The sequence below is a fragment of the Camellia sinensis genome, chromosome 1 (genome assembly GCF_055761805.1).
Source record: "Camellia sinensis isolate YWXY chromosome 1, ASM5576180v1, whole genome shotgun sequence".
Lineage (NCBI taxonomy): Eukaryota > Viridiplantae > Streptophyta > Magnoliopsida > Ericales > Theaceae > Camellia > Camellia sinensis.
Genome location: NC_138961.1, coordinates 233986039 through 234046986, shown reverse-complemented (window position 1 = coordinate 234046986; position 60948 = coordinate 233986039). Strand labels below are relative to the sequence as shown.

At 38.6% G+C, this 60948-nt stretch overlaps 1 protein-coding gene across 2 annotated transcripts; it reads right to left on the bottom strand.

The window, feature by feature from the left end:
• Positions 1-7887: 7887 nt before the first annotated feature.
• LOC145804390 (proline--tRNA ligase, chloroplastic/mitochondrial-like) lies at positions 7888-15617 on the bottom strand. Of its 2 annotated transcripts, XM_082898123.1 has the most exons (8): positions 14651-15617; positions 11012-11211; positions 10797-10871; positions 10353-10505; positions 10081-10156; positions 9765-9822; positions 9520-9687; positions 7888-8269 (listed from the first exon to the last, which is right to left on the bottom strand). In XM_082898123.1, exons 1-3 carry the CDS (start codon positions 14693-14695, stop codon positions 10862-10864), a joined length of 255 nt encoding a protein of 84 aa, XP_082754249.1. In that variant the 5' UTR covers positions 14696-15617; the 3' UTR covers positions 7888-8269; positions 9520-9687; positions 9765-9822; positions 10081-10156; positions 10353-10505; positions 10797-10861. The 2 variants fall into 2 exon arrangements, with proteins under 2 accessions (XP_082754249.1, XP_082754244.1); XM_082898118.1 differs by lacking the exon at positions 10797-10871.
• Positions 15618-60948: the final 45331 nt, after the last annotated feature.

Here is a 60948-nt window from a genome sequence, read left to right as displayed (position 1 = left end):
AAAAACAAAAATTCAGTCAAATATGGTTTGGGTGAGGAGAGGAAAAGAACTCTAGCATAGAATAATGTAATGAAGTCCTGTTATAGTTTACTTTCACTAATGTTAACAAAAGATCGTTTATGTATTGGATTGACAGACCTAAGTCTCTAACTCTCTGTCTTGATGGAAACAATAATCTATCTATCAAGCTTGGCTCCTGTTCAAAAAAAATAAAAAAAAATAAAAAAATAAAAAAACTTGGCTCATTAATTATTATTACTGCCGACTGCGACTTAGACGTACCGCTCACCGCAAAGAAGAGTTTCTTTACTACCTATTTCTCCATAAAGGCTTGAGCGCATCTATAACGATCCCGGTATTTCCTATTGTTGTTTAACTGTAATCCGGACTCGGTTCCATAGATTTGTTGTTGTCTTATCCTCATTCCTATCCCTTACTCTTTGTTTTAGAGTTTTGGGTTGTGTTGGGCAAGTTGGGAATAAGTTGGTTGTGTTTTAAAACTTAGAATTGTGCCCAGGTTTTGGTCTCTCCGCTCGAGCGGCGCTTTGACGCTCGAGCGGACTTTTGTTGTTGCCTCTCTGCTCGAGCGGTAGTTCGGACGCTCGAGCGTGAATTTCCTTCTCTCAGCATTTTGGTCGTTGTAGAAAATTCTGGGAGGGTGTATCCGGCGCTCGAGCGGATCTTTGGACGCTCGAGCATGAACCTGTGTCTGACGCTCGAGCGGGGTGTTTTACACTCGAGCGGACATGTTTTTATATCAGTCCGTGAAATCACTTTTTGAATCACTTTTCACTTTTCTTTTCTCTCTCTTACTTTCCCAAAACCAATTTTTGAGAGCTCCTCACTCTAAAACCTAACTTCTCTTTAGGGTTTGATCTAGTAGGATTGTTTTCCTCACCTTGGGCCTTTGTAAGAAATGTGTTGATCGTCGAGGGCTTCGTTTTGACCCAAGAAATTTAGGATTTGGAGCACTTCCGAGTTTTGCTCTTCTTCTCCTTGGATTCTACATTTGAGGTAGGGATTTCCTTATTCTTTTTCAATACTTCGTCTATAGATAGACATGTGGTAGTTTTGTATTGCATGAAAATCATATCCACGTTGGATTTGTTTGAAATCATGAGAAGGAACCTAGGGTTGGTTGTTTGAAAATAGTTATTTTATCATTGATGGTTGTTTTGGGCTAATTGGAATGTAAACTAGCATGTTATAGTTGAAAGAAGAAAAAGCCCTAAATTATATTTTGATTTGGTAAATTAAAAATGGAGGGTAGTTAACCTATGTTGTAAATCTCTGTTGTTGTTGTGAGTTGGGTGAAGGTGTTAATGCCTAAGGGATTAACCATGTTTTGGAATGGGTTTGAAATGAATATAATGGACTAATACGAGTTATGGCTTTATTATCCACGGATTTGGTTTTGCGACAACAAAAGGGACGGAGTTGGTTTTGTGAAAACAAAAAAAAAAGGAAAAGAAATGGAACTTGTTTTGTGAAATGGGAAAAGTATTTTTGAAACGCGTATGAAAATTGGATTGTTGTTTCTTGAGTGTTAAACGCACACATGTGAGGGATTGTATCTTTAACTATCATGTTAATGTTGTTGTTGAGTTTGTGGTCTTATAGTAATTAAGTCTTTAATAGATGTACTAAATATTTGCATCTAGAGGTTTTGTCCTTGGTCATCGGTGGAGGATGACACAGTTGTGTTGAATTGTCGTGTATGCATTATATCATTGTTGATTGAACATCGTATGTGATGAAGTGTTGAGATACATTATATATGTATACTTGCTCGGGAGGAGGTAGTTATGTGTTCATATACTTTAACACATTGCTTGTATCTTGATGGTTTATGTATGTGTGTTATACATGTTCGTTATGCCCTGTTGTGTTTGGTTGATGGTGTTATACCTTGCGCTAAAAATCAGAGGTACCGTGACCTTCCAGCTAGCGCTTAAAGAACTGACTGCGCTAAAAATCTAAGGCACCATACCCCTCCAGCTAGTGCCTGGTAAACTGGCATGTTGTTGTGAAAGGTGTATCTTTGACTTACTACGCACATAGCTAGTAGAGTAAAGTTTTGTTGTTGATGTTTCTGTATGTCTGAGAATATCATGGATTATGCATGTTGGTGAGTTGTTATCTCCCTTTTTATAATAGTGCACATATAGATTTGATTGCATCGGGAAGAAGCCAAAATGTCATTTTTTGTCTTTTGGAAAGTATGTAGGAGAACGGATATTTTAAAGAGATATGTTTTGAAAAGGGCGTATTTCTGTATGTTAGGAAAATGGAAGAGAGTAGTGGGCTTAGTGAATTTATTTCCTAAGGAATTGTTAATGTTATGAAAGATTGGGAATGTGGGCTAATAAAAGAAGAAAATAAAATTGAATCGCCTATGGCGTTGATTGAAATGATTGTTTTCAAGAAAAGTTCATACTTATGTATATTTGTATAAACTATCACATTACTATCCTAGTATGAGATTGAGCATTCATGAGCATAGCTATCTGTAAGTTGTTATTGTTGAGGGCTATGTTGAGATCCCTACTGGACTATATGTTCATCCCACGTTGTTGAATCTTTTTTCAGGTGTTGAGCTGAATGTGCTGCAAGATTTGGATCTTCTTATTTGTTGGCCACGGGGCCTTTCTAGTATTGGCGGAATGCCATATGTGTAAAAGGGTTGCACCCTTCTTCTTGATTCGTTAAATGATAAGGGCAATTTATTTATTAAACTCATGTTGTATTTACTTGCATACGAATAAGAGCAATGTCATTCACTTCTGCGAGTTGAATATACGAGTTTATTTCTGCATGTTATCTCTGAAATGGAATTAAGTAAATGAAATTGGTAATACTTCGAGTAATAAAAAGTGGGGCGTGACAGCATCGCTTTCTATGTGCCTACTTATTGCTTGAAAGTCATCCTTGATAAATAATTTATAAGGATTAATTCTGTGGCCTACATATAAAGATAAAGATTAAATAATTGATTTTCAAAAAATTAAAATAATAAAATTTAGATAAAGATATGATTTTTTAATCTATATATCTATCAAAAACATATATATCTAAATCTTTATTTTGATTTACTCATTTTTTTTCTCCTATCACATATTATCTTTTTTTATTTTAAATTTTTCATCTAATGAAATGCCCTTATCTATAACTTCTTTTCTCCTATTAAATTCTTAACATTCTCTTGATAATTTTTATTATTCGTTATTATCTACCAAATGATAAAGATTATTAAAAAAAAAAAAAAATTATCGCTCTGAATGAGAATAGTATTAATAATGAAATAATAAAGGCTACATGGTAGAAGGTAGCACAAAAATCTCACAAAATTAATTTTCTTCACTATATTTATAAAAAGGTAATAATTTGAGATTCTTTCTATTAGTTATTAAAAATAATTTGCATTAGATCATTGTTATGTTTTTTTTTTAATTTTTTTATAAGGTTGTCATTCGTTATAGTATTTCTTCAATCCCATCTCTAAATTCTCTCTTTGAAATTTTTGTTTTTTCAATAATTGAGTTTAGAATCAATTTCTTATCAAATTTGTTTTGTTGATCCTTATTTTATTGAAGGATCGAGACGAATAAAACTTTCATATAATATATGAAATTAATGAATATAATACAAAGATGGTGGGAAAGTACTTCATATTTGTCAATATCTCTACGTTATTATTGGTTGATTTGCTAGATTATACTATCAATTTAGAGCCCATATGATTTGATTCAATGTTCATGACTCTATTTGTATTCGACTATCGTTGAGTAACCGATATAATTTTTTTTTTTTGGGTATGTAATGATTAAAGCTAACATTTGTTATATTTTTTCAAGTACAATTCAAATAATTTTTTATCATTTTTTTATAAATAAAATGGATTAAAACTATTCTCTTATATAATTTTTATAATACTATGACATTCTTATCTTGATTAATTTTTTTAAAATGACGTAGAAACTATGCAAGTATTATATAAATAAACATATAAAAATTGATAAATATTTATAAAGATTAATTTTGTGGCCTACAGATAAAGATAAAATAATTGATTTTCAAAAAATTAAAATAATAAAATTTAGATAAAGATATGATTTGTTAATCTATATATCTATCAAAAACATATATATCTAAATCTTTATTTTGATTTACTCATTTTTTTTCTCCTATCACATATTATCTTTTTTTATTTTAATTTTTTTATCTTATGAAATGCCCTTATCTATAACTTCTTATCTCCTATTAAATTCTTAACCTTCTTTTGATAATTTTTATTATTCGTTATTATCTACCAAATGATAAAGATTATTAAAAAAAAAAAATTATCGCTCTGAATGAGAATAGTATTAATAATGAAATAATAAAGGCTACATGGGAGAAGGTATCACAAAAATCTCACAAAATTAATTTTCTTCACTATATTTATAAAAAGGTAATAATTTGAGATTCTTTCTATTAGTTATTAAAAATAATTTGCATTAGATTATTGTTATGTTTTTTTTTAAAAAAAAAATTTTATAAGGTTGTCATTCGTTATAGTATTTCTTCAATCCTATATCTAAATTCTCTCTTTGAAATTTTTTGTTTTTTCAATAATTGAGCTTAGAATCAATTTCTTATCAAATTTGTTTTCTTGATCCTTATTTTATTGAAAGATCGAGACGAATAAAACTTTCATATAATATATGAAATTAATGAATATAATACAAAGATGATGGGGAAGTACTATATATTTGTCAATATCTCTAGGTTATTATTAGTTGATTTGCTAGATTATACTATCAATTTAGAGCCCATATGATTTGATTCAATGCTCATAACTCTATTTGTATTCGACCATTTTTTCGTTGAGTAACCGATATATATATATATATATATATATATTTTGGGTATATAATGATTAAAGCTATCATTTTTTATATTTTTTCAAGTACAATTCAAATAATTTTTTTATCATTTTTTTATAAATAAAATGGATTAAAAATATTCTCTTATATAATTTTTATAATACTATGACATTCTTATCTTGATTAATTTTTTTAAAATGACGTAGGAACTATGCAAATATTATTTAAACTATGGAGAATGATTATACTTTGATATGATATGAGTGTGTCATTGATAGATGAAATCAAAGATAGAGAGTTGCTAATATAATCAATTAATGATTTGTTTGAGAAGTTCTTTTTATAAGCAATGCAACAAACTTAGATTAAAATTTTTTAAAAACTACTTATAAATTATAATTAAAAGTTGATATTTATTTATAATTTGATCCCACAATAATAATATACACCACTGATTTAAAAGTCCAAGTAAATTTATGATAACTTTTCTGAGCTTATAGAATTTCTCTCTTTTAATGTTTTGTTTAGTTTGATACAAGTTATTTATGTTATCAAGTGATTGTGATACTATTATTCTCAATGATTTTTATAATTAATAATTTCTTATGCATATCAAATTTTATTGTAAAATTTTGTGGGTTAATTATTTTTAACATCTACCTAGATGGCTTAATATTATGACTTGTCGCTATTAAGATATAATTTAAGATTAAGATAATTTATTTATCACACAAAATATACATAGTCTATTTTTACGTGCATCGCACGGGTTACCGCTAGTGCCAAAGAAGGTAAAGTAGTCTTTTTACCTTCAATTCCATGAGATATAATTCACAATCGCAGCATCTATGCATGTGAATGCTGATATCACCCTTTGATGGTTTCATAGTCCCCTGAAACTTCTCATGCCAATTTTTCCCAGTCAAACATGACTTTTATCCAATTTCCTCTTTAGCCCGGCAAACATACATGGAACACAGCCACTCAGGTGTGAAATCCAGACTTTTGGGTGACTATTATATATATATATATATCCCACATTATTTCTGCGAAGATTGTTTATTTTTGGGTTGACTGACCTAACTTTTATGGCTCTAAGTCTTGATGGAGAAGACAATCCATTAAGATTTGTGATGGGCTATGGAGGGAAAAAAAAAGGAAAAGAAGAGGAAGAAGAAGCAACGGGCACCAGCAGGTATCATTTAATTGGCCCCATAAAAAATGAATTAATGCTTAGTTTTTTTTTTTTTTTAGAATCTTAAAAAGCTGATGATGCATTTTAAGGCTGAGTAAGGAATTCGTGAAATCTGTAATCCGATCCAGTCCAGTCTAATCCGATAGGTTTAGATTGGTTTTTTGAATCCGTGATTCGGTTCCGAATTGAAGAATTAAAAATCCGTAGTCTACAGATTGGTTCCAGATTGGAACCGATCCGGACCGTATATAAATAGTCTATATTTTTATTATACATCCTCCCCCATAGTATCTTCTCTTATTCTATATAAAACCTAAACTCAAACCTAAACCCGTATAATATCTTCTTTTATTACTTTTATTTGTTAGTTTTTAGTTTTAATTTATAATGGTCTAAATTCTTATGGTAAAACCAGTTTTCTTATGGTTGTTTAAATTCTAGAACAGTATGTCGCTATTATAAAAAAATATGTTGCTATTATGGAACTAATATAGTGTTATGTTTATGTTTTTTATGAAATTAAAGTGTTATATATATATATATTTTATTTAATTATGTGAATCCGTAGTCCTAAACCGATCCAATCCGTGTTTAAATGGATTGGTTTGGATTGGTTTCATGATTTAAACAGATTGGATCGGTTCAAATTTTTCAGGAACCATAGATAATGGATTAGTCGTAGTTTGACCCCAATCCGGTCCAATCTGGACCATGCTCACCCCTAGTGCATTTGGTAATAGTTAAGAAATTTATCTCTTTGTTAGTGGAAAAGGGTATTTTTTTTAGCTCAAGACAAATATATTTTTGTTTTTTAATGTATTTCGCTTAAAAATAGTTATTTTTAGCCCATGCCAAACAAAGTAGAGTAGTCTTTTTACCTTCAATCCCATGAGACATAATTCACAATCGCAGCATCTATGCATGTGAATGCTGATCTCACCCTTTGATGGATTCATAGGCCCCTGAAACCTCTCATATCAATTTTTCCCAGTCAAACATGACTTTTATCCAATTTCCTCTCCAGGCCGGCAAACATACATGGACCATAACCACTCAGGTGTGAAATCCAGACTTTTGGGTGACTATTATATATATATATATATATATATCCCACTTTATGCGTAGTTTTTGCGAAGATTCGTTTATTTTTGGGTTGACTGACTTAACTCTTATGGTCTTGATGGAGAGGAAATCTGTTAAGGTTTGCTTAGTAATGATTGTAATCTTGAAGGCACAGTTAGAATAAGAATTAAAATACAAGGATTAAGAATGAAATTAAATTTTCATGATTTGGCTATTCGTTGGAAAACAATTCACAAATTAACCAAATTTCCTGAAACAAAAACAAGATCAAACGATAATAAAATCGTTGAAATCTTTCAACCAAAACCATTTGACATGATAACACAACCTCGTCTAATGAATTAGAGCGATTTAGAAGCCCCTCGACAATGGTTAATCCATGACCCAGTGGACAAGCACTGCTGGAAATGAGGGTTTTAACACCAAACGCCGCTAAAGGTCACAAAAACGCCATCAAAACCTTTTGTTACGATTAGCACCAAACGCCGAAGATGCGGCCGTCGCCATATCTTTGTGACGCTTTAAAAATGTCGCTAACTATTACTAAAACACCGCTAAAAGTTATATTTAGCGACATTTTTAAAATGCCGTCTTATCTCTTTTCCCCAAAGAAAAATCCAACCGTTTAGCGACGTTTTTAGAAACGCCGTGATAGCCCTTTTTTTAAAAAAAAAAAAATTGTGCTGATTTTATGTTATTGAACTAAAAAAATACCTATAATAAAATTAAAAAATAGCACCAATATGAAATAATAACTCCCATTCACATAGTAAAATCTTATCAAATGATAGTCCACAATCATTGTGCAAAAAAAAAAATATTCACACAAATCATTTGAACAACATTAAGGAGTCACCAAAATAGGATGTCCCTCTATTTGAGCCAAAATAGGAATCTGGGCATTTTAGCCAACTTGATATTCATATTCTCATTCACAATAACCACATTCACATACAAATCCTTTTCCTACCATATCAACCTAGTTCACCAAAATAGGATGCCCCTTTATGCAGTGTCATGCGTCTCTGTAATTACATTGGGAATCTGAGTTTTGTTGACTTGTAATCTAGCCTCTTCATCTTTGTCTCCGTTGCACTTTTTCCATTTATCTCTGTTGTTCCTTGAACTTAAAAACATGTATACAATTAGGGGGGGGGGAGGGAGGGAGAGAGAGAGAGAGAGAAGTTGATATCAATAATCATAAACAATAGAAAACAATTATCCACACATAGTTAATTCTCAACAAAAGACTAATTCTCAACAGGTAATTATAACAGTGAAATGGAAATATAAGCTACAAAAACTAATTCTCAACAAAAGAAAATTTCATAAAGAAAACAATCATCAATCCATATTGATATCAGTAATCATAAAGTTCAATATAAAACATACATCCATCACCCAATAGGACATTAAGCTAGCAAGTTTGCAACAACATATCTCATTCCAATTTTGCACCCACTTAATTTCAAGTACGTCAAATTCAAGACTCAAATCTGCATATATATATATATATATATATCAGCCATTTCTAATAATGCTTCCTTTCCTGATACTATTGCCATGCACAGTACTATTGTCTATCCACCAAACAATTCACCATCTCCCTCAAAACGCAGTAACAAAAGTGCTGCAATGTCCAAGTCTAACGATTTTTTTAATTGAGAGACAGATTTAAGAGATATTAAATGATAGCCGAAGAGATATCTATGAAATTAACCCAAAATATTATGTTCTAATACAGTGATTTGATGATAGAGACAGAGAGTAAGGTGCATTTCCAAACAGGCTAGTCAAAAGGAAGAAGAAGACAAATAAAAAGAGTCCTTTATGTGTATTTAAAAAGCAATCAAATTCAGATTTCAGATTTCAGATTAACATAATATAAATGAAGTAGTACAAACCAATTAGGGGATACTAGAGCCAAAATTCTAGTAGTTGTGACAGATTTGCGCAGATAAGGTTTTCCTATGCAAGGCTTAGGCTCATATAGTATAGTAGTAAGAAAGGCTTGGCATTATAAAGGTGAACATGAACTTTTGACATGCACATATACTTTTTAAATTAGCATTGAAGATAACATCTCACAATCTTTTAAAAATTAAACACTTGTTTTAACAAGATTTTAGCTTCCAAAAAGTAAATTTTATTTCTTCTCTCCCACACACCTATAGGGCGATTTTCGGAAAGGAAGAAAGAGAAGAAAAGAAAAGGACAGTACCCATGAAACCAAAACATAGGTATACACACACAACTCATTGTGGTAGCATATACAAATAAAATTACTATGAAGCATACATTTTGGCAGCTGGGTGAACCCATTTCAATCACTTATTACAATGATTTGGAGGATTAGCAAAAACCAAGATTTTGTACCTGAAGTTTGCCAAGGTGCCATGCTCCAGAAATGCACACCACCTCAAGTGTTTTGTCATGATGCATGGACTGAAGATTGAAATCATCATCATGCTCATAATCATTTTGCCAAAGATCAACTCCACCCATATAGCTGCCTATGTTGAGCACAATTAAACCCTCAGCATCCTGGAGGAAAAGTTAAAAGGAAAAAATTTAAAAATAGTCCAATTGAAAAGGAAACCAGAACAGTAAAGATAGAATACCTCTGTTGCAAGGGTGCTAATGGTTGTATCCTTCACATCCCTCAGCAAGTGCTCAACCCTATTGAATAAAGAAGATAGTAGAAATTAAAGATGAAGCTGATACAAAAACAAGATAATATGCACATATATCATATATGTGAATTTTTTAGAGGCACTAAGTAAGTTGGCAACTTGGCATCTTCTTTAAAATCAACAAAGAACGAGAGAAGACGTTGAGAAAAAAGAAAAAGAAGATGCAGGAGAGAGAGAGAGAGAGAGAGAGAGAGAGAGAGAGAGAGAGAGCATCTATTTCAGGTTTCTATCCCAAGTGGCATACCAATTTCCTCAATTTCATGAGCGGCAATTTCTGAAAGCACATGCACAAATACCTTCTGGCTTTTCTGAGTAGCATTCTGCAAACATATCCAATTGTCTTCATAAATGTACATTTTTATAGAAATCATGACTTATAATGAACTATTAGCTTTGAAACTTCAAAACAATTCATAAAATACACAGCCCAGTGCAATTAATACTACATGTTATGAGGAAGAACACTAACAATTGATTAGAGAACATAGTTGCCAGAAAATGGATATAAGAGCATGCCTGGAGATTCAGTATGACTTGGCAAAAATTGCAACTTCCTCTGTTGGATTGCCCGTCATCAAGCATGTCTTGCTTCTGCCTTCGGGCTGTTCAAAAGGGAAACACCGGATTGTTGCCCCTGTTTCTTCTTTCACCCTCAACTCATCTTTGTCACTGTGCCACCAAATGTGTAGTGATCTTAGAAGTAAACAATTGCATTATGATAAACATAAACATTAACCCTAAAAACCAAACCAAGCTAAGCTTTGTGCTAATGTGGGGTCCACTACATTAAATTCATTTTTGTCATTCTGCTCTGTCACCATATTGGTATTTCATGTTCATAAGGATGTGACAGATTTTTACATGTTGTCTGTGTAAAAGATTAAACACTAAGCACACCAACCCTATAAACCACATATATACATGGTCAAGAAAATAAGAGGCAAATAAACAAACAATTACCTTGCAGACCACGGACCCCTTGCCCATTTCTCCTGACTAATTGCATCTTTCAACTCTCATCCAACTTATAGTCCTCTACATGCAGAAAGCTAATGATCATTTTGCTATTTATATATTGAACCGCCATAACGAACAAATCTCATGCCTTTATATTGTTGTACAACACATAAATAATAAATTTACAATGTAAAACATCATAGGGATGAAGAATGCACCTATCCCGAAATGAAATTGCCTTCCCCAGAAGCGAAGAATGGATCTCATCCAACTTATCTTCCACATAAGCTACCAGAATTGAAGCTTCGATGGATATCCCAAAAACTTTTCCTTGTTTTCCAGGAACATCTCTCCTAGTTATGACCACGCTCTCACGTAAAACATCGCGGGGACCAATTTCAATCCTGAGAGGGACTCCCTAAAAAAGGAATATAAGATATTATAAGACAACATCATATAATACTTTACTTTGTTTTTACTTATTTTGTTGTTAGTATTAGGTTTGCTTTTTGAAATCTCAAACGTGCAAAGGGCTTCTTATTAGATATTAAGGCAGACCAACTCATTGGGCAAAAGAAAAAACGCACAAAAATTTGTAATGATGGAGCAAGAACTACTTCCATTGCTCAAAGCTTAAAACACAAATTGACGCACAAAAAGCAACAGGGGTCTCAATCATCCAACAACAATCTAATAGTGAAGGCAATTAGAATTGTCTTAAAACACAAATTGACTCTCTCTCTCTCTCTCTCTCTCTCTCTCTCTCTCTCCTGTGTGGAATATAAGTTCCAGAATAGAGCAGCAAAAAAATACAAAAATCCCTGGAAAGAACCCAATTCAACAAAAAAATCAGCTCCGACTATTCCCAAAATAGCAGCAAATGTCCCAGCAGCAGAACAAAGTAAAAAACAACCTGCATTCTACTTGGACCAAAAAATGTAATTATTATAGTATACTTGATATAACTGAAAGATATGCAACTTTAAAAACAACAAGGAGGTAATAATAATATGTTACAGTGTCAAATCCTTCCAGAACCTCAAAAGCATGGAAAAGTGATGCAAAGAAATGGTTTCTTCTAACCAAAGTGATTCAATTACTGGGAAATATGAATCAAAACTTGCAAAACAAATTAATAAAAGTGATGCAAATAAATGGTTTCATCCAATCAATATATTCAATTACACACCCAAACCAACAATCAGAATTTTCAAAGTTAGAACTAGAAAAGATATAGCAAAACCCAATTCACAAACACCAAAGATGAGCCAAAATATTTTGGAGTCACTTCTCCTTAAGAATTCGAAAGTCCCTAATCTATCATATGCACATTTTCAGAGAAAAAGAGCATTGCCAATACAAGTGAAACCCATAAACATCTAACGACATGAGGAGACATTCAGATATGGATAACTCTTTCATCCTCAATATTCATGCTTAAATATTAGTTGGAATCAACTCCCCAACACCACTAATGACATCCTTCCCATACACTTTGAAAGGAGTTTGATGTAAAGTAATACACTCGCTCTCTACATCTATCAACTTTAAATCACAAAGCTCCATCTACTATAAAAATCTGCCTAACTAAGTGGCCAACATATCTTTCTATCAAATTGACTATGGGATCGATGTGCTACACAAAGTTTAATGGAACAACTATGCAACAAACATGGAGCAAGCATGCAAGAGGGCTAAAAAAATGGCAAATGGACAGACCCTTTTCCTCCTCAAAACAGTGACCAAAGGTGCTTAAAATGGTAGGCAATCAACTCATGTTAACAAGCAAATTCATGGTCCCAAAGTTAAGACACAAAAGGAGACAACTCACCCCCATTATCATGACCACTCATGGCGTGATCAAAACAAGCAAAAACAGGATCTATGCATGCAAAAATAGGACCCAAAAAGCTCCTAGTATGGCAACTAAGATATCCCCCATGAAGCAAACACACTAAGGCTCATTCTTAGGCATAAAGGGGACACATCTTCAAGGCATGAAAGAGGCCATGCATGCACACATACAAGCATGATTCTTGGACTAAAATATGACCCATAGATGATGCCAAATCAAGAGGGTAAACACAACCATGCATGCTAGAGGTCAAAATGCTCAAGGCATCCAAGCCAAAATACAAAGCAACTCTAACAAACATGCTAAACATGACCAAGTTGACAACCAACAGATTTTAAACATGGAAAAACAATGCTAAATGCTCCATGGAACCAAGCCAACACACACAAAAATCATGGCCTAATCATAGGGTGTGCTTTTAAGCAAAATGGAGCGATACAAAGCAAATATCACAAGCATGCGAGAGGGCCCAAATCCGACCAAAAATAGAGATTATGTAAGACCTAAGATGCCTAAAAAAGTACTGAAATGAAGCCAAGAAACAACAAGCACGCATGCTATCCTTTTGAGCCCAAAAAGCAAGTAAACAAAACCATAAAGGGAGAGGGGTGTCCCTCCCCTATGCAAGACTTCAAACCAACTTTTTTGACACTAAAATACACTGATTTTTGGTGATCAAAAGATCAAAATGCTGAAGTGAACAAAACCTTATCAAAAGGGCACCAAAATAGGCCAAACAAGGCCTATGAAGGTGAGTTTGCAATCTAACCACAAAGAGACCTCAATGAAAGTGTTAGAGCAGGAAAATATGAACCTTTTTTGTGTTATACACAAGAGCTAAAACAGTAAACAAAATAGGTAGAAAGCCGATGCAAGTTTGGGGAATAAAGAGGAAAATGCTCACCCTTGAAGAACCCTTGAAGAGCAAGTGGTCTAGCCTCCTTCTTTGGATCAAAACCAGTCCAAAACTCAAGAAACAACTCCCCAAGTCCCTCAATCTCGGACTAAGGTGTGATAGTGTGTGTAATGGTGCAAAAGTAAGGTAAAACACACCTTTTGGGCCAAGAAACACACACAAAGGAGGGGGAAGAGGGAGATATAGAGATAGAGTGTATCTATATTGTTAAGGGCTGGTTTTTGCTTCTAAGAGTCTAACCTAGAACCAAGAGGAAAGCCTCCCTCTTATAAGGATCCCTCTTGCAAAGCTTATTCAACAAGCTTGGCTAGAGGGAAATCCCTCCATACACGTGTATGGAGGGGAAAGGAGTTGGTGCCAGCTATCACAGCTGGCACAAAATATCTCCAAAAAGTGGAGGAACAGTGGTCGGCTGCCCAAAAAAGCTATTCCGGCAAAAAACAGTGCCGACCGGCAAGATATTATGCCGACCGGCAATAAAGTGTGCCGACCGGCAAACAAAATTGCCGATGGAAGAAAAAGACCAGCCGGTGGCCTCCAGCCACTGCCGGTGGTGTATGGGGATGTCTCACAAGGCATTCCCTGCCCCTCTAAGGCAAAACAAAAGTGTTTGGTGCAAAACCAGACACTAAACAGTCGAGTTCGGGGATCCTGAGGCAAGGCGCGCGAGCCGAGACCTCCGGGAACTCCAAACGAACACAAACATGGATAATCACCGAGTGTTCAAACGGTGACGTCCAAGTCTTGAGGACGGTCAAAAATGGGGTGTCTACAGTTGCCCCTCTTTTACAGAACTCGAAAGTCATAACAATGACGGGAGTGAATGTCAAAGCCCAGAGACGACCCATTTTTGACAAGGCCGAAGACTTAGACAAACATGCAATACAAATAAGATATGCGCCCGGAGGCAGGGGCAAAATGCAAGACAATGCACGGAGCCGAGCATAACTTATGATCATGCAAAGAAAGCTGTAATGAAGCAAACATGCGACAGTTTTAAGCTAGCATACCAAACTACACTACAATGTAGAAACGATGTAAGAGAATTATGGAATTCTCAATACGTCTCGCTCGGAGATAAAATACCTGTGCGGCTCGTCTGGTTGCACCAGCTTCAAATGAACCGTACATACAATATCATGCCTGCAAAGAAAACAAACTTAACAGGTACAATATGGTTAGCGACATGCATGACAATGCAAGAATAGTGGTGTACTCGAAATGCGTGACAGCGCGAAGTAAATAGAGAGCATGACAATGCGTATTGAAATACAACTAGGCAAGCGGAGCAAGCGGTCTACGCAGGCGACGAAATTGATCATAAGCACGCGGTCTACGCAGGCGATGAAACTAAACAAGCGGTCTACGTAATTAAAACATGCGGTCGATGCTGGTGACGGAGTTAAACATGCGGTCTGCGCAAGCAACGGAATTAAACATGCGATCTACGCAATCAAAACATGCGGTCTACGCAGGTAATGGAATTAAACATGCGATCTACGCAATCAAAACATGCGGTCTACGCAGGTAATGGAATTAAACATGCGATCTACGCAATCAAAACATGCGGTCTACGCAGGTAATGGGATTAAACATGCGATCTACGCAATCAAAACATGCGGTCTACGCAGGTAATGGGATTAAACATGCGATCTACGCAATCAAAACATGCGGTCTACGCAGGTAATGGGATTAAACATGCGATCTACGCAATCAAAACATGCGGTCTACGCAGGTAATGGGATTAAACATGCGATCTACGCAATCAAAACATGCGGTCTACGCAGGTAATGGGATTAAACATGCGATCTACGCAAGTAAAGGAACGTACTATTACATAGCATAATCGAAACAATTTGCGGGGCTCTCCAAGCATGAAAAGGATACGGGGCGGGACATTCTTCGTACGCATCGAGCGTTGCTTGCAGAAGTTGTGGCCTGAGGTCAACTCAAAGGTTCACGTTTCAAAAGGTGTAATTTCCGTATTGTGAGGGCGTCCAACGACGCGGCTAGCCCAAACAAAGATGCAGAAGGTGCGTTAACCGCAAGGGGAGTTTCACTGGTATCGATTCTGATACTTGGCTACCCTGTCATCCTACGCTTTATTTTCCTTTTTACTAGTAGTTTGAGCACATTGCACTGCCTCAGGCAGGTTTTATTCTCTTTCTCGAAATTCACACACTTTACAAAACATGTGATAGGGAATGAAACTAATCATTTTGTTCAAAAGATGTTGCATTTGTGGATCTTCTGTGCATCGCATCGCAAGGTTTCACACCACAATGTGAACGAAATTGAACTCATTTTGAAAATTTGCCATCGTAATAATCAGGTAGTGAACCGACTTACAACTCGATAAGCAAAACAAGGACAAGTCATAACCAAACAAGTGTAAATACGACTCGATAGACAAATCAAGAGCTCAAAGAGAGCGAAATACAACTCAATAAGCAAATGTTCAAAAACTCGACAAGCAGACAGGCGTGGCTCTGCAAAAGTTTATCGCCGGGGGGGAGTTGGGGGGTGATGGAGTTCCCCAATTCTTAGCAAAACAGCTCAGGAAACCAGAAGGAAGCCCACCGGCACGGTCTAGGGACCACCGGCTGCAAGGAGTGGCTACCGGCCATATATCTATTTTGTCGGGAAATTAAGATAGCCAGTCGGCATATCTTTATGCCGGTCGGCATATATTTCTGGCCGGTCGGCACGAAACGAGGGGAACCACCAGAATGTTGACACCTGTCCCCCCCCACTCAACCTTATCTCCTACAAAAGATCCCAGCTTCGTAGTTTTCCTCGTTTTCACACTGATTTACTCCAATGGAAGAGTTTCTTGCTCAAAATCTCACAGCTTGGATTGCTAGCTTGGATGGCTCGGAAAAGGTGAATTTTCGGGGTTTCGGCATAAATGCACTATTCACTCTGGGTCGTACCCCGTTGCATCTCCCGTTTCTTCACGCCGCGGCAAGATTTTGGAATCCGGTGACACATGTCTTTAGCTTCGCCGGGCAAGAGATGTGCCCTACCTTCGAAGATTTCCGAGCCTTAATGGAGTCCGAGCGCGACGAGGAGCTCCTGCCCCAACTAAATTTTGGTCATGCCCAATCCTTAGGGCGCATGTGCGGACTCAGCATGCGCGATGCTCGGTCTCTGATGGGCGACGGGATGTTAGATATTCCGAGTTTGGCCAATCGATTTTCTGACGCTGGTGATCGCAGCAACCATTATTGGCAAGGCTTCCGGCGACATGCGCTCTGCTTGTGCATGCTGTCTCATTTCCTGTTCATTTCGGGCTCTGGAGGGGCTAGTGTCCGGCTGATTGAGGTTGCCCAAGGCTTGAGAGAGGGCAAGAGCTATATTGCCATGGCTCTGGCCGAGACACTAATGGGCTTAGACGCCTTTTACCGTCATGAGACGTCTAGATTGGCGGGGAGTCCACTACTATTACAGGTAATGTTTTCCACCCAATCTCGCATTTCTGTTTTGCTCACATCACTCGGCCCTCGAGCTCAGTCTTTTCTCACAAAACCCCATTCTCACTCTTCTCTCATCGTACATCTCTCTATTCTTTAATCTCTCATTTTTCGATCCCTCCCCAGGTATGGCTGATGGATAAACTGCAGGTTGTGGACTCCTGCCCCGCATATTCAGCTCGCGGCTACTTCTTCCGGCATCATCTAGTCAATGCCTTGGATGAGGAATGGTGGTTCGCTTGGATGTGCCACTTGTCCGCAGACCGTATTGCTTGGCGGTGTCCTTGGTTGAACCTTCCGGCAATGAGTTACAGCATGCCTCGACAGACTGGGATTCAACTGGTCGGTCTCACTCATTGTGTATTCTATTTCCCATTTCGGATTCGACGCCAATTTGGCCATGATCAGACCTGCCTGCCAGAGGGGGTAGAGTATCCTGCGGCATTCCCAGCCCGAGGTGTACAGCTTGCTTGGCAGGCCACCGCATGGAGGATGAGAGAACTCCTGGCCCCCGCTCCTACTTTCAGTTGCACTTTGTCTGACGAGTGCATGGATTGGCTCAATGAAGAAGCGCAGATCGGACCTAGCTTGGCATCAGAGGCTTCGACCAGCTCTGGGAGGGGGCGCAGGAACACCTGACTTGACCATGCCCTAGATTTATTGCTTTATTAGTGCTTTCAAGTTTTCTTTCCTGGATGTAATAAAAAAAGCAACTTCAATTGTTTGTAAGAGCAGGAAGACTCTGTTTTGAAATCAATGAAATTGAAAGTTCTGGTACTAAGAATTTTCCACTTTGGTCCAAAAATGGTCAATGTTGTAAAAAGATTATTTGAACAAAGTCAGCTTACATTAAAACTTTTCAAAGATATTTTCGACATGGATCAGAACTGGACACGCCTGAGACCTGTCACTGAGATGTACAAACCCCAGATTCCTGCAACTGGAAAGTTGCCCCTAGTCTGAAGAACGCCGCAGCACTGCATAGCAACGGAAAGTTGCCCCTAGTCTGAGTGGCACTGCACCGGAGATTCCAACGAATGCTGATGGACTAAGATGGCTGAGATGATCAAAATGGACAAAGTTGATCGGGGAAGTGTTATGGCTGAACTCCAGGATGAAGCTGCCTACGTATCCCAAACATGGGAATCAAGCCTTACGTAGTTCCGGTTTAGGTTCGCTTGAGTATTTTCATTCTCCTTTTGCGCTCTAACTTTTGCCAAGGTCGCCCTTTGCGGGTTTTCAGCCTTGCGAGCTCAGTTTTTATATTTTCTAATTTTTTGTGCTCTAACTTTTGCCTAGGTCGCCCTTTCGGGTTTTCGGCCTAGCGAGCCTCTCAAGGGTAGTATTTCTTCAACTTGTCCATATTGATCGGTTGAGAGAATTCTAAGCCATCTAAGTCCATTAGAACCACAGCTCCGCCTGACCAGATGGTCTTGATGATGTAGGGACCAGTCCAATTGGGTCTGAACTTGCCCCTCGGGTCGTGGATGGGAGCTCGGTTGTCTTTGAGTACCAAATCCCCCTCCTTTAGATTTCTGGACTTAACCTTCTTGTTAAAAGCCCGAGCAATCCTGCGCTGATAACTCTGAACGTGGTACAGTGCTTTCAGTCTCCTTTCATCAAAGAGCATTAGTTCCTCGAACCTGCTTTGCTGCCAATCTGCCTCAGCTATCTGACACTCGGCCAATACCCGTAAAGACGGAACTTCAATTTCAATAGGTAGAACAGCCTCCATTCCATAAACTAACGAATACGGAGTTGCTCCGGTAGAAGTTCTAATCGAAGTTCTGTAGCACCACAGAGCAAACGGCAACTTATCTGGCCAATCTCGATAGGTCTCTACCATTTTCCGCAGTATATGCTTGATGTTCTTGTTGGCGGCCTCAACTGCTCCATTGGTTTGCGGCCGATACGTAGATGACTTATGAAAAGCCACGTTATACTTTTCCAACAAGTCGACCACTTCTTTCTTAAAGTGGGATCCATTGTCCGAGATGATCTCATTTGGCACCCCGTAGCGACAAATGATGTTGTTTCTGATGAACTTTGCGACGTGCGACGCCTTCAACACCGCGTAAGATTGGGCCTCGACCCACTTTGTGAAATAATCTATCGCTACGAGGATATACTCATGTCCGTTCGATCCCTTCGGGGTAACAGCTCCGATTACATCGATCCCCCACACGGAAAACGGCCACGGGGAAGTCATATTGTACAATTTGGATGGTGGGATGTTCATACGGTTCGCATGGATCTGGCATTTGTGGCATCGCCGAACAAAGCCGATACAATCCTCTTCCATGGTCGACCAATAATAGCCCTGTCTAAGGATTTTTCTTGCCAACATTACTCCATTCATGTGTGCACCGCATTCTCCTCCATGGATGGCCTCCATTAGGCGTTTCGACTCTTCAGCTTCTACACAGAGCTTATGCATTCCCAGATGACCTCTTTTGTACAGTTTACCTCCGCAGATGATGAACTGAATAGCCATTCTTCTAATGGCCCTTTTATCCTTGGTGCTTGCCCCTGTCGGATACGTCTCCTTTTCCAAGAAGTTCCAAATATCGTAATACCAGGGGTTGTCGTCTTGGGCCTCATCTATGGCGGAAACTGACTCGTATGCTGGTGCAAACTTCTGATCAATGATGACTGGACGCATCCGGACTCCCGACGGGATGTCTATCATGGAAGATAGAGTTGCTAACGAATCTGCAAACCTGTTGTTCTCTCTTACGAGGTGGGTGAAATTTAGTTTCTCGAACCGAGGAATTAACAAATCCAAGGTTTGGTGGTAAATTATCATCCTTTCCTCCTTGACCTTCCAGTCCCCTTTTGCTTGGGATACAACAAGATTCGAATCCCCAATGACATCCAACCGTCTTACCCCTAGCTCTAGGGCTGCTTCCAGACCAGCAATACATGCCTCATACTCTGCCTCATTGTTCGAGACCCTGAACTGGAGCTTGAATGCCAAAGGGATACAGGAATCGTCAGGCGCTATCAGCAACACTCCTATCCCATATCCATACTGGTTTGACGCTCCGTCAAAGTACATCGTCCAAGTTTCATCCTCGATATGCAGAATCGCTTCATCTGGGAATAGGTACTCAACCGCTTCATCCCCCTCAACCGGATGGTCGGCAAGGAACTCCGCTACCGCTCTCCCTTTCACCGACTTGCGTGTTACATACTTCAAGTCAAATTCAGAAAGCAATAGCAACCAACGAGCTAGCCTACCTGTAAGTGCTGGTTTCTCGAAAAGATATTTGATGGGATCCAAACGTGAAACCAACATTACAGAGTGAGCTAACAGGTAGTGCCGCAGCTTCGGGGTAGCCCATACCAAGGCCAAGCAAGCCTTCTCGAGCGGAGTGTAGCGGGTCTCGTAATCCAGCATCTTCTTGCTCAGATAGTAGATGGCCCTTTCCATTTTGTCTTCTGACTCCTGTGCGAGCATGCAGCCCATGGTGGTCTCAGTTACCGAAAGATACAATATCAACGGTCTCCCCGGTTCTGGCGGTGACAACACAGGCGGGTTCTGTAGATACTCTTTGATCTGCTCAAAAGCTGCTTGACATCGGCCGTCCCATTGGAATTTCTTTCCTTTCTTCAGGAGACCAAAAAGTGGTTCACAAGTCAAGGTTAATTTAGAGATAAACCGCCTTATGAATTGCACTTTACCTAGAAAGCCTCGCACCTCCTTTTCAGTCCTTGGTGGTGGCATTTCTAAGATGGCCTTGATTTTGGAAGGGTCGACCTCGATGCCCCTTTGCGTTATCAGAAACCCTAGCATCTTTCCTGCTGTAACACCAAAAGTACACTTCTGGGGATTTAGCCGCAGTCGAAATTCTCTGATTCTTTGAAAAAACTTTTGTAAGGCGGTGTAGTGGCCCTCTCTTTCTTTGGACTTGACAATCATGTCGTCCACATACACCTCGACCTCTTTATGGATCATATCATGCAATATCGTAGTTGCTGCCCGCTGATAGGTAGCTCCTGCGTTTTTCAGCCCAAATGGCATCACTCGATAACAATATGTACCCCACGGGGTAGTGAATGCAGTCTTCTCCCGGTCTTCGGGCGCCATTACTATCTGATTATATCCTGAGAAACCATCCATAAACGAAAGCAAGGCATGTCCTGCCGTGAAATCTACCAGTTCATCGATGTGTGGCAAGGGAAAGTCGTCCTTCGGACTGGCCCTGTTCAAATCTCTGAAGTCCACACAGACTCGAATTCTGCCGTCTTTCTTCGGTACCGGAACAATGTTGGCCAACCAAGTTGGATACTCAGACACCATCAGGAAGCCTGCGTCAATCTGCTTGGTGACCTCTTCCTTGATCTTAATGGCCCAATCAGGGCGGATCCTCCTGAGCTTCTGTTTGACAGGTCGGGCCTCGGGATTAAGAGGGATCCGGTGCTGTACAATCTCAGGATCGATTCCAGGCATGTCTTCGTAGGACCACGCGAAAACATCTTTGAAATCTTTTAACAAAGCGACTAAGCGCTCGCGTTCCTCAGAAGACAACGTGGACCCGATCTGGACCAGCCGCGGGTCCTTCTCAGTACCAACATTCACAGTAGTGATTTCATCCATTAAAGGTTTAACAAATCTTTCCTGCTCTTGATCAATTAACCGTTGCAAAACCGGAGGAATTTCTTCCTCGTCGTTTTCATCAAAATTTTGAAAATCCTGATTTAAGCAATAAATCAAAGGCACAGAAAAATACTCCGAAACCACACCCACGTCGTTCTCATTAAATACTTCCGAGCCGTCGGATTCTTCCGTTACAACAGACTCAAAAGAAAATGAAAAAGACGATCTAGACAGGACTGTGGTATCCGGGTTATCACCCCCGGGAATACCGGACTCAGACTCAGTTGAGCTGGAATCTGATTCCGACGTACAAGATTCGGCAGAATCAGATTCCGGCTCACTACCTGACCCGGTGCTGCTTGATAAAAAGCCTTCTTCATATTGCCAGATGAGAGAAGGTGCGATGGATGCATCCAAAATAGCTGATGGTAGGCCCGCAGCCGTTTCATTCCCAATCACACATACCGAGGAGCTATCCCCCAAGCACCTCTGTTCGATCGGAGGATCTGACAGCAGACATGCCAGCGCTGCCCCCATTTCATCTTCAGCGTCCTCGGACTGTACCTCCTTACTTTGCTCGGCCTCAGCCGATAGATCTGCCTGCCCTTCGGCGATGTCATCCTCAGGTAATTGTAAATCAAAGAAAATTTCAAATCCCGGTACGCGCTTCTTCTCCGCATTGAGCCACGGCTCCGGGAAGCCACAGAACGGAAAGTCCTCCCCCTCCCGGACGAAACGTCCGTTCAGGGTCCCCCGAATGGGCTGATGCATCAAGTCAAAGGGCTTCCCTATCTGTTTCGCCCTGGCCCTTCTGGCCATTTCCTTTCCTTTCCTTATCCAATCCTCTTTGGTGGGTAAGTAGCCCAAACCAAAGGTATGGGGGTTATGTGGCACCTCTGTCGATGCTGTGGCACCTTTCCTACCGCTCTTGCCTAATCCCATCCCGGGGATGTATTGGAGTTTGTTCATGAGATAAACTGCTTGGGCGCTGACATACACCCCTTCGTTAGCTGCCATGATGTTCTGTACAACCCGAGCCTCGGCCAAGGTAAAACCTGATATGAACACATCTTCTATACCATGCTCAATTTCTAGAACAGGCGTAGACACCTCTGGTGGTGGATGAATTGATGAATTTCCAAAAACAATGGCTACTCCCTTCCCATAGGGGTATTTCACCACTTGATGTAAGGTAGAGGAGACCGCCTTTACCTGATGCAGCCACGGCCGTCCCAAAAGCAAGTTGAACGTTGCAGGAACCTCCAAAACATGGAAATCTATCTCATGCTGTCCGGGCCCAACCTTTGTTTGAATCTTAACTGTCCCCATTACCTCCCGGCTTGTGTTATCATATGCCCGAATTACCTGGGCCGTTGGTATAAAATCCGCGACTTTCAAACCAATCGCATAAGCGGTCCTTGCCGGGCAGACATTGATAGCGGATCCCGTGTCGACAAGTACCACAGGTATCCATTTATCTCTGCACTCGACAGAGATGTAAAGCGGCTTGTTATGGTTTGCACCCTCGGGTGGCAGCTCTTTGTCAGAAAAACTCAACGCTGGGGAATTCCCTCCTGAAAAGACTAATCCCACCAGCTGCTCGGGCGTGGTGTCTATGGATAGCTTGGCCTTGTCCATGGCTGACAGGACAGCCTGCCTATGTACTCGAGAAGCCATAAGCAGTCCCCAAATGGAGATGTCTGCTTGCATCTTTTTCAGTTGTCTCAACACAGCCTCGTCTTCGAGTTGCCTCTCCTTTTGTTTCTCTGCTTCATTATCTTTCCCAGACGCCTCTGGTTGATCTAGGTGTGGAGGCTTGAAATACCGTCCACTCCTAGTCATGTGATCGACTTCGCCGATATACCAGGTATCATCTGGTTGGTTACCTTTCCAATCCTCGTCCGTGTGGGCAAGACATAGATCGTCGTCTTCCCACCACATACCATCTGCGTCTGACAAGCATCTGTCTGGTTCTGGCACAACTGTCCCGATACTCACAGTACCTTTTACAGCATCCTCCATTTCCGTACTTGCGGCGGTTTCGACCCCTACGTGGCCTTTTGCTTTTCTGATCCTCTCAGAATCCTCGAATCTTTCTTGTTCTGACTGCGTCAATGTAGTAGATTGCTCACTGACCCCTGTACTTAAAATGCTCCATTCCCGAGCGAAACTCTCGACACCGGCGCTCTCCGGCGATATATTCTGCTTTTCGACACTCCCGGGTGTCGTTGACATTCCTGCCCCTGCCGGGCCTTGTTCTGACTGGAACTCCCCTATTACATCCGGCTGATCATCTAACCACCCCGTGGCCTCTGCTGATTCTTCATTATCATACCAGTTGATGGCTGAGTCTTGGTCATCAGGAAATTGGGACTTGACAACATCCTTTTCCACGGCTGTCAAATCATCCATTTCCTGTCCTGAATTGTCCCCTCGGATTACACACAGCTCTCCCCCGACTGGAAATTCGACGTTTGGTCTATTCTGGCCCACGGGTGAAATGTAGTCATTCGGATTGTAAGCATTCCCAACATCATTCTCAGGCTCCACGGACCCTGGTTTGACAACCCCTTTCTTGTTCTCGATGGTCACCACCACTGGCTTGGGTTGGGTTATGGAGATATCCGTCATGCACAAATCGGTGCAATCGGGGAGGAAAACTTTAGGTTTAGGTAGGTAGGAGGGTGTGATGTAGATACTAGGATCGTAGGATGCGACCCCAGTGTGGATGAAGTTGACTCTTTTGGGCGGTGGAACTTGGTTATGTGCGGGAAGAGGATTTGTGGTAACATTAGGTTTCTCAGGGGGGAGAATCACCCCATTATCAATGAGATCTTGAATCTCATGACGTAAGCGAAAGCATAGGTCAGTGTCATGACCATGCTGCTGGTGGAACGCACAATATTTGGCTGGGTTGTGGGTAGCGGGTAGTCTTTCTGGCAAGGGCCGCGGCTCTAAGGGCTTCAGATGCCCTTTTCTGATCAAAACCCCCAGAGCTTTGGATAGGGGCATATAAAGTGGAGCAAAGGTTCTGGTGTTTCTGGGAGGGTATTTGGCTGTTTGTGAGTTGCTTCCGGACGCGCCGGAGAATGGTGTGGTTGCTGTATTTCTTGGGGAGGGGTTAGTGGTGACCATACTCACTTCGGAGGTCCTGGCAGTCGCAGCGCCACTCGGGCCTGTATTAGTACTACGATTGAAATTTCTGCGGGGTTGGTCCCGATCATTATCAATCCAACCTTGTCTCAAGGCGTCCTCGATCTGCACCCCCATTTCATGTAAATCAGCAAAGGTGGGAAAGGGGACTACGATCATCTTTTGCATTAGCTTCGGCTGAAGATTGCGCACAATCATCCGAATCTGGTCTTTGTCTGTGGGTCTCAAGGTCATCATTGAAGCTTTAGCCCGCCATCTAGTTACAAACTCTGAGAAGCTTTCCTTGGGTTCTTGCCTTGTTGTCTCGAGATCCCGGGTCGTGATCTCGATTTGTGTGTTATACGAGTACTGCAGGATAAAGGCCTCAGCCATCTCGTCCCAGTTTCTCTTGACGTCGTCCCCCAACTTGGCATACCATGCGGACGCCACACCTGACAAGGTCCGGCCGAATAAAGATAGTTTCTGCAATCTGGTGAGGCCCATTGGCCTTAGGACGTCTGAAAACAGTCGCAGGTGTACCATGGGATCCTCAGACCCGTCAAAACGATCAATTTGGGGCATCTTAAATCGATCTGGCAGCGTCACGGCTGTGTCGATATACCCGTCTCCAATGTCCGGAATGGACTTCGCACCTTGAGATTTCTTGAAAAGCTTTTCAAGCTTGTGCATTTTTAATGTCACGGGGTCTATTTCAGACTCAAAAGGAGAATCCGATACGTTAATGGGAGTGGTTGCCTTGGATTGTTGAGGCGGAATTGGGGGTGGAGCCGGTCCCGTTGGGATGTCTGTATCTTCTTGGACATTCCGGGCGTTTGGTGTTTCTTCGGGTATTGGAGCCCTTAATGGAGGAGGGATTTGCTGCGAAGGTGATGCCCCGGTTTGCTGTTGCAACCTTCCAATTAAATCCGCTTGCTCACTCATCACTGTAGCCTGTTGCCTGGCAAATTCTGCCTGTCGGGCAGCATCTTGCTGCATCATTTTCATGCTTTCCTGAAGTTGGCGCACCATCTCCTCTAAGTTAGCCATATTGTTCTGCTCTGGTTGAATTGCTGGTATGCGTTCTCTCTCTGTGGGTGAAACGGGATCCTGATCCCTACTGTACACAGGTGGGGTAGACGAAGCCCTTTGTATTGATTGCTGAACCGATATCCTCTGCCTAGTTGCTTTCCGTTTAGTAACCGGGGGTAGAGAGTGGTACACTGGTTGTCCTTCTATCAGATCCTCAGATCGATGGAGCCGGCGACCTCTGATCCAGAGTGCTTGGGGAATGTCTACTGGGTTAGACGCAATGATGCTAAACTACCTAGCAAAAAGATAAATAAAGCAATAAATAAACCAACAATCGGACAACACAACAGCATAAAATAAACAAATAATATACAGTTGAATTTTCAAAACGCATAGTCGATAAGCCGAGCACACGGTTCCCCGATACCGACCACTGTTCTCAAAATCTCCATTCCCAATACTGAACCCTGATACCCTCAGATAAGTGATTCTCTTAAAGCTGATACTGATGCCCTCAGGCCAGATGCCCAGACTTACAAACTGGTGTGTTCATTTCCCTGCAGAAATACATTCTAACAGCACATAGGAAGTAAAGAGAGCCAAAACACCCCTATGTTGGGATAGGGTTTCCCTGTCCTATTTTGTCAGGAGCTAGGGTTTTACTACGCACACAGCGGTTTCAAACAACCTAACATCGGGTAAGCAACCTGTCCTAGTTTGGAATGGTCACTACGGATTCCGAATATGCACTAGGTTGAATGGTCAAAAAGGGTGCCCCGGTAAAACCGGGGTTTGTGTTCCCATACTGTCAGAGCCCATAGCCGGTCAGCCTTATGGACATGCCTTGACAAGACAAGCCTCCGGCAAACCGTTCAGGAATGGCAGATGGCAAACACTGTGTTCCTAGGCGCACCAATGCACATGCAATGCAAAGAAGCACATAAATGAAGTCAAAACAGAATATCACGAGTTCGAGTCAAGTTCTCTAATTTCCCCAGCAGAGTCGCCAGAAACTGTAACAGCGCCCGCGGGGGGGACATCGCTACAGCTCGGACTCGACTTTTCGTAGTCACGGTTCTAAATCTGAACCAAAGAGTCCAAATCCGGCAAATCGTTTTTAGGAAAACTGATTTTTTGAAAGAAGTGCCAAACATGGACTGCTTTGCCAGATACAGAGTCGCCACCTAAATATTTTATTTTGGGAAATTTAGGAAACCCTGACTCGGTGCCAAAAGGCCACGTGTCCGTCATCACCAAAGTTGCCTCGGCTCGGGAACTTGGGTACGATTGGGGAAGGTCACTTCGTGAGCACCCCCGCTCGCCCGGTCATAGACCGGCCTCTACTAACCGTGATATCCGTTTTTGAAAACTTTACGCGTTCTTAATCCATTTATTAGCCTAGAATTACTATGTTATGCGCACAGCAAACAAGTATAGACCAAATTGCTCAAATTGGGACAAAACATTTCATGTTTGTTTAAAAAAAAGGTTTGCTATTCGCAAGTAGGCTAAAATGCAGATTTTGCCACCCTCAAGTGGGCTTTTGGAAAAGGTGGTTTTGCCACTATCTAGTGGGCTTAAAATTCACAGTTTTAACGCATTATCCCAATTTAAGCAATTTGACCTCCACCCACAGGCATTCAAGCAGTTTATCTCATGTAAGCACTTAGCCGCATGGCAAGCATACTATTATGGCAACATTCACACGCATGCTGGATGCTAAAGCAAAAATACTTACATTGTACTCCGTGCCAAAACAGTAAACTAGTTAGCAAACATGCATGTCCTAGTTCATGTTATTTTGCCTAATGCCACACATACAAGGTGCAATTTTAGTTAGGCTCGGTTAACCTAGATATGGCATACGATATGCAACCAACTAATTCATGTATTCAATTTTGGAATTTGAAAATACGAATGCGTTTAGCATGATGTACCGAGCCCGGTGCATGTTAACAGATGCATGAATGCACGCATGCATATCATAAGGTATGCTAATTTCAAAATGCCCTAATCTACCATCATAAGCTGGTAAATAAAAGGGAAGAAAGAAATGGGGATTGGAAGACATGCACACACTCACCCACACTTATTACATGTTTACCCTCACTCAGAGGGCTCGAATTAATATTACAGTCCCAAAATAAAGAATAAATAAAATTATTACAAAATTTCCTAATTAATTAAAAAAAAGGAAGCAAAAGAATAAAGAGGGTGGCCACAGCCTCTGCCTCGGGGCGCGCAGATGATGCATGCTCGAATCCGTCCTGCCCGGAAAACCCGTACTATGCTCTTATCGCTTCTGTTTGTACCGCCTTGTCTTTCTGAAAAATTTCCAAAATGCTGGAACAAGCTCTCTGCATCCTGCAGAGCACCACCGGCCAGACAGAATCGCCACCGGCACTCCAAACTTCCCGTCGGCACTTTATCAGGTTCATCGGCACTCCAGATAGTGCCGGTCGGCACTAAATTCTGCCGGTCGGCAGAAACTTCCTGCAACAGACAATCTGACAGCAAACAGAGGATAGGCAGTGCATAGTATGGAGTTTTTGGGCACATGTAAGCATGGTCTTACTTCTTATCATGCTTTGGACTCAAAGAAGCATAACTTTCGATCCTCGAATCATCAATGGTACATGGTGAGTCAAAGGATCGAATTTGCCATTTAATATGAAAATGCATGCAACAATCAACATGAAAAACCGAGGCCTTATCAAGTTAGAGTCAAAGGTCCCGATGACCGGGGATCAAGGCACATTACATCACTTGAAGTATGAATGGTCCTTGACTCCCGCACTTGGTTTGACACCCCAAACCAAGTAAATGCAATGCATGCAATGCTCATAAGCCTCAAATGTGTCATACCACCAAGATGTAAAGCACAACAAACATTATGCTATCAACATGACAAATGTACAATACTAAGCATGCAAGGTACCAAAATGGTGCAAACATGGACCAAATTGACTATGGGATCGATGTGCTACACAAAGTTTAATGGAACAACTATGCAACAAACATGGAGCAAGCATGCAAGAGGGCTAAAAAAATGGCAAATGGACAGACCCTTTTCCTCCTCAAAACAGTGACCAAAGGTGCTTAAAATGGTAGGCAATCAACTCATGTTAACAAGCAAATTCATGGTCCCAAAGTTAAGACACAAAAGGAGACAACTCACCCCCATTATCATGACCACTCATGGCGTGATCAAAACAAGCAAAAACAGGATCTATGCATGCAAAAATAGGACCCAAAAAGCTCCTAGTATGGCAACTAAGATATCCCCCATGAAGCAAACACACTAAGGCTCATTCTTAGGCATAAAGGGGACACATCTTCAAGGCATGAAAGAGGCCATGCATGCACACATACAAGCATGATTCTTGGACTAAAATATGACCCATAGATGATGCCAAATCAAGAGGGTAAACACAACCATGCATGCTAGAGGTCAAAATGCTCAAGGCATCCAAGCCAAAATACAAAGCAACTCTGACAAACATGCTAAACATGACCAAGTTGACAACCAACAGATTTTAAACATGGAAAAACAATGCTAAATGCTCCATGGAACCAAGCCAACACACACAAAAATCATGGCCTAATCATAGGGTGTGCTTTTAAGCAAAATGGAGCGATACAAAGCAAATATCACAAGCATGCGAGAGGGCCCAAATCCGACCAAAAATAGAGATTATGTAAGACCTAAGATGCCTAAAAAAGTACTGAAATGAAGCCAAGAAACAACAAGCACGCATGCTATCCTTTTGAGCCCAAAAAGCAAGTAAACAAAACCATAAAGGGAGAGGGGTGTCCCTCCCCTATGCAAGACTTCAAACCAACTTTTTTGACACTAAAATACACTGATTTTTGGTGATCAAAAGATCAAAATGCTGAAGTGAACAAAACCTTATCAAAAGGGCACCAAAATAGGCCAAACAAGGCCTATGAAGGTGAGTTTGCAATCTAACCACAAAGAGACCTCAATGAAAGTGTTAGAGCAGGAAAATATGAACCTTTTTTGTGTTATACACAAGAGCTAAAACAGTAAACAAAATAGGTAGAAAACCGATGCAAGTTTGGGGAATAAAGAGGAAAATGCTCACCCTTGAAGAACCCTTGAAGAGCAAGTGGTCTAGCCTCCTTCTTTGGATCAAAACCAGTCCAAAACTCAAGAAACAACTCCCCCAAGTCCCTCAATCTCGGACTAAGGTGTGATAGTGTGTGTAATGGTGCAAAAGTAAGGTAAAACACACCTTTTGGGCCAAGAAACACACACAAAGGAGGGGGAAGAGGGAGATATAGAGATAGAGTGTATCTATATTGTTAAGGGCTGGTTTTTGCTTCTAAGAGTCTAACCTAGAACCAAGAGGAAAGCCTCCCTCTTATAAGGATCCCTCTTGCAAAGCTTATTCAACAAGCTTGGCTAGAGGGAAATCCCTCCATACACGTGTATGGAGGGGAAAGGAGTTGGTGCCAGCTATCACAGCTGGCACAAAATATCTCCAAAAAGTGGAGGAACAGTGGTCGGCTGCCCAAAAAAGCTATTCCGGTAAAAAACAGTGCCGACCGGCAAGATATTATGCCGACCGGCAATAAAGTGTGCCGACCGGCAAACAAAATTGCCGATGGAAGAAAAAGACCAGCCGGTGGCCTCCAGCCACTGCCGGTGGTGTATGGGGATGTCTCACAAGGCATTCCCTGCCCCTCTAAGGCAAAACAAAAGTGTTTGGTGCAAAACCAGACACTAAACAGTCGAGTTCGGGGATCCTGAGGCAAGGCGCGCGAGCCGAGACCTCCGGGAACTCCAAACGAACACAAACATGGATAATCACCGAGTGTTCAAACGGTGACGTCCAAGTCTTGAGGACGGTCAAAAATGGGGTGTCTACAGGCCTGTGCCACGGTATTATTTCCCCCGGGTTAGGGCCTCATGACCATTAGCCACAGTATTATGTCCCCTGGGCGAGGGCTTCTACTAAGGATACCACAATTACATTCGAAGGAAATTTAGACAGTCATCCACTCATGCAAAACATACCATTTCAGGGAACTTGTCATTTCATATCATCAGAGAATAATTAAAGTTCACCATTTGATTAAACTTGCATTATAGTTTATACAAAAGATTCACAAGTATGCATATACTAGAGAGCATACATATTCCAATGCTTTACAATGCAAGCAATTCACGAATTTAAAACACATAACTGTTCATATCGAAACACTTAAGCATATTCTTGATGCTTTCGAATTCATACTTATCACATGAATGCAACCTAGATCTTTTCTAGACGCTCATTGCTCTTTTGGACGAGTGCGTGAGTTATTAACTCATGCTCTGATACCACTCTGTCACGACCCGCACCCGCCCCCGTGGGTTAAGGACGTAACTGGCCAGTAATCATGAGATTACCTACGGCCTCAAACCAAACCAATCGTATTTTAACAGAGTTAATGGGGGCCAAACAGAAGCAATTTAAAACTTTGTCCATAGAGTTGTGCTTATATGCACGCCACAACATTCCCGACATAAATATGTTAACAACTCACATCAGAAAATACAGTAACAAAAGGTTTTGTACAGATAGGATCATTAGACTAAGCCACCCCGTCAAAACTGTACGTAACAGATACAGAGTCCTCGCCAACATGACAAGACATAAATACCAAACAAAAGGGCGAAGACGAGTCTCATGCGTGAGACGTAGGGGCTGACTCTCAAAAACTTGGTTGTTCCATACTGGCTTCACTGGGGCTGGGTCTGGACCTCTCTTAGCTCACCTACAAACACATGAATGAGCATGAGCGAAAGCCCAGTGAATAATATCAAATAAAAAGATACAACAATATGTAGAACAACATATTCCGAACGGCCTTGGGCCCAATTCATATTTCTATTTAATATATATATATACAATTTAAGTCAAGTGACTATGGTTCCAAACATACTGGCCTTTGGCCCATTTATCTTTCCATAACAACTGGCCTTTGGCCCATTTAGACTTTCGTTCATGTCAAAACGGCCTCTAGCCCATTCATTCATGTCAAAACGGCCTTTGGCCCATTCATTCTATTATTCAGATCGAACTGTTATTCGTGTCAAACTATTACTTATATCAAACTATCATTCGTGTCAAACTGGCCTTTGGCCCACTCAAGTGACAAACTGGCCTTTGGCCCATCTAAATGACAAACTGGCCTTTGGCCCATTCAGACTTTCATTCATGACAGAACAGCCTCTGGCCCATTCATTCATGTCAAAACGGCCTTTGGCCCATTCATTTGTGTCAAAACGGCCTTTGGCCCACTCATTCATGTTGAAACGACCTTCGGTCCATTTATTCATGTCAAAACGACCTTCGGTCCATTCATTTATGCCAAAACGACCTTTGGTCCATTCATTTATGTCAAAACGACCTTCGGTCCATTCATTTATGCCAAAACGACCTTCGGTCCATTCATTTATGTCAAAACGACCTTCGGTTCGTTCATTTATGCCAAAACGACCTTCGGTCCATATTTATATCAAAACGACCTTCGATCCATTCATTTATGACAAAACGACATTCGGTCCATATTTATATCAAACTGGCTCATAGGCCTTTTATATCAAACTGTGTCCACCATTCAAATTAATGAACTTTACAAAACTTACATAGAAGTAGCCATTGGACAATAACATATGTCAGATATTACTCACAGTGATCGATTGGTTGAATTGCCCTGGTGCTTGACCCTACACATCACATAACATATATGGGTCACAAATAATTCAATCCGTTCTTTAATTCACATATTCCTCTTTAGGCTTCATTCTTATTTCTTTAACTCAATTACAATGCTCAACGTATGCCTAAGAGTGCTTAGAAGTGAAAGGGAACGGAAAAACAGAACACAGAATGCATTTTTAAAATTTCAGGAAACAGGGTCCCCGCTCGAACGTGAAATGCCCCGCTCGAGCTGACCCTTAAGGCCTGCAAAAGTGCTGGTTGCATCTAAAATACGCTCGAGCGTTAAATAGGGAGCTCGAGCGAAAAGCCTATCAAAATAGCTCCCCCGCTCGAGCGTGAATTACCCCGCTCGAGCGGACATCAAGTCTGCAAAAAGTATTGGAAGCACGCATTTCCTGCTCGAGCGGCAGGTTCCCTGCTCGAGCGGATCTCAAAATTCTGGAAAACCCAGAATTGTGTTCTTGAGCTTCACTTCGACTATCAACCAACAATTTATGCATGTTATGGCTCAAATTACTCATAGACATGTACTAACATGGTACAAGGATAATTTACAACATATTGAAGCTCAATTTCATAATTTATTTGCATGCATGTCCCAAAATATCACAACCTTATCACCAATATGCTCAAATTCAAACATTCAAAACTTATGCTCCCATGATTTGTACATGCATGCCCTTTTTGACTTCATATTCACTTCAGATAATGTAATTAGTGCTCATTCCCATAAAATTTGACAATGACATGCTTGCATGTGGGATTACACTATTAATGTTTCATAATTTCACAAATTACATGCTAGATTTGTGATTCCATGGGAGTTCATTACATGCATGCACATATCAAGCCTCAATTTCAACAAAATGATCTCAGATCATGCTCTTGATCACAAACAATCCTTGAACACACAAGATTACACATTAAACTTATGAATTCAAGAATCAATGCTTACCTAGAGGCTCAATCTTCACAATTATCGCCAAGTCTTGCACCTAGCCTTCCCAATTCACAATTTACAAGCCAAAATACACCAAGATGCCCCCTTTCCCTCTCAAGGTCGGCTCTCTCTCTATTCCAAGACACAAAATCTGGTTTTGAGCTCAAATGTACAAATTGAGTGTATATGGCCTCTCAAATAAAGTCCCACTAACCATTACTTAATATTATTAAATAATTGGGCACTAAATTCATCAATTTAATCGATTTAATCTGACTCGAATCAATTTTCAATTAAATTCCACCGTAGGCTCTAAAAATTATGCCAATCACAAAGGTATAGTCAATTTCGGGTTCTGTGGCCGATAAGGCCTCCAATTTAATTTTCGAAGCGGAAAATCAAACAGATATTCCTACGGTGAACAGATAAAAATTCAAAACAACATATTTTCACATAATGGTGCACCAAATCATGCAAAACACATAATCACATTCATATTAAGGACCAATTAACATATTACGGAACAAGGGTATCACAGAAGCGATATTTCTTGCCAGCAACATGTGCGCCTGGATCACCCTCGAGAGTATGATAAAGTCCTGTTGGCAATGACACAATTTCAATGTCGTTCACATAAGCATATACCTCATCCAAAATACCATCTGTTGATGGAGATAACATTACGATTAATGGCTGATTTTCATCCATGTTCACACAAAATTCTTTGGCAAAAGATTGTAAGCTCAAAGCATCAGCAGTAAGTGAACCACTGAAGTTGCTAAGGAGGGTATAAGGACCGGCTTTTACAGTAAAAAAAGCCTTAGACCTTTTGAAACCTAGGTATGAAGCAGGATAGAAATGAAGACGAATGAATTTTGGGCTAGTAGAGACTTGGAATCTATAGGTGAATTGTGAACGAGAAATCCAAGCAGACCCATAAGGAACAGGATTGACAGAAAACAGTCGGTCAACCGGTGTTAAGCTTATTAATTTGGCCTTGGATCCTTGAGAAATGATATATTTCAAACCAATATCTCCTATCCACTGTCGGCCATCTAGTGCAGATGATGAGTTGCCAGAGAAGCTGCAGTTAACAACAATACTATCTACTAGGTAATAAAGTGCAGGTGAGTTGCCACCGACAACTAAAAAAGTAAAATGGCAGAGCAAGGAGTAAAGAGAGATAACAATGGACAATTTTTTATTTTTTATTTTTTATTTTTTTTTGTGTGTGGTGATCTTGGATTGGATCAAAGAGATTTTGGAAATGATAAAAGAGGAGAAAGATAAAGACCAATACTCCACAAAGATGGAATTGTGATGTAGTTATGTAGTTAAGAGAAGTTAGAAGTTAGAGACGAAGGTAGAAGCACAAAGATGGAGAGAATTTACATTGTCTATTATGTTGGCGTAAAAGCCAATATATAGAATACAAGATGGTGGATACAAACAAAACCAAAAACTTAACGCATACCTAACTTGGTAAGACTTTACGGCCAAGATTTGCAAAAAATTCTAACACCCTAGTCAAGCCTAGTCATAGGCTTTATAAAATGTCTACATAAAAATAAATACAAAGAGACAAAAATCTCTAAAGGAAAAACTACTATTATTTTCTATGTGCTATAGTTTCTATAATTATATACACTGTCTACCCTCCCCGATTTTCAAAGGGATAGACTGAAACAGATAAGATTGGGCTAATCTTTTCTATCTTGTAGCGTTGGCTGAAAGGATTTGTCTGACCACTTTCCGCCTAATAATGCAGGTTGCTCCACGTGTCCTGGATAAGGTTAGAGTCGATCAGGAGACAGCCACATATGATAGTGGGGTCCACTATGCTTCCATTCTGTTGATGAGATTGTGATATTCTTCATTAGTCTCTGATGGAGGGGAATCCAGATCTTGGCTGTATTGCTCATTCTGAAAATGTTCTACATCATCCATGGCCATGGCTAGTTCCAACGGAAGATCCAAATTATTTCTCTTTTTGAGATTTAATAACATGTCAAGAGCCTCATTAATTTGTGTAGGAGACCTTTGATATGTTATGGGAAAATGGGTTACAAATAGTATTCTTCCATCTGTGACCATAAATGGCAATTTTTCTGAGCCATGGATGTTGGACGATGCCTATGAAATAGATATTAGACTATCTATCCAATATTCTGTCAAAGAAAATTTTTGGATATTTTCCAATCGCTCTCTTCGGTGATCTTCATATAAATAATCATTTTCAAATTCAAAATCTTCAATTTCTTTAAGATACCAAATCTGGTATGGTTGGAAAAATGTTCTCGTTCCTGCCAACCAACGGTGCTAGAGATCCAAAAAGTAAAATATTTACTCTATCAAAAGCCTTTTACTACCCATGAGAGCATTGCTTTGATGATCATTGGATATTCTATCCATTGGATTGGATCTAAAATTTGGAAAATAGCTTGATTAGTTATTCCCCAATCTATATCTTCAAAATATCACATGTCATGATTTGCAATGATGGTTGTTTTGGGAATTCCATCTTTAAAATTTAATTTATCATAATATCGTTCTAAGATTTTTCTAATCTTATCACGATGATCCTCAACTCGATTTTTTATTAACATAAAAATTTCTCTTGGGAGCAAAGTTCTTGCTTTTTTAAAAAGACAAATTCTTTTTTTTGTTCAAAAACTAGATCAGAAAACTCATCTGATATGAGGTCTGATAGCTGAAGAAAATTGTTTATTTTTTCAAAATTAAAATCTTCATTCCAATTCATTTGTTTAAGGATATTGAAACAAAGATTTTGCAAATCTTTTAATTTAGCTGTTTGCTCAGCTAATTTGTTGGCCAGAACTCCCATATGTTTTCGAAATTTCACTTTGTTGTCTACAATGTGAATTTTCCAAACTCCATTGAGTTCTGTATAAATTTCTCTAGATATACCAAGGTTGAAAAAATCTTTTATTTCAGATTCATCTGGTCTAGATGTCTGAATATTAGTTGGAACTGGGTTAGTTCTCATTTAACAAAAATTCTTTTGATAAACAGGCATAGCTCGGGCACTGTAAAAAGCTTTTTTAGCTTTGGTCATGCTATCAAATGATTTATGATTGGCTACTGGAAAACCACAGACTTCCTTATTGCATTCATTCCAGTCTGTGTAAATTCCAGGTTGATTTCTTGCGAATACAACATAAACCCTTTCTTGTCTGGGGATTGCATGCAATTGTCCCCCAATCTCCTTGAGCGGGTTGTTTACCCTTGTCCATTATTTCCTCTTGGTTATAACGATCCCGGTTGTCCCTTTACTGTTTTGTTGTATTCCGGACTCGGTTCCGTGAAGTTGGTAGTGGTATCTATCTTGTTGCCATCCTTTAATTCCACTTGATTGAGTTTTAGCATGTTTTGAGCAGGATTGTTACAGGTTGGTTAGGCCTTGGTTTCAATTCCTTGTTGTCCAGTTTTTAGGCGATCCGCTCGAGCGGGTCTTCTTGCGCTCGAGCGGGGATTGCACACCTCCAGTATTTTGTGTTCCTGCAAAACTTCTGCAGATGTGATTTTTACGCTCGAGCGGGTTTGTTTACGCTCGAGCGGTAGCGCTCGAGCGGGTTTGGTGGCACTCGAGCGGGTAGTACTTTCTGGGTATAAGTTCTGGGAGGGGGAAATCTATGCTCGAGCGGACTGGTTTTCGCGCTCGAGCGGAAGTGCTTTATTCTTGTGTCTTAGCGCTCGAGCGGGCCTTATTGCGCTCGAGCGTGTTCAGATTTTTTTTCTTGGCGCTCGAGCGTTGTGTTCTCCGCTCGAGCGGGTCATGCGTATATGAGTTATCCGTTGGGTGATTTTAAATCACTTTTTACTTTCCTTTCTCTCTCCTACTTTTTCTAAAACCCATTTTGAGAGCTCCTCTCTCTAAAACCTTGACTTCTCTCTAGGTATTGATCTAGTAGGAGTGATTTCCTCACCTTTGGCCTTTACAAAAGAGTTGTTGATCATCGAGGGCTATCTTTTGATCCGAGAAATTCGTGGTTTGGAGCATTTTCGTTTTCTTCACCTTCTTGGTTGGGAGTCATCTTTTGAGGTCGGGATAACCTACTCCTCACTATGGGCTTTGTCTTTAAATTTTAGTATTTTGAGATGTTGGGGTTGGTTTGGTAATTTTGTGAAAGTTTGGGGCTTTTGTGTAAATTTACAAAAGTTAGGGTTTTAGCTATATAAAACCTAGGTGCATGTTTGGCATGGAAACGTGAAATTAATGTTAAGACATTAATGAAAATGGAACCTAAGGGTTGTAATGTTAATTATGAAATATGCCCTAATTACATTGGTTAATTAATTTGAATAATTAATGATGAGGAATGAGAAATTGATTTGGAAATGTGTGGAATTAAAGGGTGTAGTTGGATTATTTATCACTCACCTGGTTGAAATGTTGATTATATATATATCCATTGTTGCATTTATTTTCCGTATAGAAATAACTGCTTTGGGCTATCGGTGGAGGATAGTCATGACTGTTGTAGATAATGCATGATGATTAGGCAAACTAAAACTAATCACTGGAATGTGTCATTGAGTATGACGGTTGAAAGAATACATTAAATTTATGTGTTGTGTGATGATGTGTATAATTATTGTTTATATGCATTGTGTCATGTTGGAGGAGATAGGGGATGTACTCCACGGTTTAAGGGAAGATAGGGGATGGACCTCTAAACCGGATGTTGTTGGGAGAAGATAGGGGATGGACTCCATAGATAGAGCTCATATGCTTGTCTTTGGAAGTGTGATAGTGCTCTTATGCATATCTATGGAAGTGATGATATAGCTTGTATGCTTTTCTGTTGGTGTGTGATATAACTAGTATGCTTATCTATTATGAAATGGAAAAGTGCTTAATATGAGTTACTGTCTCATATAAGTTGTTTGGCCAAGTTCTGAGCCATAGTTATAAATTGAGAATTGAAAAGAATTAGAAAATGGATTGTAACATGGACTTGTATGTCATGAAATTGTAAAGTGTGATAAGAGAAAGTATCAGTGTTGGCCATCTATCAACTGCTAATCTTTTAGTCATTGTTCATATTTGGTTTAGTGTATTTCTACTGGGCTGTGGCTCACCCTATATGGGAATATCATTTTTCAGGTACAGGTAGCATGCCACCTCCAAGGATATAGCTTGGGAGGCTAGAGGCGGCGGACTTTTGCTGTTTAGTTTCTTTGATGTATTACATGTATATTCAAGCCAATGGCGTAATGTGTAAATGAGTTAGCACTCTTTTGTTGTAACCAAGTGTTAACTTGGAAAGCTGTAAGCCTTTAGGGCATTTGCTTTTGTCGTTAACATGTAATACTTTTTGGTAATGGAACTCTGATGAATAGAAGAATGTGGAGCTTTTATATATTAATGCATGTCTATATTGATGGGTTTAATGCTATTATTTTGAGGGCGTTACACTAGAGGTCTTCTGCAAAAATTAAAATTACTTGTTTAGTAATTTAATTTTTTGAAACAATTTCTACTAAGAAAATCTGCAAGAAAATTGTTAGTACCTTTAAAATGTTCTATCTCAAAAGTATATTCAGAAATTTTATTATATCGGGCTAATCGTCTTCCTTGCTCAATAGGTTTTTTATTGATTAAGAAATATCTTACTGCCTTATTATCAGTGCGTACAATAAAAATTTCTGGGGCTAAATAAATATGAAAACTTTTTATTGCCAATTTTATTGCAAGTAATTCTTTTTCAAATATAATATATTTTTGTTCATTTGGTTTAAATGTTCCAGAATTATATCCACAAATTAATTCTTTTTTTTGTACTTTTATGGGTATTGGATTTTTTTCTTGGTCTAATCCCATTTTTTCATAAAGGTATCTCTTTATCACACCATAAATTACTTGGTATTACTTTAAGAACACATCCCCAACATGTTTCTGAGGCATCTATTTCTGAAATTAATTTATCACCTGTTTTAGGAAGTTAAACATTTGGTAAAATTTTAACATTTTCTTTAATTTGTTTAATTAAAATAATAACATTTTTCCTTAATTTGGTTAACCAAGGAATTTCTATTTTTGAAAGATTTTTGATAAAATTTTGTCCATAATTTAAAATACCTAATAAACTCTGTAATTGTGTTATATTTTCAAGAGTATTAGAAAAATCTCGTACTTTGGACAAAATATGTTCTTGTAATTTTAAACTTTTCTGGTCTAAAATTATTCCCAAAAATTCAATTGATTCTTTTTCTAGTTCAATCTTTTTTGGAGACAAAATAATTCCATGTTTTTGAAATTTTTCACAAAGTAATTTTAAATATTTCTTATGCTCCTCCTTTGTTTTAGAGAAGATAAGTATATCATCAGTGTAAACTACACAACAATTTTTAAGATCTTTAAAAATTATATCCATCCATCGTTGAAATACCTGTGGTGCTATATTTAACCCAAAAGGCGTAACATTCCAGTGGTAATGTCCTCTAGGTGTACTGAAAGCTGTCAATTTTTTTCAACGCTTCAGTCAATTAAATTTGCCAAAATCCACTCTTACGATCAAATTTGCTAAAGATTTTTGATCATTTGATTAAGTTAATAAAATATCTTTTCTTGGAATAAAATATCCATCAAATTCTAAATTTTCATTTAGTCGTTTATAGTTTACTATCATTCGGGCTTTTCCTCTTTTAATTTCAGTATGGTTTCTTACCATAAAAGCTGGACTAGAGTAAGGACTTGTAGTTTCTTCAATTAACTTTTTGTCTAAAAGTTCCTAGAGTTGAATATCAAATTCATCTATATCTTGTCTAGAACAGATCATTGGTCTTACTCTAATGATAACATTAGGGTCTTTTAATTTCAAACTACAATAACGCGAACTACGTTGCCATAGTTTTAATAGATTTCACTAAAATTTTCTTCCAGAATTTTATAAATCCAATGTGATTCATCAATGGTTTTGATGATGGGAGTTAAATCACCACGCGGAACGGGTGTAAACGCTTTATCACAAATATATTTATGTTGTTCTAATAAGGGAATATGAATTAAGACACCGTTTATGCTTAATGAAATGGCTTTTTCTTATATTTGCATTGGAAGGTATTTATATATAAAATTGTTTCCAAGAAGAAAATCTCTATGCATATAAGTAAAACATAAAATTTTTGGTATAATGAACTTGCTATCATTTAACCAAATAGCTATATTTTTAACTTTGAATTGTATGGAAGTATAGTTGCCATCAATTCCAGTAACCAAAATTGGATGTTTCATTAATGTCCATTTTTCTTTTGGTATGGTATTCCATTTACATGAGCTGATTGTAGCTCCTGTATCTATGAGAACACTGAGGCTATAGGGTTTATAACCTGCAAAATTAAATATTCCCAATACATATGTATATGTTCTTTCTCCTTGACTAGGAGAAAAAATAATATCATCATTTTTTGTTTGAAAATGAGACATATATGCGGACTTAATATGTTCAAATTGTCTTCTTGTTCCTGGAAAAATAAGAATCTGAACATTTGTCGAAGTAATAGATTATTGATTAGAATTATTACTCGATTCTCCAATGCTTATTTTTGAAAATATTTTGTTAGGAAAATCTTTTTCAAATATAGAAGTTGATCTTTTAATTTTTGGAACTGTATTTTCAATATATATATTTTTTCTTGATGCTTGCATTTGTAATTGTGCAAGATTTTTTGTTTTAGAAGATTCTCCTTCACTACTGGAATTGGGGGATTTAATGGCGTTTAATTAACGGCGTTTTATTAAACGTCACCTTTTTTAAAAATTAACGACCTTTTTAAAACGTCGCAATTGTTATTAATTAAAACGGTGCCATTTTGTGACTAGAAGACATTTGAAAAGCGCCTTCAAATCCTGTCTCTCCTCAAACCCTATCCTGTCTCTCCACACTGTTATTTTGAAAACCCTATTTTGGGCACCGCCGTCTACATATGAAGTTCGAATCTCTCCCTCACTCTCTTTCTCTCAGAGGATCGAATCAATATGAAGTTCTCTCTCTCGATTCGGTGATTCTTCTTCAGCTCGGTGATTCTTCTTCTTGAGCACAGAGCGATTGCGATTGCGATTTCGAAGTTCGATTTTGAGCACCGTGATTTGGAACTCTTCTTCAGATCCTTGATCTTCGTCTTCTTCGATCAGAGGTTAGATGTTCTTTTGTGCTCTGTTTGGAACTCTTCGTATTCTTAGATGTTTCTTCAGCTCCGTGAATCTCTTCTTCTGTGCTCTGTTTCCACTTTTTGCTTAAATCATTATCTTCTTCGTTTCTAGTTTTACTTATTGTTCTGCTCAAATCACTATTAGGTGATGATCGATGATTCACTTTAGTTTGTCTCTATTTGATTTTTTCTTTCTTTGCTTTTAAGATCTGCATATATACATACAATTTAAGTTGTCTATTCATGAATTATATGATGTATAAAATATGTGTGTGATTTCGTTATGATCAAAGCAATCACTTGATTTTCTTTTTGGTTGTCAAGTTTTACTTGTGAATTTTTTTTTTCCCCTCTGAATTTTACTTGAATTTTTGAAATCTGGAGAATTATGGTGATTATGATTCACATAATTATGGAAGAGTGAAAGGAACGTAGTAATTTTAGAATTTGTTGAACATGCCAATAGTCTAATATAAAATTATTTGCATTAAAACTAATCAAAAGAAAATGAACATAGTAATCTGAGTTTGAATTTAAATTATTTTAATATGATTTATTTTTTATACTTAATTAAATTTGCATATAAAAAAAATACATCACTTCGTAATTTTTGAGGACAATACAAGTTGAGATGTTGGTATGCTACAGCTAACATTGGAGGATGCTTTGAATTTGGTCATCTAATAAATTATTTAGTCAATGTGTTCCACTTTGGTAGACTCTTCTCCTTGAGGAGCCACTCTAAAAACGCTAAGGATTAAAATTTATTTTGAGTTTTATTTTAGAAGTGTATGTGTGGTGTTTATATAAAAATAATGAGATATGAGTCACAAAAATGATTATGACTCAAGTATAGATTAAATCTAAACAATGTTTTAAATAACAGCGTCATTGATTACGTATCAATAAATATCAGTACGTGAAGTACAAAATTCTCATATTATCAGCTGATATTTAAGGACACACGTTGAAAAAACAGTAGCAGAATGTGGAAGAAAGCAAGAACATTAGGCAGAGGCAGTTTCGGGTTAGTCTCTTTAGCCATATCACAGCCAAACGATGAGTCAAAGCTCAATCTTCCATCTCTAATGGCTGTGAAATCCGCAGAAACTTTCCAGCACCATTCACTGCAGAAAGAATCCAACTTGCTAACTAAACTCAACGACTGTCCCAACATCCTTCGTTGCTACGGCAGCTTCATAGCAATGACGACGACAACAACAACATCCCTCTCCACAACATAATCCTCGAATATGCTTCTTTGCTGCACTTTTCCTTGCCAGCATATGTTTGATTTTAATATGGAGTTTGTTCTTTTTTAACAGGTTGAACCCATTCGCAACTTCTTTGCTGCACTTTTCCTTGCCAACATTGGGATGCTTATACATGTTCATTTCCTTTGGAATCACATTGATATTTTACTAGCAGCCGTTATATTGGTGATTGTCATAAAGACTCTTGTGGTTGCAACAGTAGTTAAAGGATTTCAATACAATAACAAGACCTCACTACTTGTAAGGATTTACCAACTACTTGCTTGACTACTCTTTTCTGCACCTTGATCTTTGACATCTCTGTTGACAGAGGGACCTTAGTTGTTCGATATTTGTAGGTTGGAATGTCTCTGGCACAAATTGGGGAATTTGCTTTTGTTCTCTTAAGTCATGCTTCCAATGTTCATCTAGTTGAGGTAAATTTTCCATTTTTGATTTGTTAGCACGGTTTTGAATGGTTGTGTCCACTTAAACCGAAGTTTGTAATGTCAATATGTGTAGTTTAGAGCTATTAAACTGATAAAAGCTTACATGAATTACAATTCTGATAATGCTATTGCATCAACCTTTTTCCATCTATGAACCTATAAGCCTCAATCATAGTTTTGGTGTGTGTGGTTTCATCCTGTGTAATTTCAATTAGAGAATGTAACTTGAATTTTGAAACCATTGCAAGGTAAGTTATATTTGCTGCTCTGCTGGGCACAACAGTTCTCAGCCTGGTCAGTAAGCCATTTTTAATTGTGTTGCAAATGATGCCATTTTAGTTCAAGAAATATGAGAGTTCGTATTACGCCTATTGAATTTCTTATTTCACTTATCTATCTTCATTTGAAACTAGTGGATGACATGTAAAGGGGTAGAACAGATGCATGGAGATTGGAAAGGGCTCCACTTGAAACTTGCAAACAAGATTTTATTGAATTACTATGTAAAATGTGATAGACCAACTAAGCTTTTGTAGGACAGCTAAGGCAGTTCATCTTTGATTGTTAAGGTATTTAGGCTTTGTGGTTTTGTTGAAACTTGTTGTTCTAGAAGATACCAAACATTTTTATGTTTTGTAGGATGATATGAAATGTGTAGAGGCATACGTGAAGTTCATGTGTTAATTCTTGACTCTGAAGAACATGTCATCAATTAATAAACTGTGTTCTTATGTGCATGCTTGTCTTGTGCTCTAGATTTCATTGTTAAGATAAATAAAATGTGGGCTCACACTTCTTCCTGCACTTGATTTAGCGAAAGCTTAGTTAATGAAATCTGTTGTACCTCCTTTTGTTAAGCTTGATCTAGATCTACAGAAATTAGTTTTTATTTTTTTATTTCCAAGTTTAAAAACTCTTATTGATCACACATTGTCAGATCTAGATATTGGACTAGTGATAAGAGGGAATGGGTTGAACTATCGAGATTGGCCCCTTTATTGATCCTGTAGTTTGGGACAAAACAGGTAAAGATTTTGACTTCCACTTTGCTTTTATTTGTGTTCTCTTTATAGTGTTTTATCTAGATTTTTGTTTTGTTTATACAAATATATTGTATTTTTTTTCCATAAATGTTCTTCACAGTAATTGCTTTTGTTTTGATTGGAGTACAAGAGTCTTCTATGAAGGTATGGTGAGTAAGATTGCTGACTGTGAGACTGTTAAGGATATCAGAGAGAATCTTTGCTACATAAGGTTAGTGAATATCATCATAGTTTGGTTTGCTTTTATGGAATTTGAGATTGTTCTATATTTCTCTCTGTTTTGCAACAGCTCAAGAATTCATGTTTAGTATATTTTTATGACAATTAGATTCAATGGTCAGTGTTTAAGTCTAATTTGATGAAGATGTTATGCTATACTTAATTTTCTCAAATTGTTGTCCATGAAGTTTTGAGATTATTAGTTTCAATTGTTGTCAATTGTGGATGCTAATGACTTAACTTTTATGTGGTTTTCATGTCTTTTTTAGGTTATCCGTTTGAAAGCAATCTGTGATCTGTACTGTTGCTTTCCACTTGACAGTGAAAAGGTACAATTTATTCATGTCGTAGATTGTGAGAAAATTTCTGCTTAACTATCTCATTTTGTATAGCTCAATTTTAATGTTGGGTCTAACATTCCTGAAATTTTATTGCCGGGCCTAACATTCCTAGTCAATTAAGACTAGAAATTGATTTGAAATTGATTAAGACTAGAAATTGATTTTTAAGCCAGTATGCACCTCAAAAACATTCGTAGATTGTGACTGAAAGTAATGACGCCAGTATGCACCCCAAAAACAATATCTGTAAACTATCAATTAAGACTAGAAATTGATTTTTATTTTTTTTGTAAAATCAAGGGTTTTGATTTTGACGTTGTGTCTTGTAGGAAAGAGGAGAGCATGTTCCACCTGAAGGTTCCTTGGAAGTAGTTTGAAAAGTGAAGGAAACATATTGCTACACTAGTTCTGATATTGTCAAGGTAGTCATTTACTATCTTCATTACTTTGGAAAATTATTAGTCAACAAATTCATGCACTGTGCTGAGCATGAATATGTTTAAAATATTGTTTTTAGAATTTTATATTCATATGAATCTGAAATATTATAACAAAAATATGAACATACCCTGCAGAAATTAATGTATCACTGGTATGTTTTCAGTTTTAGGGACAAAAAAGATGATAGTTCAACAAAAATTAAACCATAATTGTGAATCAATATTCTAGAAATACATATTAGATCACAGAGCTTGTTAATTATTATATTGACACTGCATAAGTTAATATATCACTGGTATGATGTATCTGAAATCATTTGGGCCATATCTCTAATAAAGACAGACAAAATGATTAACTCACAAGTTAGTAGTTGACTTGCTTCTCTTACTTTCTTTATTCTCTTATGGTGTTGGCTTATAGTGAATTCTATCACCAAATTAAGCACCAGCTGTTACCACTAGACAGGTCAGATCATTGTCTGTTACCACTAGACAGTTCTGATCGTTCTGTGTTTATTGTATGCATTAGACTAGTTTTGATTTTTCCCCAGTTCATGGCTGATTTTCTAACTTTTTTACTTTTTTCTTTCTGCAATTTCAAACTGAAATTTTGGTTGTCTTGTTTGGAAGAATTTACCTTGGGATGCACAGTTTGGTTGATATCATAGGCAGTCGTGCATTTGGATTGGCAATTCTTGCATTTTGGATTAGTGTTCATGAATACATTGACGATTTCATAGTTTCTAGGAAAAATGGTATGTATATTTCTACTACTTCAAAATATTAGATTTTGTGTTAGATGTGAAAATATTGTTAGTCATTGTTCAACCGCTGAAATATATTGAAGGCTAGTAAACTGATCTTGTGAAAACCAAGGACCTAGGCTTCTGAAAATCTTGATTGAGGTAATAAGCACTCAAATGGCTGCACAAGATGCTTTAACGGTCTACTTGGAACCTAAACAAGCCAACTTCCCCAAGCGTGGCTTTCAGATCCAACTTAATAGATTGACTATGGCTATATAGACTATAAGTGAATGCTAAAGACTGATAAGAAATTTTAAAGTGACATATTGGGGAACCTGCCATGACAATCATAAATATGGGTTAGTCATAGACTTTGGGCCTCTTGGAAGGACAAGTTTCATATAGCAACATGTGAGTGTGCCCAATGTGAACAGTTTTAGTTTTTTTTTTTTTTAAATTGGATTGGAACTAGGTTTCTTTTTTGCAGTGATGAACAGTCAAAGGGGCAATATGGTTTACTAGGTATAAAAGTGGGGTTCAAAAGCCTACTGGATTTAGCCTGTGTAATGACTCCTAACCTATAGCCTTCTTTACTGAAGATTTCTCTACATGTATTATAATTTATAAACTGCTCTGGATACTGTCAGGTGGTCAGAAAAGCAGAGTTGCATTTGTAAAGATAACTTTCAAAAAGCCTCAAATTCTACTACTAGATGAGCCATCGAATCATCTTGTAAGTTTGTGTCATGTTTTTGAAGATTATCCAGCTCATTGTTCAACTGGATGTTCAGGATTGTAAATATTTCAATATTTGGCCTTTTGTGCCTCTTCTCCTTCAATTTCCTGTTGCAATTGCAACAACAGTATTTAATCATGTCTTCAATTGTGGGTGAGTCATGATGAACATCTAATATCTGGAAGTGTGGAACAGCTGTGGGCGGTATCTGAAGGGAAAGTGACACCTTTCACTGGGACATTCCAAGATTACAAGAAGATACTTCAGTCCTTGGATGACTTGCAGTGTTTTTTTGGCTGGTAAGGTAAGGATTATCCTAGAAAGTTTTGTGAGAATTAAAATGTTGTGAGCAGCCCTTGCAGAAAACAAAGAGGTAGTGGAGTTAGTCCCACCATTTCCGAGTCATGATACAGAAGAATATACAGCATTAGTGATGTTTTGTGGATCTACTAAATTGGGAAGATGATTATGGAAGCTTGTGGATACAATCAAAAGTACATGTTAATTGTTCTCACAAGTTATTGTGGACGTCCTAGGTAACTGATTCAGATGTTTTCTCTTAAGTTATAAGTTATTTCAATATTAATTGTGTACACCTTATCAACATGTTCTTTAGTGAAGTCAATATAACTATATAAACAATAGTGATTACAAAATAAATAATTTTTGGAATGCTTGGAGAATAAACAGCAATGATTACAGGCAACAATACCATAGTTTCATCTTGTGGAAGCTTAGAGATGGGTTTTTTCAGCCTCGACAATTCCCAGAATACATACTTTTGGGTACCTTGCTCCCGAGTATTTCATGTATGGCAAAGTCAGCGACAAGGTCGATGTGTACTCTTTTGGAGTGGTTCTTCTTGAATTGTTATCGGGGAGGAAAGCGATCACTTTTGACGCTGATAAGGGCCAAGAAAGCTTGGTCATGTGGGTAAGGGTCTTTTTCTTTGACATGAAAATTTCACAGTTTCACTGCCTACAACTTATAAGTTATGTTTATGTGTATATAACTTAGAAGATTTATATTTAGGCAAAATTAAAACTAGAGAGTGGAAATCTAAGAAGCATACTCGATTTGAATATAGAAGGAAACATCGATGAGACTCAAATTCAGAGAATGGGTCTTGCAGCCAGGCTCTACCTCACAAGATCAGCTCGGCTTCATCCTAAAATGAGCCAGCTAATGTAATAGTCCTACTATTGGTTGCTTAGATATACAAGATCACTACTGAACGTATAAGAGCTCGGATTGAATTGGTATTGAATTGTTCATTCAACAAGCATTCTCAATATTATGTTTTGAAGAGAACTGGAACATCCATGCTAGCTTATGAGCATTGCATGCATTGCATTTACTTGGTTTGGGGTGTCAAACCAAGTGCGGGAGTCAAGGACCATTCATACTTCAAGTGATGTAATGTGCCTTGATCCCCGGTCATCGGGACCTTTGACTCTAACTTGATAAGGCCTCGGTTTTTCATGTTGATTGTTGCATGCATTTTCATATTAAATGGCAAATTCGATCCTTTGACTCACCATGTACCATTGATGATTCGAGGATCGAAAGTTATGCTTCTTTGAGTCCAAAGCATGATAAGAAGTAAGACCATGCTTACATGTGCCCAAAAACTCCATACTATGCACTGCCTATCCTCTGTTTGCTGTCAGATTGTCTGTTGCAGGAAGTTTCTGCCGACCGGCAGAATTTAGTGCCGACCGGCACTATCTGGAGTGCCGATGAACCTGATAAAGTGCCGACGGGAAGTTTGGAGTGCCGGTGGCGATTCTGTCTGGCCGGTGGTGCTCTGCAGGATGCAGAGAGCTTGTTCCAGCATTTTGGAAATTTTTCAGAAAGACAAGGCGGTACAAACAGAAGCGATAAGAGCATAGTACGGGTTTTCCGGGCAGGACGGATTCGAGCATGCATCATCTGCGCGCCCCGAGGCAGAGGCTGTGGCCACCCTCTTTATTCTTTTGCTTCCTTTTTTTTAATTAATTAGGAAATTTTGTAATAATTTTATTTATTCTTTATTTTGGGACTGTAATATTAATTCGAGCCCTCTGAGTGAGGGTAAACATGTAATAAGTGTGGGTGAGTGTGTGCATGTCTTCCAATCCCCATTTCTTTCTTCCCTTTTATTTACCAGCTTATGATGGTAGATTAGGGCATTTTGAAATTAGCATACCTTATGATATGCATGCGTGCATTCATGCATCTGTTAACATGCACCGGGCTCGGTACATCATGCTAAACGCATTCGTATTTTCAAATTCCAAAATTGAATACATGAATTAGTTGGTTGCATATCGTATGCCATATCTAGGTTAACCGAGCCTAACTAAAATTGCACCTTGTATGTGTGGCATTAGGAAAAATAACATGAACTAGGACATGCATGTTTGCTAACTAGTTTACTGTTTTGGCACGGAGTACAATGTAAGTATTTTTGCTTTAGCATCCAGCATGCGTGTGAATGTTGCCATAATAGTATGCTTGCCATGCGGCTAAGTGCTTACATGAGATAAACTGCTTGAATGCCTGTGGGTGGAGGTCAAATTGCTTAAATTGGGATAATGCGTTAAAACTGTGAATTTTAAGCCCACTAGATAGTGGCAAAACCACCTTTTCCAAAAGCCCACTTGAGGGTGGCAAAATCTGCATTTTAGCCTACTTGCGAATAGCAAACCTTTTTTTTAAACAAACATGAAATGTTTTGTCCCAATTTAAGCAATTTGGTCTATACTTGTTTGCTGTGCGCATAACATAGTAATTCTAGGCTAATAAATGGATTAAGAACGCGTAAAGTTTTCAAAAACGGATATCACGGTTAGTAGAGGCCGGTCTATGACCGGGCGAGCGGGGGTGCTCACGAAGTGACCTTCCCCAATCGTACCCAAGTTCCCGAGCCGAGGCAACTTTGGTGATGACGGACAAGTGGCCTTTTGGCACCGAGTCAGGGTTTCCTAAATTTCCCAAAATAAAATATTTAGGTGGCGACTCTGTATCTGGCAAAGCAGTCCATGTTTGGCACTTCTTTCAAAAAATCAGTTTTCCTAAAAACGATTTGCCGGATTTGGACTCTTTGGTTCAGATTTAGAACCGTGACTGCGAAAAGTCGAGTCCGAGCTGTAGCGATGTCCCCCCCGCGGGCGCTGTTACAAGGCCCTCGTCCGGGGGAAACAATACCGTGGCTTATGAATGAGATATGTTACCAGTTATGCTTGACCAACATGATATGTTACGCTAAAGGAAATACCACACATGATTGAATATGAGATATGAATTGTTACACTACTGTGTACAAGAAAATTTGTTTGTTATAGTGCACATACATGAATATATGAATCATGAAAAGTTGTTTATGTGCATTCAATTCTGCCTACGGGTGTCTATGTGAGATATGAACATGATTTGAGTATATAATTACTTAGTAAATGTTTAGCATGTGATATCTGATAAGTATGCAATTATCTGTTACGTATGTGATTAATTACGTACGATATGTGAAATGAGAATATAAAGAAGCGCCTATGTACGAATATGACCATGTGTATCTGCGTTTATTTTTGTATTGGGCATCCCAGTATTTGGCGAGGTTTAGCGAGAATTGTGTAGAGGATGGTTAAATTAAGGGCATACGAGCTGGAAGGCTCTTCCGCAGCCCGACTTGATAGACTGGAAAGAATGGTACAAGAAATGGCAGGAATCTTAAGACGACAACGGCAGTTGCCGCTACGACGAGAACCTTTGCCACCACCAGTGTACGAAACACCGAGGAGTTTGTTATCGGATTTCAGGGGTTTGTTATAGGTGTGGTGAAATGGGCCGTATGGTAAAGAACTGTCCCCGAACTGAACAAAATGTGAATAAATCTTCTGCCTCAGCTAGATTCGTACCAGTGGTAGGAATTGATACTCAGGATGGAGTAATTGCACTCATCCCAGAAAGTGCTCAAAATACTGCGAACGCTATCCCAGGTATTTATGCTGTTTATGAACAAATGCTCATGTGTTGATTGATTCTGAATTAGTGCACGCGTACATCTTTGCTTGGGATATTATCTGATTCAGATCGGCACATTTTTCCATATCTGCTGCATGTGTATCTGGATTGGTTAGACCTACATGATGGAGACCGTGTTCATTGGAGATATATGCCCCGTTTGGGAAATTTGTGAAATACGTTTTGGGATATTGATTGACTCTGCACATGCACATGTACATCTAAACCTATGCTCAGGGTGATTTGTTATATTACTGTCTTCAACGACTAAACCACTGGAATTGTGACCTTGTGATTGTATAACTGAGTTGAGCACCCCAAATAATAAACTCTGCAAATTACGGACCATGTATGTGGACTAGTAGAAAATTGGCTGAACTACATGACTAAACTGAGCTTGACTCGTAAGCCTATGTTTCGTGATTGATTTAGAACTTTTGTATAACTGACCCTATCTTATGTACAACCGAGGAACTTTGTTTAATGTGTTATTGTGCACCATGTACTTGTATGTAAGACTTATTCGGGAACTGCTATACTGATCATGATACGTACCTTCCGACATGAACAACTGCATGCATATGCAACCTTACCAAAATTCATGTGGACAATGCCATATTGTACATGACTTGAAATACTTTGATATGAACAGTTGAGATGAATGATTTTGATATGACTTTGAGAACTGATATAACTTGATGGGACCTCTGTTTGATTTACTTTGACAAGACCTTTGCTTGGATTGATTTGATAAGACCCTCTACCTAATTTGATTTTGTTAAGGGGATTAAGAATTGTCAAGGGGATTAAGAATTGTCTATAAATAAATGGCTAGATTATTCTTGGCAGGAAAATTGATAGACCCAAAACTTGAATTCACTTGGAATACTTGACTCAATGGAAAGACCTCTTGTGGGCTATCAACAGATTGATCTAACCATGAACACCGTTAAGGACCAACCTTCAACTATTTGGGACATATGTGTTATAAATGAATAGAATTATACAAATCCCGTGATTGGGTGTCTTAAGGAACAATGCTGGTGTGTTGTCATATCCTTGCTCGTTTGACGCTATGGAAACCGATGACAACAGATTGATTTGATTGTGAACCGTACTGAATATTTATCCTCGACTAATCAGAATATGTTTCATGTGTTCGCTTCAGCATTATCGGATTTCGGGAAATCGGGTTATAGTAAGTGGTATTGTGTTTGTTTTGATGACATTCTTGGAGCGTCCCTTCGTGCTAGGGGACGTTAAGCCTATGTAGCACATTTGTTGAGATATCTCTTTTGCCACCGACGGTCTTGTACGGGTGGGTTTGTCTAATCGATCTCGGGCCGGCCAACGATGGTCGTGAACGGGTGCGCTTTGGTCCCGAGGCGATTATCTGTTGCTTTGTCCCAAGTGTCATCTCTTGAGATCATGTAGATGTTATTAACATCTAAAGAAGCTTTGAAAAACCCTGATTATCCGGAAGTGTGTGGATTCAGTACGCCTTGTATAAATAACTGCTCAGTGCCATTATATTCTGCAATTGGGGCTCTGAGGATGTGTAAATTGTGTTCAACATGTGATTGACTGTTTCTGATAATATCCTTGGCGCCATGGGGATTAATATATGAATTGCCTTCAACTACCGACGACTAGTAGATAATGTGGAAAGATTCGATAGGACAGGGAATTGAATATTGAACCGAATTGCAAACTGTAAACTGTGGAATGAATTAAGAACACGTGTATTATGTTAGAGGTCGACTGCATCGGTGTTATTGTGCCTTACGATTGGTACTATGGGGATATACGAGTTACGAATGTCACGTGATTGATTGTTTTGTTGTTATCCTTTGTTGGTTCGAGAATCTGTATCTGGATCCACTTTGTGTTCCTGAAAACTTTTGATCGACCTTGGATGACTGTGATGAGTCACTAAACTAAGTACTGAATTGGGTTGTAAATTGCGGGATTATTGAAGAACAAATTGAACTTTTGTGACAAGGGGATAGACCGAACTCCTATGGTAAAGTTAGTTGGCTTTTGAAATAAATATGTTAGCGACCTATTGTGAAGAAGGAAATTGTTGAAATTGTGTCTAAATGTTTTCGGTGCCAACAAGTCAGAGTTGAATAACAGTTATTGGCGAAACTACTGCAACCTCTGTCTATTTCGGAATGGAAATGGGAATATGTAACTATGAATTTCATTGTGAGACAACCTCGGACACCCAAGGTATAAGTCCCGTTTGAGTTTTTGTGTATGGGATTACTAAATTGCTCATTTCCTTCCTGTCAAATTTTTTGTATAATACTTGTAGATTAGCTGCTGTTACATCAATAAGGTTGCTTGTTTGCATGGGGTCCCAATATCTATTATTTAGACAGGAACCCTAAAATGTGTTCGGAATCTGACAAGCCTTCAAGAGCCAATGGGGACTGAATTGTGATTTGGCGCTGCTTTCCATCCGAAAATCGATGTATAATTATAAGAACTTTTGGGAGAAATGCTCTAAATATGTGCAGTAGATTTTTCGGGGAGTTTGGGAGATTTATCCATTGTTGGCAGACCTTGCTTACAACCATAGCCTACACTCTAGATTTGGTGTGACACCATACAAGTCTTGTATGGAGGAAAAGTTGAGTCTTTGAATGATTGAGAACAGAGTGTTGCTTGATTTTGAGACTAAGCAGGTAACTATCAAAAGGATTGGAACCGTTGAATGAAAAGTGTTCTGAATTGTTTCGACTAAAGGTAAATTAAGTTTGGAGGACCAAACTTCCTAAAGGGGGGAAGACTGTGATACCCCTGTTCCGTAATATGTTAATTGGTCCTTAATATGAATGTGATTATGTGTTTTGATATGATTTGGTGCACCATTATGTGAAAATATGTTGTTTTGAATTTTTATCTGTTCACCGTAGGAATATCTGTTTGATTTTCCGCTTTGGAAATTAAATTGGAGGCCTTATCGGCCACAGAACCCGAAATTGACTACGCCTTTGTGATTGGCATAATTTTTAGAGCTTACGGTGGAATTTAATTGAAAATTGATTCGAGTCAGATTAAATCGATTAAATTGATGAATTTAGTGCCCAATTATTTAATAATATTAAGTAATGGTTAGTGGGACTTTATGTGAGAGGCCATATACACTCAATTTGTACATTTGAGCTCAAAACCAGATTTTGTGTCTTGGAATGGAGAGAGAGCCGACCTTGAGAGGGAAAGGAGGCATCTTGGTGTATTTTGGCTTGTAAATTGTGAATTGGGAAGGCTAGGTGCAAGACTTGGCCATAATTGTGAAGATTGAGCCTCTAGGTAAGCATTGATTCTTGAATTCATGAGTTTAATGTGTAATCTTGTGTGTTCAAGGGTTGTTTGGGATCAAGAGCATGATTTGAGATCATTTTGTTGAAATTGAGGCTTGATATATGCATGCATGTAATGAACTCCCATGGAATCACAAATCTAGCATGTAATTTGTGAAATTATGAAGGGCAAATTACATATACACCCCTCGAGGTTTGGCTAAATTACAGATACCCCCTTGAGGTTTGAGAAATTACGAATTCCCCCCTGAATGTTATATTTGCATAAGAAATTAGGGGGTAATTTGTTATGAAATATAAACCTCAGGGGGCAAATTGTTATGAAAATACAAACCTCAGGGGGCGGGATGTAATTTTCGAAACCTCAGGGGGGTATCTGTAATTTAGCCATACCTCGAGGGGGTATATGTAATTCGCCCTATTATGAAAGATTAGTAGTGTAATCCCACATGCAAGCATGTCTTTGTTAAATTTTATGGGAATGAGCACTAATTACATTATTTGAAGTGAATATGAAGTCAAAAAGGGCATGCATGCACAAATCATGGGAGTATAAGTCTTGAATGTTTGAATTTGAGCATGTTGGTGATAAGGTTGTGATATTGTGGGACATGCATGCAAATAAATTATGAAATTGAGCTTCAATATGTTGTAAATTATGCTTGTACCATGTTAGTACATGTCTTTGAGTAATTTGAGCCATAACATGCATAAATTATTGGTTGCTAGTCGAAGTGAAGCTCAAGAACACAATTCTGGGTTTTCCAGAATTTTGAGATCCGCTCGAGCGGGGAACCTGCCGCTCGAGCGGGAAATGCGTGCTCCCAGTACTTTTTGCAGACTTGATGTTCGCTCGAGTGGGGTAATTCACGGTCGAGCGGGGGAGCTATTTTGATAGGCTTTCCGCTCGAGCTCCCTATTTAACGCTCGAGCATATTTCAGATGCAACCAGCACTTTTGCAGGCCTTAAGGGTCAGCTCGAGCAGGGTATTTCACGTTCGAGCGGGGACCCTGTTTCCTGAAATTTTAAAAATGCATTCTGTGTTCTGTTTTTCCGTTCCCTTTCACTTCTAAGCACTCTTAGGCATACGTTGAGCATTGTAATTGAGTTAAAGAAATAAGAATGAAGCCTAAAGAGGAATATGTGAATTAAAGAACGGATTGAATTATTTGTGACCCATATGTGTTATGTGATGTGTAGGGTCAAGCTCCAGGGCAATTCAACCAACCGATCACTGTGAGTAATATCTGACATATGTTATTGTCCAATGGCTACTCCTATGTAAGTTTTGTAAAGTTCATTAATTTGAATGGTGGACACAGTTTGATATGAAAGGCCTATGAGCCAGTTTGATATAAATATGGACCGAAGGTCGTTTTGGCATAAATGAATGGACCGAAGGTCGTTTTGATATAAATATGGACCGAAGGTCGTTTTGGCATAAATGAATGGACCGAAGGTCATTTTGACATAAATGAATGGACCGAAGGTCGTTTTGGCATAAATGAATGGACCGAAGGACGTTTTGACATAAATGAATGGACCAAAGGTCGTTTTGGCATAAATGAATGGACCGAAGGTCGTTTTGACATGAATAAATGTACCGAAGGTCGTTTTGACGTGAATAAATGGACCGAAGGTCACTTCAAGATGAATGAGTGGGCCGAAGGCCATTTTGACACAAATGAATGGGCCAAAAGCCGTTTTGACATGAATGAATGGGCCAGAGGCCGTTCTGTCATGAATGAAAGTCCGAATGGGCCAAAGGCCAGTCTGTCATTTAGATGGGCCAAAGGCCAGTTTGTCACTTGAGTGGGCCAAAGGCCAGTTTGACACGAATGATAGTTTGATATAAGTAATAGTTTGACACGAATAACAGTTCGATCTGAATAATAGAATGAATGGGCCAAAGGCCGTTTTGACATGAATGAATGGGCTAGAGGCCGTTTTGACATGAACGAAAGTCTGAATGGGCCAAGGGCTAGTTGTTATGGAAAGATAAATGGGCCAAAGGCCAGTATGTTTGAAACCATAGTCACTTGACTTAAATTGTATATGTATATATTAAATAGAAATATGAATTGGGCCCAAGGCCGTTCGGAATATGTTGTTCTACATATTGTTGTATCTTCTTATTTGATATTATTCACTAGGCTTTCGCTCACGCTCATTCATGTGTTTGTAGGTGAGCTAAGAGAGGTCCAGACCCAGCCCCAGTGAAGCCAGTATGGAACAACCAAGTTTTTGAGAGTCAGCCCCTACGTCTCACGCACGAGACTCGTCTTCGCCCTTTTGTTTGGTATTTATGTCTTGTCATGTTGGCGAGGACTCTGTATCTGTTACGTACAGTTTTGACAGGGTGGCTTAGTCTAATGATCCTATCTGTACAGAACCTTTTGTTACTGTATTTTCTGATGTGAGTTGTTAACATATTTGTGTCAGGAATATTGTGGCGTGCATATAAGCACAGCTCTATGGACAAAGTTTTAAATTTCTTCCGTTTGGCCCCCATTAACTCTGTTAAAATACGATTGGTTTGGTTTGAGGCCGTAGGTAATCTCATGATTACTGGCCGGTTACGTCCTTAACCCATGGGGGCGGGTTCGGGTCGTGACAGCTTCCCAATTGATGAGAGCATCTGTGACAACCACCTCCTTAGTTAAAATTAATTTAATATATTAATTATATGTTTATCGTTAACTGAGTGCTGATGTGCTTAACTGTTATTGATTGTCTTGATAATTATTGACTTGCTTGATTGAATAGATATGTGAGAATAAAAATTAAAACTGTCTAATTCGCTAATTTTAACAAGTAAGAAAACAACAAGTGTATAGGAATTAGAGCCTAATTCACATTAGTATAATTGAGATTATTTAATGAAGAGGATTAATTTATTTGGGTAGAAATGAGTGTTGTTTTTTTAATTATTTATTTGTTTTTATTTAATTTAATTGGAACCTCAATTTAACAAACTAATTGAAAAAAAAACTAAATAGTAAATTATATTTCTACTCATCTCATAAATATAGACTAAGAGAGAGAGTGCTTGGTTGCCTTAGTCATCTTTTTTCACATACTCACAGACCCACATATAGAGAGAGAGAGAGAGAGAGAGAGAGAGAGAGAGAGAGAGAGAGAGAGAGAGAGAGAGAGAGAGAGAGAGAGAGAGTGAGTTGAGCTCATAGAAGAGAAATTGGAAAGGAAGAAGAGGAGGAACCTTAAGAAAGCTGAAATTTTGGTCTTGAAGCATCAATTAAGGTAAGAAATTATTCCAAATTCTTGATATTGAAGCTCTATTACACATCATCTTCCAAGATATGAGTTTAAATGAATTGAATTTGTCCTCAAATAGGACATTTGCTCATGTAATCGAGAGCTTAGGGCATCCATGTGAAAAAATTGAAGAATTGATCAATTTAACTCATAATCCTTACATGCATGACATATTTTCAAGAGAACAATGATTCTAAACTCATTTTCAAACATGATTCATGGAGTTTAAGGAGAGATTAAGCATGAATTAGAGCTTGGGTTCAAGAAAATGGATGTTTCATGAAATTGAGTTTCAAAAATGGAAGAATGGGTTTAATTTGATATTTAGAGCCTTATAAGAATTCAATTAAAAATTTTATTTAGGTTCATAAAATTAGATGTAGTCAAATTAAGCCGTAATTGAGAATTAATTAAATTCAATTGAAATTAAGTTAGGCTTAAGATTATGGATATAAATGTGAAAATTAATTATTTGGGCCTTGATTTGCTTGAAAATAGAGTTGAAATTGCAAAATGCACATATTTATGAGTTTCTGATTCAGTAATTTAAACATGACTGAATAATTATAATTTAATGTGTATGAGCCTAATTTAGGTTTGATTGTGTAATTAGTGAACTTAATAAGGGTTGGTTTATGATTAGATTATTTATATTTAATTAGTTTGGTTAATACATAGCTAGACATATTTTAATTGGAGGTTAATAATCTAATTTATTCCTAGTACTAGTCATCCATATTTAAAAGAAATGGAAGAAAAATAAATAGGAATAACCAAATGAAAAATTAGAATTAAATGAGAGAAACCTGTTAGGACCCTTTGTTGTCAAACCATGGAACAAAACCAAGGTTGTAACAATTTCTTATTTTCTAGATTTTCTTGTTTTGGTCTCCCCGTTCGAGCGGGGAACGTGACGCTCGAGCGGGGTTTTCACCCTCCTGATATCTCTCTCATGCCTGCAAAAATACTGCATAGTGGGTTTCCACACTCAAGCGTGGAAACTTTCGCTCGAGCGTGGACCTTATATGAATCACGGAATATGCAGTCTCCGCTCGAGCGGGAAATCCCACGCTCGAGCGGACCACGCGATCTCAGGTTCTATAAATTCGCATGTTGGGTCTGTTTTAGGATTACTTTTCCTAGATCTTGTAAAGGAGTCTTAGGGTTTTATTTAAGGTTTTCTTTTGAAAGTCTTGTGAGTTTTCCTTGATGTGTTGAGAGGGTTCTTCACTCATGATCTAAGATACATACATCAAGGAGTTTGTTACTTTAAATTCAAGAGAGTTCTCTTCAGTGGATTTCGAAGATTCAAGCGTAGAGTTTCAAAAGGCGTTTGATTCTGTACGTAGTCGTTAATTCGACAAGTGAAGTTGTGGATTCAACTTCAGGATTGATCAGTTCTGAGACGAAGGCGTGGTGAAAGAGTTACAGAAGATTCGAAGACAAATTGACTGAGTTGGGTAATTTATGTGTTATCTTTGTAATCTTTCTTTCTTCAGTAGTGGATTGATTAGTGGCGTTTCGCCCGTGGTTTTTTATTATAATTGAAGGTTCTTCAATTGTGATTTTTTCCACGTAAAAATAGTTTGTGTCGATTTATTGTTTATTCAGAAAAACAACAATCTAAATCACTTTCGTAAGTACTTGATGATTTAGATTGCGTGTTTTGAATAATTGGGATTTGGAATATTTTAATCTTGATCTAATCATGAATCACTTAGGATTCTCAATTGGTATCAGAGCGGGTCGCTCTTTGTTTTTATCTAAACTATAGGAGTGTGATTTTGTGTGACTAGTGATATAGATTCTATTCATGAAGGTAACTCAACCCATAGACCTCCTTTACTCGATGGTACAAACTATTCTTATTGGAAAGCTCGTATGAGAGCGTTTTTAAAATCCATCGATGAGAAAGTCTGGCACTGCGTGATCTATGGGTGGAGTGAACCTACTATCACCATTGATGGTGTTGATATTCCTAAACCCCTTGATAAATGGGACACAACTGATTACCAAAACTCGAGTTGGAACAGTAAGGCTCTCAATTCCCTGTTTTGCTCTGTCACACCTGAAGAGTTTCGTCGTATCTTCACATGAGAGGTAGCAAAAGAGGCTTAGGACATTTTGGAAACGATTCACGAAGGTACTACTTCTGTCAAAAGGTCAAAACTTCAACGTCTCACCTCCGCTTTTGAAACCCTTTTTATGCGCGATGATGAGACGTTTGATGATTTCTATGCAAAACTCAGTGATATCGTGAATTCCTGTTTCACACTTGGTGAAAAAATCCCAGAAGCTAAAGTTGTTGGAAAAATTTTGAGGTCATTACCCGAGAGGTTCCAATCAAAAGTGACAGCCATTGAGGAAGCTCAGAATGTTGATACCCTCAAGCTTAATCAGTTGGTTGGAAACTTGCAGACTTATGAAGCCCACCAGATTTCAAAGAAAAAATAAAAAGAAAGTATGGCTTTCACTAGTGCTCATGAGACTGCAAAAACTCTGGAGACTGAATTTGATTTAGAGTCTGAGATGACGGCTATGTTTACTAAACAGTTTAAAAAAATTTTGAAGAAAAAGAAGCCTAATTTCAGAGACCCTATTTCAAAAGACAAGAGTAATGAAAAACCCAAAACTTTTCTACCAAGCTAAAGGAAGACCAGGCGGAAGGGAAAGCTAAAGGAAGACTCAAGCAAAGGGAAAGCTAAAGGAAGACCAGGCGGATCCCTCTCTTCATCTACATAAAGGGGGTAAGATCGTCAAAAGGGAGGTAAAACCTGTTTTTATTTGTCATCACTATGGTAGGTATGGCCATATTCGTCTTTATTGCTTTGAATTGTTTGGTAAGGTGTCTCAAAAGGGTAGAAATTAGAATACTTATTGGGTTAGGAGACAACCTTACATGTCTAGGCGGAATACCAAGTTCCATGAGGGTGTTCACAACGCCAAGACATTTACCAAGACCACTAGACCTGATTTTGTTAAGACCAAAAAGATTTGGGTGAGAAAAGATGAGTTGACCTGTTTAGTTGTTCACACTGCTCTAAAAGCACATGACTCACACATGTGGTATCTTGATAGTGGGTGCTCTCGTCACATGTCCGGTAACAAATCCTACTTTACCACCCTTGAAAAATATGACGGAGGAATTGTTACCTTTGGAGATGACGGCACTTCTAGAGTCATTGGTAAGGGCTCTATAAGTGTTGTTGGTCTCCCCAAGCTCGAAAATGCTCTTCTTGTTGATGGTCTTAAAGCAAATCTTTTGAGCATTAGTCAAATGTGTGATTCCCACCATGAAGTATTGTTTTCAAAAAATAAATGTGAAATTTTGGATAAAAAGGGAAATACTGTCTTGCATGGGGTTCAGACATCTAATAACTGCTATGGGATTGTTACTACTAATGATCTCACTTATCACTCTGCCATCATAAGTAACATTGACTTGTGGCATCAAAGATTAGGT

What these genes read in the sequence shown, in the direction of transcription:
- LOC145804390 (XM_082898118.1), bottom strand. Translation starts at nt 14,695, where the DNA reads ATGTACGGTTCATTTGAAGCTGGTGCAACCAGACGAGCCGCACAG. An exon ending in CAACCAGACGAGCCGCACAG is followed by an intron (nt 11,212 to 14,650) that starts GTATTTTATCTC and finishes TTCCTTTTTTAG; the next exon opens with GGAGTCCCTCTCAGGATTGA. An exon ending in GCAATTTCATTTCGGGATAG is followed by an intron (nt 10,506 to 11,011) that starts GTGCATTCTTCA and finishes TTGGTGGCACAG; the next exon opens with TGACAAAGATGAGTTGAGGG.